This window comes from Chelmon rostratus, chromosome 7 (genome assembly GCF_017976325.1).
Source record: "Chelmon rostratus isolate fCheRos1 chromosome 7, fCheRos1.pri, whole genome shotgun sequence".
Lineage (NCBI taxonomy): Eukaryota > Metazoa > Chordata > Actinopteri > Chaetodontiformes > Chaetodontidae > Chelmon > Chelmon rostratus.
The window spans coordinates 15,411,682-15,465,615 of record NC_055664.1 but is presented as its reverse complement, the minus strand read 5'-3'; the positions used below and the strand labels follow the sequence as shown (position 1 = coordinate 15,465,615).

The 53,934-nt window shown below is 43.9% G+C and overlaps 2 protein-coding genes across 7 annotated transcripts; both read right to left on the bottom strand.

Annotated features, from left to right (window-relative positions):
- Positions 1-229: 229 nt before the first annotated feature.
- kmt2a (lysine (K)-specific methyltransferase 2A) lies at positions 230-37,597 on the bottom strand. 4 transcript variants are annotated; one of them, XM_041939971.1, is made up of 34 exons: positions 37,352-37,597; positions 28,737-28,809; positions 25,224-28,615; positions 24,446-24,623; positions 23,054-23,282; positions 22,231-22,922; positions 22,064-22,137; positions 21,720-21,956; positions 21,444-21,590; positions 20,135-20,233; positions 19,701-19,821; positions 19,410-19,523; positions 18,971-19,155; positions 18,618-18,794; positions 18,016-18,126; positions 17,579-17,652; positions 14,708-14,922; positions 14,522-14,616; positions 14,301-14,438; positions 14,056-14,214; positions 13,737-13,848; positions 13,573-13,651; positions 13,270-13,430; positions 13,010-13,156; positions 10,206-12,870; positions 7,476-10,094; positions 7,039-7,110; positions 6,720-6,946; positions 6,396-6,470; positions 6,093-6,267; positions 5,854-5,961; positions 5,606-5,686; positions 5,210-5,339; positions 230-5,097 (listed from the first exon to the last, which is right to left on the bottom strand). In XM_041939971.1, exons 1-34 carry the CDS (start codon positions 37,595-37,597, stop codon positions 4,822-4,824), a joined length of 13,683 nt encoding a protein of 4,560 aa, XP_041795905.1. In that variant the 3' UTR covers positions 230-4,821. The 4 variants fall into 4 exon arrangements, with proteins under 4 accessions (XP_041795905.1, XP_041795907.1, XP_041795908.1 ...); XM_041939973.1 differs by having other exon boundaries at positions 7,039-7,107; XM_041939974.1 differs by having other exon boundaries at positions 14,708-14,919.
- A 2,321-nt stretch (positions 37,598-39,918) lies between these two features.
- ube4a (ubiquitination factor E4A (UFD2 homolog, yeast)) lies at positions 39,919-53,710 on the bottom strand. 3 transcript variants are annotated; one of them, XM_041941211.1, is made up of 20 exons: positions 53,593-53,710; positions 51,676-51,845; positions 51,297-51,497; positions 48,978-49,090; positions 48,497-48,649; positions 47,973-48,132; positions 47,601-47,803; positions 47,210-47,401; positions 46,763-47,096; positions 46,402-46,528; positions 45,914-46,221; positions 45,432-45,564; positions 45,133-45,323; positions 44,771-44,871; positions 43,807-43,920; positions 43,536-43,710; positions 43,158-43,338; positions 42,826-42,973; positions 42,536-42,693; positions 39,919-42,433 (listed from the first exon to the last, which is right to left on the bottom strand). In XM_041941211.1, exons 2-20 carry the CDS (start codon positions 51,803-51,805, stop codon positions 42,298-42,300), a joined length of 3,258 nt encoding a protein of 1,085 aa, XP_041797145.1. In that variant the 5' UTR covers positions 51,806-51,845; positions 53,593-53,710; the 3' UTR covers positions 39,919-42,297. The 3 variants fall into 3 exon arrangements, with proteins under 3 accessions (XP_041797145.1, XP_041797144.1, XP_041797146.1); XM_041941210.1 differs by lacking the exon at positions 53,593-53,710 and adding an exon at positions 53,147-53,230; XM_041941212.1 differs by lacking the exon at positions 53,593-53,710 and adding an exon at positions 53,147-53,230 and having other exon boundaries at positions 51,297-51,473.
- Between the last annotated feature and the right edge of the window lie 224 nt (positions 53,711-53,934).

Here is a 53,934-nt window from a genome sequence, read left to right as displayed (position 1 = left end):
TGATTAATGTGCCCTGACTCTACTCTAAATTTTAAATTCTAAATTTCCAGCAGATAAAAATGCACTTTTCCTAGCTTAAAAGCATCTGCTGATGAAGATCATATGATCGAAACGCCCAAATGAGCTATTAAATATAACTTGAACATACGTTCCCTTAAGTGACAACAAGTTTAAATCAAGTTAGCTGCTGTCCAGTCAAACAGTGAGCGAGGCAAGAGACAAAAAAGAGTAAAGGAGACATGTTTATTATTTAAACTATCACTTAAATAAAAAAGTGCATAGAAAATAAACATGATTAGAAACTTTTCTTTTTACACTTATGTACAACTTTGTTTCCTAATTATACATTCAACCAAGTAGTTTGTGGTTCATTTTCACTGTGGTGGTTTTCCTTCATTTCGTTGATGTGTATTGAAAGAACACTGTTAAAAAGGGAGAAAATATGACTGTTGAGCTCATGGATACCGTTATTACAGAGAGCAGGAGGAGTATTGATAAGACAAAGGTAAATTCAAGGCATAAGAAACGAGCCTGTTCATGATCCATGATCCCTCTTTTTGTTTTTTGCACGTCCCACCGCCCGCTCCCTCTGTGACACCACATCCCATCATAGGCTGATAACTTCTATACACAAGAAACAATTAGAAAATTACAAATACATGTTACATACTGTCCGACCTCTCCCAAACCTTGACTTGCCAAAGAACAATTCAGGGTGGATGTTGCACAAAATAAATAAATTAAAGGTTTTCAACATCAGCATTATGACTTTCTATAAAAACAGTACATGATAAGTACAACCAAAGCTTCAGAGGAGAGAGAGGTGATCGCGGAGACATGAGAGGTTTCCAAAATGAAAAAACGGCATTTTGGTGGGATCTTTAAAACTCCTGGTCAGTCTCCACAAACCAAACTCTTAATTTATACCACATCAAGTAAGCCATCTAAAAAGTCCCTGTTAAAAACATACAAAGGAAAACAAAACAAACAAACAATAACAAAAAAAAAAAAGAAAAAAAAAAAAAAAAAAGGAAAAACATTCACTACAACAACCGGGGGGGAAAAAACAAAAACGAAATGGATGACCTCAAGAAGTTCACAACCACATTAATACAGTTACATTTCTCATCACATAAAAACCGTTCCTTTCCAGAAAGAAAATAAAAAGAAAAACTGCAACGCTCCTTGCTGACGAAGGAACACTCACAGGCACAGCAAAAAATTGGAACTGGATATCAATATACAAAAGAATGATGCACGTTAGTTTCATCTGATAGTACTGTAACACAAAACCATTATAGAGTACATTGAAACATTGCTATTAACCATTATAAATCTGCTGTTTTGCTACTGTAACTAAGTTTGTCTGTCCATTCCATATATTGTATAGATACTAAAGTACAAGAAATTACTATGCATGTTTCCGTATAATATTGTTATGTATTTATACTATAATTACAGAGAATGACGGAGAAGGGCCACTGGTGTGGCGTGGTAAAATGAAGTCCAAACAAACAACAGAGACCATTTCCTTATTGTATACACGCTGTTAAACAGTGAAATAAATGAGTTATTGTTCACTGAACCCTCCGACCCTGAAAATTTAGAAGTGGATCTTGAGAAGTGAGTCGTAGACAGAGCCCTTGGCATCAGTAAACGTGTTATCACCGATGCTAGCATGAAGTGTTGAGCTAACCCAGTAAGAACCGGTTGTCCTACAGACAGAAATACCAACTGCTGTTCACACTTTAGTATTATTCCCAGTGCTGAAACTGCTGCTGCTGTTTGAGGTCACATCTACGCGTCTTCCATATCGACCAGGGGTGTTGACACAAGAACCGAAAACAAATGTAGCTGACAAGAATCATCACAAGTCTGATGATGCTGTGAAGGAGGAATATACATTCATTGTTGACCTTAGCAGCAGAACCCAGCGAGCCCAGTGTAGGTGCAGCTGTACAACCACGAGACTGGCCTGTCAGTTAGGGTTTGGGGAGGCGGGCGGGGGGCTCAGGACCTGATCTTGGGCCCTACATGGAACAGCACAGCCAAGGCTTGTACATACTGCACCTTCAGGAAGGAAAGGGCCGCTGGCATGGTCCCTGCCTTCACTTTGTTGCAGAAAAAGAGTCAAGTGCACTTTGCTAGAGCCTCAAACACCACTTTTAGGAGTCATTAAAACCAATCCACGTCGAGCAAACTCAGTTCTTACGTCAGGGCCCGATGCACATACTCAAAGTATTCTGTGCTTGTGGTTTCAGCAGTGGAGTAGCACTGTCTGTCTGGAGAACGAGCTGAGTTTCCCTGTGTCTATTCAGTGCCTGTGTCACAGCTAAAGTGCAAACCATGTGTGGGACATGTTTTTGTTTCAGTTCACAACGAGAAGGAGCAGTGCGGGACTAACTGCTAACGGCCTTTAGGTGACAACGAAGTCAGCATGAACGGACAACAATAAATTAATCAAAAGGGACAAAAACAAAGTAATTGACTTTAGTCACACTGTGGAACCAGTCAGTCTAAACAGTCTACTTAAATATTCGATCCAGGACATGAAGGCTTGTAAGAGGGAAGAGGCATGCTCATTTACAACTAAGGCAAACCACGAGGAGACTGAGCAAAATAATACAAAAGGTGATTTCCGAATGCTGGTGAGGTGTCACCAGGATGAAGTGTTTTTTTTTTTAAATGAGTGGACTGGCTCAACGAAGGTATGATAGATGCTGTTGGGAGCATTAAAATAAAGGCACCTCTTTATTATAGACCAAGTCTGCAGAGGGACAAAACAGTTTAAAGTGATGGGACTCGTGTGGGATTTTACGCATGTGCCAATTGGCCAAAAAAGCCTGTCGACACGATTGATTCGTGACAAGAAAAAACGAATCACTGCGATACAACCTGACTTGATTCTCGGTGTGATGTGGTGTGGAGATAAGGCTGGAGAGAGGAGATATCTGCTATGGATCAACAATCTAAGCTCTCTCAAGTGCATAATAATAGTTCACATGACTGCCATACTGCCAGCTAGAGCTGGAACAATGAAAAAACCGTCAGCTCCGACCAAATGGCCTGGGATAGATAAAAGAGCTACTGGTGGACTGAACTAAAAGGGGACCAAGCCACAGACCAGTGTCAGTCTTTGGAATCAAAGAAAACATTCAGCCTACAAATCAAAAAAGAAAAAAAAATTACAACAAAAAACAACTTTGAAAAGGCAGCGGAATACAAAACATAGAGACCAAGCATTAGTGTTTGTAAACCTCTATTTCCTACAAAAATGGCAATAAAATAAATACGATTTTTTAAAAATATAAATACCATCATTAAGTGCTATTCACTAGTGAGTGCTTTTTAAGTCTTTTTTTGTAGAAAAATATACATTATTTACATTTGTTTTTTAAAAGCGAGCATGATATTTCCCTGTCCATAATAAAAAGACAGATAACAGACAAGACTTCAAAAGACTTAATACAAATAAAAAACATTTTCCGTAGTATTGGTTATCACAACAGGCCAAGAAGAAAACAAGTTGTGTGAAAATTCAATTCAAGGGCGTGATGTTTGGTTCTCTTTGCTGCTGTAATTTGGAACGCGATTCAAAAGGTCGAGTTTATAGAATTACCAAAAGTGTGACAACAACAACAGCATGCACAAACTTGTAACACGTCTGCCTGTATGTTTCTGTAAGATCCATGGCTGTTTGTGGATCACAGCTCCAAAAATCAATTATAAATATGTCTACTAAAGCACATCAGTAGGGTTCTCCAGTCCCTTGGCTGTCAGTCCACCAGAATCTCTAGCTGCCTCGCTCTCTCAGGCCAGACAATGAATCCCATCAATAACATGACTACATAGCTACCAAGCTGTCAGACTAAAAGTCAATTTAAGTACAACGGATGGGATCGACCTCAGATGTCATCCTTTACACAAATGGCCAAAAATAACCTGTGTTTTCAAGCAAATCTACATTTCTGCCCCCCTCGTCTCTCTTCTCTCACTCTCTGTGGCCACTGCTCCCCCTAGTGTTCCACCTGCACTCTTATCAGGCTGCTATACACAAGCAGCTCCTATTTACAGTGTTACAAGCTTTTTTTTCTTTTAAAAAAAAAAAGCGTGGTCAGGGGAAGGTTCCACTCAATCACAACGACTCTGAAGGCATCAGGGCACATTCAGGGAGATGTGCATCGATAACAGCTGACACTGAGATATAAAAGAAAAAAAAGAAATTCTAACAAGGTTCTAATTTCTCTTTCTAATAAAATTACTCTTCCAAGTCCCTTCAACAAATTGCACTTGGGTGTAAAATGGAACCAAGTTCTTTGATTTTTTTTTTTCTTCTATGTTCACCTCTCAGCATTAGTGGACCATAACATACTTGTAGAAAATTAAGGAGGATGGGCCAATGTAAAAAATTATGAAGGGGTTAACTTTATCATCCAAATGTAAATTAAAGTTAATATTGCAATGTTGTGAAGGCTCAGACCATTTCATCTCTCACCTGTGAAGGTGAAACTTCCCATGCCAAATGTTAATGAGACAAAAGGAGGCACAATATGTTGGAATTTCTACAAATGGCCCCTCCTCCAAAATGGCCTTCAGTATTTATTCATATACAGTACGATCCACGACAACTGTCTCTGCTGCAACACCAGCAGCAGAAACTCTCACAGAGCTCGTGCCTAGTTGGCAGCTGTGATCCTTACGTGGACCGGACCCAGAAAATTATCATAAAGCCAGTGCCAAGACAAACCCCTGGCAGGGGCGTCCTCAGAGCATCGTGCACTGCTGCACAACGGACTCGGTCCTCTTTAAAACGTGTCGTTATCAGTTGAGGAACTTGCGACACTTCTTTGTACCGCAGTTGCAGGGCAGCTTGTTGCTGGCATCCTCAATAGGGAACTTGTAGTCGTAGGTGAGCTCCTCGCCACAGAAGATGCGGCGAGAAGCGAAGATGACGATGTGCTTCAGGCCGTCCACAGTGATGACTCGCGAGTAGCAGTTGGGCTCGCAGGAGTGGTTGATGAAGCGGGCAGCGTTGCCGTGCACCGTGGCATCAACCACCTCGTAGTCATCAATGCGAAACATGTAGCAGCCAATCCCCTTTAAGGAGAGAAAAGACAAGAAAAGAGGTTGAATGTTAGATGCTCTCAATTGTCTTTGAGTGAAGCTGATCGAATAAAATTCAAACATCAAAATCATTGCAAGAACTCACTTTTCCATCGTAATATTTCTCCCGTTTGTCAGTGAGCACAGACCGAATGACATTTCCAGAGTATTCAATGACCATCTCCCCAGCATCAATGGTTTTCTTGCAGAACAGACCTCGGCCATGAATGGGAGACCTGCAGAGGGATACAGTTTTTAAACTCTTTTCTTTTGGCCATTTCCATTTTAAAACCATCAAGCTGATCAATACTTTCCTTCAAGTTCTTGAGGTCAAAGTGAACAGTTCATTTTGACAAACCATAAATTGTTGTGATGTATAGTAATGAAAGTGATTTAACTTTTAACAAACTGATTTGTCTAATGTAACCAAATATATTATCCAAGTCTTGTGCAACCTAAATGGTTTATAAATGATTAACAGTTAAAACACCAATGATCTAACCTGTAGACTCCAACAGTTTCCTTTGAGATGGCCTTGAGCTGTTTGAATCTCACAGCCAGTGGTAGCTCCATGGAGGAACGCCTGCAACAGCAGCATGAAAAAGTAATGTTATGGTGACAGTTGTCTCAATCACAATGAGATAAGATCATGCTTTATTGATCCACAGGGGAGGCATGCAGGTGTTGCAGCAGCACAATGACGTGTTTACTGTCAATAAGTAACAGGGATTTTGTGTGCACTCTGACGACCTGGCAGTCCTGAGCTGCCCTTCCTCATCATCATCTTCTTGTGGCCTGTACTCAGGAGGCTGGCGATGTTTTGAGGCCAAGAAATTGAACATGTCAAATACAGATCTCCTGGAAAGCAAACGGATGGAAGATGGAAGTCAGAAACACATACACACAAGATCCAGAACAAAGACGTTTGAGGCAAATTTGTGCCAAACAAGTGCGTACTGCATATGTGTGTGTGTAGGTCCCTTCCTAACCTGTGGTTGATCTCTGCACGAGCCGATCCGTGGGGGTTGATGGGAGGTTCATCGGTTTCCTCTGGTTTGTGGAAGCGGAAACGGTAGCTCCGACAGTGTCTAGAGCCATAAAGCTGCTCCAGCAGGAAGACCACTGCCTCGTGGACGACGCCCAGCATCCTCAATCCATTCACACCTGGGAGGAGCAAAGAAACGCGTCTGCCATGAATCATTCGCTGTTTTCCATTCAAAGGTCAAGATAAACTTTAGAACAACATATCTATTCTTCTTAGTTGCTCAGATGTAGTCAGAATGAGGCCTCACCTTCAAAAGAGAGCTCTTTGAGCCGTGCATTGGAGCGAGCTTCTTGCACCTTATCGGTCAGAGATTTCCAAGCCTCTGTAACAGGACAGTTAGAACGGGACCGCTCAGTATTTCATGCAAACTGTATCTTCAGTCAAGAGCACTTAATTTAATTCTTGCTTTAATCACCTTTATATCAATGCATGTGTAGTACATGTGAGAAGTACTGCAAGTAACCTTTCATGTACACCATGTTACATGTTGTAATTACACTGATCCATTAGTTCTGTCAAAGCACACTGAAATAAAAACAAAAATATAACAAATGCGGTTGTTTTCTTTCACCTTCGATACTCTCACAGCGGATGTGGAAGCCGTCCTCGCTGCAGATTTCAAAGATGATGCCCTTCTTGGGTTTGCTATCCAAGGCGGTGTCCCTGCTATTGCCGTCCTGGTCGGGTGGTGAAGCCACGGGAAGAGACCCCGCTCCCCCAGCTGCAGCTGGTTTGTCTTTCCCCACTACTCTCCCTGGCACAACAGGACCTTGAGATGTCTTCTTTTTCCCAAGCACACTGGAAAAGATTTGAGGCAAGCGTTAGCACAAAATGAATGAAAGACATATGGTCAGTATGAAAAAGGACACCTAGCATGGATGACTCCATACCTCTTATTGGTTGCCTTGTCTGTGGGTTTGCCTGTGTCCATGGGTTCAGGGGAGCTCAGCTCTTTGGAACTGCTTGCAAAAACAGATGAGAGAGGATCAAAACGGGAATATATTAAAGTACCTTTTGTGAACAATTGGTAGCTAAAGATTTAGTCAAGGTGAGATATTTCATTTCTCTGTATCTGAACCTAGCGTTAATAGAATGCACAGCAACTGGAAACATAGCTCCGTACAAATAATCTGATTATTATAGGAATGCATCTACAGAATAAATCATACACTCACAACACTCGTTCTTATTATTCTCAATGTTGGATTCATTATGCAGAACACAATTGAATTGAATTAGTTATTAGGATATGTATTCATGTAGAAGGAATTAAACCAAAAACACAATACTGATGCATCTCAAGCAGCCAAAATAATAACTGTCTCACCTTGGGTTTGAGTGAGGTCGTCCTGCAGGGTTGCTGTGGTGCTCCTCTGCCTGAGAGGTCTTTAGCTTCTTCCCGGTGGCAAAGTCTGTGCTCTGCCTGCTCCTCTTTGTTTTCTGTTTGCCTTTTTCTGCTCCTGAAACTACAACTGCTGTGGTGGAGTTGGGCAACCTCTGTTCTGATGACCTGGGAATGGGAGTTGTTCTGCTGCTCTGGGAGTGTGCGGAGCTTTGGGTGAACACTCCAACAACACGTCCCTTGGCAGGGCTTAGAGGGTTGGCTGGGCCGGGTGCTAAAGGAACAGTGGTGTTTTGACTGGAGTCCACAGTCTGGGCTCTGTTAACAGGCTGATGCTGTAAGTGGACATTATTTCCTTCTGTCTCTCCTTGCTGGTTGACGGCCATGCTGATAGTCTGTTGGGAGGGTAGGACGCAGATGCTGCTAGCTATAGATGTCTGCACTGAGGAGCTGAGCTGTGACATCAGAGGAGCTCCTCCTGCTGATTGAAGGACCATTGGCTGATCTGACAGACCCAAGCCATGGGGACCGGCTTTAAACAAAAGATTGCTAATTGGCCCTGTGATCTCAGTAGAGCTGAGGACAGGGGTGGAGAGGGAAACTGATCCTGGTGCGAGAAGGCCAGTAGCACCACTAGGGGGCACAGACACAACATTCAACACAGACTGACTGGGATTGAGACCAGATACTGTGCACGGTAGAAGGTGAGTAGAGGAATCATGACCCAGGATGCCAGACTGGGCAGGACCAGGAATCCTCTGTTGAAGGAGAGTAGTGTGATCCAAGTACATAACCCCACCGGATTTTGGTCTCTTGATAATATTTGGGACCTTGCGCTGAGATGTGGAGAGGGTGCTTAATTCAACCAGGCCACCAGGCTGGCCTGGGATGCTAGCAGTAATCTGAGGGGAAGACAAGTTGATGAGGGTCATGTTGGGAGGGCCCACTTCGGATGGGGCCAGTGTAGGCTGGCTACGGGACCGGGCCAACTTTTTGCTTTTTCTAGGCTGAAGACGAGAGATGGGCCTCTTTTTTCCGTGAGCAGAGGCGAGTACAGTCGGGGAAGAAGTCAGGGAGGAGGGACTGGACACTATGGCAACACTGGGACCCAGCTCGTGAGGTCGACCAGCCTCTGAGACCAAAATCTGGGACTGGTCATGGGGCTGAGAGGGCAACCCAATGAGAAGCCCTGAGGTGGTGCTGGGGATTCCTGTCTGGAAGCCTGTTTGTGTGGCTCCTGTAAAGGTGTGAATCTGGGAAGGGTGAGACATGGTGCCCAGAACTTTGCCACCAGCAGGAAATATTGGCTGGGCTGTGGATAAACCAGTATTTAACCCAGTGGTGAGTGTCATAGAGCTGAGTACTGCTTGAGAGCTAGTGTCCATCACCCCTGTGGCACTAATCTTCTGGGTGACACCATTAGGGACGGTTTGAAGAACATAGAGAGGCTGGAACTGCTGATTGACCACGATGAGCTTGTCAGGGCCTGGTTTGATGACTGCTGGGCTGGAAACCTGAGCCTGGGACGGACCAGGGCCAGGAACTGGACTGGGACTGCTTACAGCTGCAGCTGATGCTGGGAGGTACTTCTGAGGCAAGGAGGGAGAGCTTGGCAAACCGGGGGTACCAGAACTCCGGGGAACATCCTGGTTACCAGGAGGTTCAACCACCTGGCCAATGGCAGGGCTGGGAATAAACTGCTCAGGAGTGATATGACCTTCTGTGACCTGTGTGTCCCTGTTTCCCAAAGTTGCAGCATCATGCTGACTCTCCGATGGTGACACACATGGCCCTGCTCTTTTCTTGTCTCGACTTTTGTCTCCACTGATTGCCTCTGGGTCAGAGGTCAAGCCTAGCATGGTGCGGTCTGAGGTATCGGAGATAAGACTCCCAGCAGTGTGGTTCTGACTGGTGCTGACAGTAGGACTGCGTGTGGTCAGGACAGAGAGGTCAGAGGGCAGCTCCAGAGGAAGATATGGCTCCTCGACAGATATGGAGCTATTCACACTACTCTCCACTACACCTCCACTCTCAGCACTGGGCAGTGGCTGGGAAAAGTCATCAAACAGAATGTCTTTACGCCGGTTGACATCCACATAGCCCTCATCCAGGAGCAGCTCTGAGGAGGACGGCTCAGATTGCTGACCCAGAGCCTGCATTGACATGGAAGGTGTGTTGAGGACAAACTCCATGATGTCTGATGGCAAAATGTTACCACAGTCATCACTGTTGTTGTTGTCAGAATCTGATTTAAGCAGGTCTGTGCCGAGGGAAAGTTGGGCCTCGAGAGGATCCTGACCCTGACTCTGTGGCTGGGACTTGACCCCACCTCCTAAAGGAAGACAGTTTTCTTTCTGGTTCTTTCTGCCTTCTCGAGTGTTGCCACTTACTGTTCCAGCACTGTTGTCAGCCTCCTTACTCGAGTCATGTGAGTCAGGTTTCTCTGTGTGCCTCTCTCTGCCCCTTCTCTTAGGAGCGCTCTTATGTGGGGTGGAAGAGGAGGTGGCTGTAGTTGTTGTGGTGCTGGTGGTGCAGATGCTGGTATCGCTCTCTGAACCATCATCAACGCCATCGAGCTGGCCAATACGCTGCTTACCTAAAGTCCTGTTAAACAAAACAAAGACAATACGTTCGGATTATTTGAGACAACAGAAAACAATCACAAATAAATTTTGGATAATTATTTTATCAAATTAAATAATGGTGTGTACATACAAGGCACTCAGCATGTCCTCCTCAACTTTTCCTTGAGCCCTCTGTTGTTGCTGCTCCTCGTCTTTTAGAAAGCGTTGAAGCTGGGATCCCCTTCCCAGACACTGGTCTATCCCTTCTATAGACGGCAGACCCTCACCAGGGTTAATTATTGTTCTGGTGAAGTTGTAGTAGTAAGGGTCTTTACCCCTTTGTTTCATTCCGCTGTCTTCATCCTCTCCACTGTCACCTGATGAAGAGGAGGTGCTCATATCATCTGCTCCATCCACCTGGCCCTCAGCTGACTTCTTGCGGCCACCACTCCTCCTCTTAACCACGGCCCCGGCTCCATCCCCACTGCCGTAGAAGGGCAGGTCCTCTTCACCGTACGAGCGAACTCCATAGAAAGGTGTGAGGCCAAAAAACATGTTGGAGCGTGCGCGGGCACTGCGTCGAGGGTAGCGCCTCTTCGCTGACCCTGATCCGTCGCTGTCATCCTCGTGGTGTTTATCATCCATACCTCTGTCGTGGTCATCTTCTGGACCATCACCCTCATCCTCAGTGCCTTGAGTGAGGAGGCTGTGGTGGTCTCGGAGCTCACTGTGCGAGCGATCCTTGCGCAAATCATCTTCCTCTGTTTGTGTCTGGGTGTCAGATTCAGAGCTGTCACTGCTGCTGGCAGAGGGTGAGGAGAAGAGAGCGGAGCGGGCAGAGCGACGGGTCCCCTGGCCAGCAGGAGAGACAGTGGAGGTAGCGGTCGTGGGACAGGAGGAAGAAATGCCACCAGTGCTGGTCCCATTAGGATCAGTCTTGATATCAGTCTTTAGTGGAGTTACAGTAGGGGGTTTCACTGATCTCTTTTTCTCTCTAGAGGACAGTGGCAGCTGGTTAGTTGTTGGTTTAGTGTGAGACTGGGAAGAGGTCTTCACTCCTTTCTCTGGAGCTAAACCACCCTGCTGCAGCTGCTGTAAGTTGTCCAGACTGGAGCTGTTCTTCCTCTCAGGACAAGAGTAATTTTCTCTGCTCTTTGAGGATGACCTGTCCCCTCCCTGGTTCTCAAGCTTCTCCCCCTGAGTCCTCCCATGACCTTTGGTGCTGTTTCCAAGCACTGGAGCTTTGCTATTGCTGCTGTTGTGAGAGCTGGGGTTAGTAGCATGTGTGTTGGAGCTGCCAGCAGCTTTTGTATTATTGTTAAGAAGGGGAATTTTGTTGCTGTTGTTGCTGTTTTGGAGACTCTTCTCTCTTTCACGGTCTTTGGACACCTCTCTGCTGCCTGCCATCTTAACTTTGGGGTGTTTGTCTTTGGCAGCGGAGGCTGCAGCTGGGGAGGCCAGATGCGTGGATCCTCGCTTGACAACATCATCTTCTGCTGGTGTCCTTGATGGCCACAGAGGCTTCATGGCTGCTGCTGTGGCTGGACCTGATGAGTAATCATTTGCTTTTCGTGCATTGGACTTATGAAATGAAGACTGTGGGGAGCCAGATTTCCCAATAACAGAGTCCTTATGGAGTGAAGCTGGCATTAAATTTCCAGTGCCACTACTACTCTCCTTCCCTGAGCTGGCCTTGTCCTTAGACTGGGAGATGTTAGAGATGGGGGTGGACCGGTGACGAGGCAATAAACTTGCAGAAACATCCTGGTCTTTGCCTCCGTGTTTCCCTTGCTTGTCCGTCTGCTTGGCGCTGCCACCTCTCGGCTGACCTGTGAGAACAGCAGTGCCTACAGGAGGGGAGGACTGGCCTGAGCCTGCAGGTGCCAGTCTGGGGCTCTTACTCTCACCTCCAGCCTGTTTGGACTGACTTCCAGGGTTACTCTCTTTCCCTGAGCCAGAGTCTTTGTTTTTCTCTGTGCTTCTATAATTGGAATCTCTAGAGGGAGGTCTACCCTTGTCAGAGTCTCTGCTCGACAGTCTGTCTTTACCTTGGCCTGACTCTTTTCCTGTTTCCCTGCCATATTGTCTATGCTTTTCAGAGTCCCGCTGCCCTGCATCTCTACTGAGTGACCTAGCCTTTTCTATATCCTTATAGCTGGGATCTCTAGAGGATGATTTACTCTTATCCATTTCTCTATTGCTTGACTCTCTGCTTGTCTGTCTCCCCTTCTCAGAGTCTTTGTTCACTTGTCTCCCCTTTTCTGAATCTCTTAACGGATCTCTACTGAGAGGTCTTCCCCTCTCAGATTCTTTCAGACCTGAGTCTTTACTCAATGGTCTCCTCTTTTCTGGCTCTTTGGCTGGTGTCTCACCCTTGTCAGAGTCTTTTTGCCCAAGTTCTCTGGAAGATCTATTCTTGTCAGAATCCTTAGAAGCTTGGTCTTGACTTGACACTCTCCCCTTGTCTGCATCTCTCAGCCCCTGGTCTCTGGATGGTTGCTGTCTGTTTCTGTCTGTGGAGAACAGTCTACCTCTTTCATCATCTCTCTGGATTGGACTCTTTGCTGAGTCTTTGCTGAGGTGCTTGGCCCTTTCTGGGTCTCTGGCAGGGGAGGGGATGAGGGGAGGGGGTGAGGTAAGGGGTCGTGACAAAATCTGAGGTGGGGAGGTCACACCTCTCTGTCTGTTCAGCTGGTGGGGAGGAGGAGAGAGACAAGGAGAACTGTGGCGACGTGAGTCAATATTGCGCATGCTGGGGTTCACCAGGGAGTCTCCTACTGTCACAATCTCATGGCTTTGGGGCTGAGAGGCACCTCCTACAACAAGAAAGAAATCGAAATTGAAAAGGAGACTGGACTGATAACAACTAAAATTAATTTCTACACAGAAATATCAAAATAAACCAAATTCTGTCAAAGATTGTTCTAAATCAAAAAAAGGAATGCATATTTGTACCTGGAGTGGGCATGGGCCTGGGGCCTATTGAGCGCTGACACGGGGGATAGCTGGGGTGTCGGTTCCTAGTGTAAACCCTGAGCTTAGGGGTGTTGGCAGGGGAAAGGGTGTCAGAGCGCCTTGGAGATTCAAATGGATCAGGAAAGTCTAGATATAAAAAAAAAAACAGTTCAGTGTCACACAAAATAGTCTAAAATATGGCACATAGTGTAACACACTGAAACCTGAACTATGTAATGCCACCGTATTCTGTTGGTTACCTGTTATGGGAGGTGGGCTGTGTGCTATCGTGCGATTCTCCTCAGGAGCCATCATGTTTTTTAGGTCAGACTCCACCACTGGAGGGTGACAAACTAGAATCCTGCAGGTATACACACAGCGCTTTCGAGCATCTAAAGTACTCCAGTAGACCCTTGAACACCTGAAGAAAAGAGATTTTATTTACAATTAATTTTCCTCCAGCAGTTAGCTATACTTTAGTTGAAGAGAGAATGGTAATGGTGATATTTAAATTGCAAGAGAAGACTTTCAGATAAATGAAGAAAAGACGAAAACAAACTTACTGGTATCCTACAGGGAAGAGTTTGCGTTTGCAGTCTGAGAGTTCGGTCAGTATCCCCAAACAATCAATGGTCATGGAGCCTGCAATGATGGTGTTTAAATCAGCATACAAGAGACACTCAGAAATGGACATTTAGCCACCAACATCCACCAGCAATTGACCTACCTATCATCATGTGGACATTTTCAGGCTCCAGTCCTGCCAGCCACTTCCTCCTGAGACTTATGCCCTCCAGGTCCACCAGGATCCTGCGGGTCACCTCAAACCCAGACACCACCTAGAGAAAAAAAATACACAAATACAGGAAAGTTGAAGAGAAAAAACTTCAAGTCACAGCTCCTTGCCATTTCATCTGTATGAAAGACATAGACAAGATTAACTGATGTCTAAGTTTCAACAGCTTGAATCTACTTTTAAGGGAAGTTAAGGGTCTAAATGTATTAATGAGGTTTTCATTATATAGTAAATGATGAGATTTATTTACTTCTCCCTTGATGAGGTCCCTGTGCTTTGGACAGTAGACTTTCTTGTCCTCCAGGAAGACGCAGTGGCACTGGCGGGCGCACATGAAGTGGTAGTTACTGGTGCAAGAGGTGAGGCAACAGCCAACTGTGGCCCCAGGCTTTTGACACTTCTCACAGCGCTGAACACAAAGCACAACAGGCTGTAAATGTCTGTCCCTCAAATACACACACAGAGTGGGAGCTTGTGATGGACAAAGTGTCTTACCAGCTGCTTTCCCCTGAGAACAGCCATGTGAACATTCTTAAGAGAGCCATCATCATCCTCGAACACCTCTGCAGACCACAGGGCGCAGTTCACATGGGTCCACTCATTCTGACCGATGTACAACAGCCTGCCTCCCTCCTGAAAAGAAACAGGCATGTTACAAGTGACACAAAGACATACTTATGTGTATGAAAGGGAGTCCAAGCAGATGTCCGACTCACATTAGTGTTTTCATCTCCATACTTCAGACATAGAACACATTGCCTGTTATCACTAACACCTGGCGGAGGAGGGAGGTCTGGGCTGTCTTCACGATCTGAAAAGAAGACGTCAACAAACAAAGTGACACAATGTTCAAAAACAGTCTGCACGTAAGTAATTGTGCATATATTTGCAGGCTGTCTTACCCGGTAGGAGTGGGGGTGGTGGGGGTAGAGATGGAGGGAGAGGAGGAGGGGAGGCTGGAGAATCCGGTTCACCAGGGGTCTTGGGACGGGGAGCTGGGATGATCTTTTTCATAAGGTGGGGGTGCTCAGCACGGGAAAGCTCCTGCCTCTCCTGCCACTGGGCGTAGTTATGGTCCAGGGATGGAGGCAGCACTGCATTTGGGAGGAGCCCACTGCTGGGGGACAACGGTATACAGAGACAGGCGCTCTTAACGGATGGCATATCGGCACTAAAAATGATCGGGTAAAATTAGAAGTTGTGATTGTTTGATTGCCAAAGCCCTGGTGTAAACAACAGAGTCCAAAAAGAACTTCAAAAAAACGACATGCGCAATTATGTGGGTTTACTACTTCAGTAAAGCCTGAGGGCCAGAAAAAGACTCTAAAAACACGATTCCGGTTTTAGTATGTGTGGTGGGGATTGGTTTTACATCAAAACAACACTCATAAACACTCACTCACAGTGTTACGCACGACCAAGGCAGCTTCGCTTACTTTGAGTGGCGTTTTCCACAAATAAAGACTGTGATTATTGACCTCAACAAGGTGGCTAAACAAACTTGGGATTTTGAAGTAAAGCACATTTCCTATTTTGCACAACAAGTTGAAACAAGTTTATAATATTGTTTTTGTGTAGTCTTATTGAACTAAACTTAAAAATCAAGTGCCACTGAGCCACCTGCTCTATTATAATATATTTAAAAGGCTCTAGTAAGCATACATGCGCCGCTTAAATTTTCATGACAGACTAGAGGTGATGCAAAAAACACAATCTCAAAAAAGTCTAAATCAATATAAAATATGCTGTTTTCCTCAAAAAGAACGTGACGTGTTGCTTTTTAAAGATGCATGAGAAAGGGTGTCCCTCAACACCGCCATACAGATTACACGCACTGCTATGAGCGTCTCAAAATTCCTCTCAGCAGTATGTGAGCAGTGACACCACTAATAAATAATCACATGCAAGGAGCTTTGCCAAGTTAAGTTCTGCCAAGTCAAGCAAGGCTGGGTAACTGGGGTGATGCTAAGTCTCATATTTAATATGCCAGTGCAGGTATTAAACAGGCATCAAACCAATGATGGCCACAGGATCCACTGAATGGATCATTGGTTTCCTGGACTGGAGCACTGATACATATCGCAACAGACCAAACTGACAAGTAAACCACAATTAGACCACAAACATCTATCAAAGAGCCTTCAAGTGAAATGTGACACTGTTATGGTTAGCCTCCCACAATGCCTGGAAGATAGGCAGAATAAATGGCCGGGGAAAGATGAGAGCTAAATATAAGTGAGAGAGTTAGTAAATGAGTGTGACAGAGAGAGTGTGTGAATGAGTGTTCTTTCCAATATGCAGAACAGTAAAACCACAGCATTAATTTACATTTGAGTGAAAGGTTGAAAAAGAAAGAAAAAGTGTCTATGGGCTATTCCTTCTAGTAATGTCAAATGATAAGTCTGTGATCTGTGTACACAGCAGCAATGATTCAATATGATAATCATTTCATTATCATTTAAGGATGCAAGAAAGTACATGGCAGTATGCACCTTTAAAGTTAGTTTGCCAATAGTCAGTTACTGCTATCAGCTGAAAAAAACACATATTGTGCATCCCTACTATTAATCGCTGATGTAAAGGCATGTGCTCTAATCAATATCTGCTGTCCTTCACAAGTTTCAGGTAACTGCTCACACGCTTAGACAAGCTGAACTACCTACAGATAAGGGGAGTTGATTTCATTGATCCTGCATTTTTTAGTCGATAAAGACAGCACATAAACATAGAGATGTTGACTATTTCTTAATAATCACATCAATCAGTGATATTCTGCAGAGTGTATGGGCCTCCAATCATCTATTATCTACTTACATTCACCACTAAGATGTCCAGCGGGCTCATTAAATGAAACTGTGGAATCAATTTCATTACTGCAACTTTAAATCCTGATTGGGACTTTTAATCACAGTCATTTTCCTGAGATGAATCATGTTGAAAGAAAACCACTTCATTGATCTAGTCCACTCAGTGACTGATTTCTTAAAAGTTGTTACAAGAGTCTGGTGTTTGCTGTCATGGCTGAGAAAACATTTCAGTTGTGATTCCTAAAACTGAATATCGCACCACTTCACCGCTCAAACTATACAACGTGACTATCATATGAAATCCTGATCTCGCCCCTTGGCTGTTACTTGCACTAATTTGACTCAGAGGTTGCTGGTACAGTCAGCCCAGACACATTAGATGATGGTACAGCTTCTCCCAGAAAAAACACATTTTCCCCACATTTCAATAATTACAGACCTTAAGTTCTAGAAAACCTGCAGTTCTTCTCCAAGCTCTTTGGACGGGTTCACATTACAGGAGTATTACATTTTGAATTTTTATTCTCTGTTATTACAAACATAACTCGCACTGCAAGTTTAAAAAAATAATGGCACATCACACACTTTACAATACTATCAAGACTGTGAGCGCTGCCTGCTAGGGGGCATTGATTAAGTATTAACTTTCAGACTTTGTACATATTAGTTTGAGTTTTCATTTTAACTTCTTGTCCAGTACTTTTGCATGATTTTATGGTTGTACTTTCAAACCTTTCAAATCAAAAGAAAACTGCTGCAGTAAGCACATAAATCTACTAAATTTTCAAAAACATTTTCAAATAATTACATCATAACACTGCAAAAGTCATCTAGAACCAGCTTTTAAAGAAAAAATGATGGGTTACATAACTGTAATGAGTTACTCAGAACAGTTGGATACTGTACACCGAAAACTATGTAATCAGTTCAACCTCTTGTATTGAATACGGTGCGATGGACACTCACTTGGCAGAGACATTTTGCCTTTCCCAGAACCTGGACTCTTTCACTTTGAACCAAGGGAAGATTCGGTCCATTTGCTGAAAGAAAAAACATTCAAAGTTTGCACATCATCCTTTTAAAGCACTTGCACAGACATGCACTTGGGTCAAGACGGTGATTACTGATGCTGTAGCTCAACAGAGGGGCTCTAACTTGATGTTACAATGCACTGACCAAGGTACTTAACCTACTGTGTACCTGCTACATGGTAACCCCAATCAGAGGATGAAGAAAATATATGTCTGTGAGCTTGTGTGTAAATCTGTGTGTGTCTGAAAAGAATGTGGCATCACATAAGTTGATAAACAACAGATAAACTGCCTAATATGAGCCAAATGTATACAACTGGTGGTGCTGAAAGCCAGTGAATTTGATCCAGAGAGCTGATTTGAGGTTCTCACCCGAATGAAGAAAGACTTGACCATGCTGTTGGCTTTCCTGCTCTCAGGCTGGCCGCCGTCACTGTTGATGGCCGTCTGAATGATTCGAACGATGTCATCACTGAACTCCAGCTGGGAGAGAAATGATGTACAGACACACACACATGTGGAGTCATTGTTAAAACAGTTAAGTGCTGATGAACATGAGTGGAAAGGTCATTACAATAGCTGTCTATGTTGATTTACCATAACACAGCACAGGCCTGACCATGGATTCAAGAGACGAGGACACGCACATACAATATGGAACTCAATAACAAATGCTTTGAAGCGATTATACTTTTCTATGCAGATGGCTTAGAAAGAGCTTGTGACGGACTCTGAATCAAACCCTCACTATTCAGCCCCTGCATCAAATCATTAGGCAAACAGACTTTCTCTTGTTTAGAAAATGTTTACCGATGGTTAGCCTGCATTGATCCTCTTCATCCTCTAACAAAAGTACAGTAAATATAAACACAGATTAAAATTTAGTGGACAATACACTTCTGATATGGTGTCTTAAAACTGCACCAGGTCCAGCCAGAACAGCAGAGATGTTCTTTGAAAGACAACATACTTACCACAGACTTGTAGCGACCTTGGTCCATCTTTTTCTCAATGGACTCCAGGTCTGGAGGGGAGTCACTGGGAGGTGTTGCGGTGACTTCTGTCAGGACTGGAGGATCTGGGCCCTCCGGGGAACGCCGGGATGGAAGACTCTCCTCTGTCTCTGGATTCAGCTCTGGAGGCTTCACCGCCTGCTCAAAACCACACTGAGTTACACACTGAGTTAAGCTGAGGTTTGTATTCATGAACACAGCACCACAATAAGATAAGTTACAAAATAAAACACAACTACTACTACGTCTGGCAAAGAATCACAGCAACATGTACTGAAACTGAAGAAGAAGCAGCAGCAGCATGTGTATCTAACCTGTCTGTAGCGTAACAGGTGTGAGGATGTGCGTGAGTTGAGCAGTGCAGTGAGGACGTGGCGAACGCAGCCCTGAAGCTCCCTCTCCAGCGCCGTCCTCCACTCAGCCGGATGGCGTTCGGTACATTTGGTACACGTGTAGGCAACGCTCTCTGGCAGCTTTGATAGCAGCTCGTACATTTCATCTGGATGACAGGCAAAGATGACAGGTCATTATTGCTCCCATTATTAGGTTTATCGTCTTTCAGCCTCTCATCAACATGACAGAACTCACAGGGCAGGCCTGTCAGTTAGCTTCACAGACGCTGACAACTGACAAGACAAATGCAACAAGTGCTGCTGGATAAAAGCTAAACACAGTGTTCCACTTGTGAAGAACATACAGTAAACTTGTGCTTTAATATGATCTTCTACCTGCCTTTTTGGGGAGCCTACTGACCTGTCAGATTCTCACACTTGGCGTGAACCCAGTGGTTGCAACGGCCACACTCCATCATCTTGCTGTCGTAGTCATCATCATCATAGCACTTATCACAAAGTGGGCAGAAGTTTCCTGATAAAAACATGGTAACAGGCACAGCAAGATTAGATTAGTCTTCAAAATACAGGATTCCTAAGAAATCCTTCTCCTGTGATTTCAGAAAGAACACCAGTGGTGTATACTGTATATAATGTATACTGACTCCTTTACAGTCAACAGCACTTTGGCCTCTACGTGCTTGTCACTTACCTTTAGCAAAGAGTTTGGCACAGTCATGACACATGGAAAAGTCATGTGACCACTTGGCATCCCAGGACTTCCCGGGTTTAGTGGCACCACAACTCTTACAGCGCACACACTTTGTGCAAACCTGAAAAGAAATAACACATAAAACAAGGTGGTGACTACATGGCAGAAACTTGCAAGCAGTTGTGTGAAGAGTAGGGATGGTGTGAAAGTGAGTAAAATGTTTTCATAGATACTGCCTGCGAGAGGGGCCCATGAATGTAAGTAGCACAATCGTGAGAAGCAGGACAAAGGTGTGAACAAAAGGAGAAGTCAGAGAAAAAAATGTGTGAGCATAATGCTAAAGTTTGTTCAGGCACTGGTGAAAGTGTCACAGTTACGTAAAGAGGGTGAGAGGGTGGAGAGGAATCTAAAGGAAGAGTTGTGTGCATCCCTACCCAGACTCTCTTCTTCTTGGTGGGTCTGGTGGGGTGGTTGGGACCCAGGCACTCCGGGTGATAGCTGTTACGGCACTTATCACACTCTAGCAGCTGCTGCTACAGCGACAGAGGCCAAAAGTGAGATTAGATCATTTAAATATCGAATGAGGCAACATTAAGTTCTAGATGCCAAACAAACAACACAGTTCTGTTCACTGCAAATTAGACACATATATGTCACCTCAGTTGTTTGAGATGAATGAATGAAAGATGAAACATCACAGTGTTTTCATGCGTTCATTTAGGATTTTAGGCAGAGATTTAACTACAGTGCTCCCCCCCAGTTTATCAAGGGAAAATTCATAGCGGGCTTCATGGATGGATGAACATCATTATCAAAAGCATTATGATACGGTGATAGTGCGAGACGTCTAGAGCTGTGCTTGTCAGGGTCACAGTCACTGAAGGGGCAAATGCAGTGAAGTTTTTCTTGTGGTTTTGAGTCAACGTGATTAGCTTTAGAACACACACTTTCCCCCAATTTGCAAACCAAACCATACAAGAACACTAAAAATTAAAAGCCATGGATAAGTTAGCAACTGTTCCATGAAACTTCTGCTCTCTATTTGTCTGGCAATTGTGTAGTTTGGAGCACATGCATCTGCATGCAGTTGATGTGATGTACATTTCTGTTTCCAACTTTCCCACTGATCTACAGATGACGGTAATGTGCCAAGAAACGCAGCAATGCACCAGCTAAGGCAGGGGAGAAAACGGCTAGCGAGTAAACATGGATGTAAACGATGCACGCTTTGCAAATGTTTTTTGAGAACAGAAATTCTCTCAATGTGTGTGCTAGACCTCAATGATACAAATGTGAGAAAATGTCCGGTGAGTAATACTGACTGTAAATGATTGATTTACAAGATAACTGCACAGGGGCACCTTTTAAGTAGGATTTCTGGTTGAAATAAAACAATTTTCTCAGCATTTATAACATCTGCTGCCTGATTCTTGATGGCCGATAACCACCAAACCTAAACATCATAATAACGTATGCCAACAGAACAAAACAATCCAACAGCTGTTGGACTGTGTTGCAAAGATCACATATGTCTATCCAGAATTCTAAAGTGACACCATGCACATTTTACACATGTCTTGACTTCAATAATACAATCATGGCAGGAATCCAAGACGCTGATTAAGTGCTGTCTGCTGGCAAGGCTAGCACGTTTCTTTCTAGTGAAGATTCACACTGTCACTCTGCACTAAGCTTCTTTTGTGCACAGCTTTAAAATGAACAGAACGGTACTGAATGGCTCACTTTAGTTTTCTGGTGCTGGCGTCCACAGGCCTGGCAGAATCTGCATCGTCGACAACACCAATTTTCAAACTGCTCCTGGAGAGGGCGCTCAGATTCCCCGAGGCAAAAGAGATGGAACGGTTCACAGCATACCTGGCAGAAGACAAACTATAGGTAGAGAGAAACAAACCATAGAGAAAGAGAGACAGAAACTGTTAGAATTGAAAAAGAGGGGAAATTTGCTTAATTTCTCGAATTAAAAAGCAAACGTTTTCAAGACAATGACTATTTCTTTACCTCAACATTCCCACTGCTTGCACATAAGAAGCAGAGCACCCTGGGTGTGACAGGCACAGAGGTGAGCAGGCTGAGGCCACCAGCCTCCCACACCTTCTCAACATCATGGTCCCTCTTGAAATCCACTCTGATACGATGCACTCCGTCGCAGGGAGCTCTGGACTTCGTCTGGCCCCTAGTCGAGGGAGTGCTCAGCCAGTTTAAAGTACTGCTGCTGGGGGGTTTAGCGGTCAGTGGCTTCTCGTGTTCATCGGGCAAGAGGAGAGTGACAGAGGAGGGTAAATATCACAAATTATACCTGATCTATGCAGTGAGAATGCAACGTTTCAGTGACTACTGCTTACCTTGTCTTTTGGTCTCTGTTTAGGAGATGGAGGAACAGAGCGGGAAGTTGGCTTCTTCAACTGTTTTGATTCAACTGTGAAAAAGATAACATGAAAAAGTCTAAACTACTGTATACATTTAGCATAACTTTAACACAAGACAAGAAAGTGCGACCATTTTTTTTAACCTGTATCTGAAATCGTTGAGCTCGGCTGTTGCGATGAGTGCTGCTGGGGCTTCTTCTTGGGCTCGCTCAGTGGAATCTTGGGTGAAGCATCTTTTTTTGAAGGTGCCTGACTAGCAAGAGGCCGTTGCTGCTGTTGTGATGATTGATGAGATTGCGTACACTGAGAGGGGGAATTCTGGGCTGAAGATGATGGAGAGGAAGATGACGAGGATGAAGAAGATGAAGAAGTAGAAGAGGAGGATGAGGAGGATGAGGAGGAGGATGTTGGTACAGACTGCAGTGGTTTGTGTCCCTTCTTACTGGTGACACTGCTCGAGACGGAGAGCTGTTTGGTGTCTGGTGTCAGGGCTGGAGACTGGCTCTGGGCTGTGACTGCGCTGGGGGCCTGAGGGGGTTCGACCGGGGCCGGGGAAGATGCAAGGGATGGAGATGATTGCTTTGAAGATGGCTGCTGTCTTGACTTCTCCTCTCCCAGCTTGAGTGGAGGAGTTTCACTCTTCTTGCGGGGGGGCTCCTCCTTCGGTGGTGCTGGAGTGGGTTTAGGGCCCGACTCTGAGATAGGTCCTTTTACCAGATTGAGACCCTCCCTCTTCTCAGACAACTTGTTCTTTTTCTTGTCTTTCTTGCCCTTGCCCTGCTTCTGAAGAAACATCTTTGAGGGCATCCACTGCAAGTTCTGACATTTCCTCATCCTGTAGACATTGACACAAAATTCAACCTTTAGTTTCTTAAAAATTCCATCAAAAATTAGCATTATCAAATGTTACTTCATTGAGAATTACAATAATCTATGGTGGAAAACAGCTCATCAGCTAAGACTTACTTGCAGCATTGCTTTTTAATATTTCGTCCTCCAAATTTAGGCTTGTCGAGACAGTTGGTACAGACACCACAATCTTCCGGGACTTGGCAGCCTGAGCATTGGCCACAGCGCCGTGACCGGCGCCCCTTCTTGGGAGGAGCTTCTTGAACAGCCTTTTGTCGGGTCTCCCGTGGCTTTATGGGAGGGGACTGAGGCTCTGCCTCCTCTGAGCCTGCTACAGATGACTTATCTGTAAAAAGAGATACATCGCACATATCATCATTACTGACACATGGTAGGACAGCATTTACTCGACTCATTAGGGTTTAAGACACTTAAATGCTTCTGGGTCTGGTCAGAAAAAGCAAAAAGCAGCAAAAAGTATTTTGCACATTGTTGTTAAGCACACTTATGGGTCACAAATTTACAATACTGTTGAAAAAACGGACTGATTCAGCCAATCATTTCAGAAATGTAAACACTGGTTTCAGGCTCTTTAGTGACATACAGTACGTTGCCTTGAATGACAGCGCTTCAATCTAATATTCTCACTCTTTCCGCTGCACAATGCAAAGCTCAAAACTTGGCTAAATCTAAATAAAGACAGTCAAAAACAAGGCTTTTATGGTCTTTCTCAGCTGAGTAAACAGTAGTCTATAGATTTTTTTTTATAATACATCCCCTATATCACATATAATGTAATGTGAGATCACAGATCTCAGAACACAGATGTGCTCAGATTAAACGACCAGGCAAACATGGGAATGATATAATTAAGTTAAAGACATGTCACTGACATCAGCTCCTCACAAGAATTCACATGTTCCAACATGGCATGAAAGCAGTCAAAATAAAAGGAACAGGGCAGCCAAACTCTGCTCCTTCCATCACCACTTCACTGTGTACTTGTGCTCTCATTGATGACTGGATTTCTCTGCTCTTGTGATTAGTCTGTCATCACAGCACGCCACAGAACTTTTTCAGGACTCAAGCAGATGTTGTGTCATAAATAACAAACGCTCAACTCGGTCTGCTCTGCAAGTCAATCAGAGCGCGTTACGCTGATTGTATAAACACATCACCCTACTATAATAGGGCCAAGCAGTGGTGCTAACCAAGCCCCAACTCGGAATAGTCTTGAGTAAAGGGCCTGATAATGTGAAGTTTTAGCAGTGTTTTTTTTTCTCCCTGTAATACTATCTGTGTTAAAATTGTTAAAAAGCCAAGTATAAGTGTGACCTGTTGAACTATAACATCTGGCAATCCTGTTAGATGTGTATTCAAGTCCATTATCATGCTCAGGCTGTAGACTACCATTCATTACATTTATATCTCCACATTCGAGTCAATAAACTTTAAAAGCCAGGTTGTAATCCACATGCAGGTGGAGACCAGAGGTTGAGTGTGCCTCACCATCGTTCCCCATGGAAGATAGGATCTTCTCTCTCTCCTCCCAGGGCAAGGCACTAAGTGTGGGCATGTCATCAGGGAACACTGCCCGATTACGGCCGAGAGCCACAGCTGCACGACGACATACATGCTTGATGCGTGGGCCACGGACTGAGGTCTCTGATGAGTCACTCTCTTGACCCTGTTCACAAGCACAAATGACCGCAAAAAGTGAAATATATATTTGAAGAGCGTGCTTCATGATGACAATACATACACAGACAATCGCACACATGTAGGTGTTGCCCACGACCTTACAGGGTTAATTTCATTTGCTGTGAATGTTTCATGAAACCACACAAAACATTTATCTCTAGATAATGTCTAATAATGTTGAGGCTGATGAAGCAACGGTGGAGGATGTACAGGTACTGTCAAAACTAGAGTTTGTGCAACAGCTATGATGAGCTCAACTGGGACAGGGAATTTTTCTCTTGAAAGTTTGCAATGACTATAATAAATAAACAGGGGAGTATATTATGTTACAATACTTTCAAAAGCACAGCGAGTGCTGCTTTCTGCATAATGTATGAGACTAACAGAATTCCCCTTGAGCAAAACCCCTCTGTGGGACTTTCCTATCATCAAGTTTCACTTTAAGTACAAACACAGATTTCTATTTATAGCAAAAATTCATAGCATTATGTCGCTCGTGGCTATACGATGAGAATGAGAGATGAGCAAGTTTTTTGTTGGGGAGACACAATAACTGTGAAAGCTAGCCATGAAACGAAAAACTGACCTGGACCTTTGTCTGGTCTGCAGGCTTCATCTTACTCTTCTTGATCTCAAAGAGCTGGGCTTTGGCCTTCTTCAGTAGTCCAACAACCCGCTTGTCGGTCACAGGCTGTTTCTCTGCTTGTGCCAACATTGATCCAAGAGAGGAGACAGGGAGTTGTTGTCTGCCTGGCTGCCCTGGAAGGTTTGCTGTCTGCTGGCTAGGAGCACTTTGTTTCTCTTTCTCCTTTTCCCCATCCTCGATCTCTGTTCCTTTCTCAGATGGTCTGCCTTTCTTAGACAGACGCCCTTTAGCAATGGACACGGGAACAGTGGAATGGAGCCCACGCACATCTGAGGAAGCAGTGTCAGAACCCGTGTCAACTGATGTTGATTTTTTTCTCCCTGGAGCCTTTTTTGGAGCAAGAGATAAAAGAGCATCTTCTGAGTCCCTCCCATCCACAGTAAACAAGCTGGAAGGTGCACTGGGCGAGCCATCTGGTGTAGAAACCTTACTTCTTTTCTCCAAATCCTTTCTCCCATCACGCTTATTCTCCTTCTCTTTCTCTCGATTTTTCTCAGTATCCCTTTCTTTTTCTTTTGGAGCAGGTTCCTGGGGGGCTGACAAGCTTTTGTCCTTACCTCCTTTTCCAGCTCCTCGCCCCGTGTCCTGGGCACTGGAAGGAAAGAGTGGGAAAAGTGGGGAAGAAGAGGACGATGTAGCTGACAAAGGAGGTGGGTTTCCGGCAGCCCCTCTCCTGCTATCAGGCGTCCCTTGTGAGGCAAGACCCAAGGATACAGAGGAAAAGGTGCTGAAAGGTGTAGGAGTTAAGGCACTAGTGGCTAGTGGACTTGCAGAAACCCCTGGCAAAGAGCTGGGGTTACTACTGGTGACAGAGCCTGTCAGCGCAGACATGTCAGAGGAGCCTTTCCCCACAGACATGTGGCCTCCCATTTGGCTGCTGCGTCTGGTCATTGAGTGGGAAGGAGACCGTGGATGGCCACGTGGTGTTCCGGAGACCAGTCCTCTCCTACGTCGTGAGGTTCTGCTGGAGCTAGAGGACGTCTGGTGTGGGGAAAGAGAGCCAGGGCTGCTTCCAGAAGATGACTGCAGGGTGACAGACTCAAATATCCGAGAGTGGGCCTCGCTGGGTGTAAAGCGCGGAGCACGAAGCAATGGGCTGCGCTTCTGGAGTGGTGCATCAAAACGCGATGAAGAGGGATGTTGATGGTGGGTGTGTGGGTGAAGAGGGGCAAAAAGACGAGTCCCTGTTCCTGCTCCGCTGCCTGGTGCCGGGAACGCAGCTGGAGCAGCTCCCCCTGCTCCACTAACACCTTGGGGCAACAGCCCCACATCTTCAGCTGTGAGAGGGGGAGGACGGAAGTTGTCAAATATGGGCTTGCGGATGAGGCCCTCCTTAGCATATTTAGCTGAGGAAAAGTACTGCTGTTCAGGGTGAGACAGGGACGTCCAGCGGAAGGTGGGCTCTCTCAAAATTGAGCGGCTTCGTTTGTCTGACAAGCTGGACAGCACTGATGGTCCAGACAGGAAAGGAGGGATGGGGTGAGAGATCCAGGGTGACTGCGGGTGGTGTTCACTGATAGCAGTTGTATTGGAGGAAGCTGACTGGGGAGGCTGCGGAGGGGTGAGGAGAGGGGGAGGTGGAGGTGAAGAAGAGGAGGAGGCTGTGGATGAAGCTTGCTGGGAATTTACAAGTGTAGAGGAGGACATCAGCACTCCTGTTGGTGGGCTGATGATAGGCTTTTTAGCCCCAGTGGTTAGAGTCTCTCTTACCCTCTGGCTCTGACTTCCCCGGCCGACCCCCTGTCCTCTTCGGCCTCGTCGATTCCTCTCTGCCAACACGTGCTCTGGCTCTGGCTCAGAGGGAGGAGAGGGAGGCTGTGAGCTGTGTAACAGGTTGGCAACCCTCTCTCCTTGCGAGGACGGAGAGTGATCCTCTGGCTCTGACAAAGCCTGTGTGGCCTCAGAAGCCTGGGAGTCGCATGATGAGTCATCCAAGCTGGGGCTGCTGGACCTGGAAGACTCTGCAGAGGAGAGCTGGGAGGAATGCTGTGACACAGCACTCGAGCCGCAAGATGCCGCGCTACTGCTAAATCGCCCATTGGCGGCATTGTTGGTGTTGCTGTTGAGCAGACTGGCAGCTGTTGATGGGACACTGGGGGCAGGGGCCGGAGGTGGTGGAGGGGGGAGGCTGTCAATTGGAGCAGTGGTGCCAGTGCTAGTAATAGCAGGTGTAGAGGAGACCGGTACAGGAGAGGGGGAAGAGGAGGCTGTGGAGGTGGGTTGGGCAGATGTGGAGACAGATGAGGGAGTTGTTTCTAACCGTGCCATCTTCATATGGGGTGGCGGAGTTCCAAAGCTGCCCTCATCTTCAATGAAGCGCTTGGGGGTTTTGATGATGCGAAGGGAGACAGTGCTGACCACAGGCATAATGAACTGCCTGATGTTCTTCAGTTGCGTCTTCCTGATGCCAGCTTCAATGGTTCCTGCCCCACTACCCCCGATGGCTACAGCTTCTTTCTCCAGTCGCTTCTGTGCTCCTTTCTTAGCACGCTGCAGCAGCTGTTTAGCGATGGTTGCATCAGTGCGTTTAGAAGAGGGAACAATTCTGACAGGCTTTCTATGGCGAGGACTTTTTCTGAGGCCCACTGTCTTGCCTGGCTTGGAGGGAGACAGGGAGGCAGGTGGATTGGAAGAGTCCTGGTCCTCAGCACCATCCACATTCCCCAGCATGGGCTGCTGAGGAGTGTGTGGGTCTGTGCCTCTATCCCCACCTCTGGCCCTAAAGACCTTATGTTTCCCTTCCCCACATTCAATGGAGGTAGACAGCTGTGCGGCAGCAGCGGCAGCAGCAGCAGCAGCTGCCGCCTCAGCTTTGAGACGCTCAGCTGAGGGCGGTCGCCCACGTCTGCGTCGGGGTACACCAGGCAAAGTCTTGAGCCGTGACTTGAGAGGGGCAAGTTTAGTTGCTTTCAGCCTCTTCAGGTTGGTAACTTTGGATTCACCCCGTCCACCTTTGGGAAGCTTTGCCTCAGTGTCATGTGGCTGAGCAGAGCCCAGTGGCATCCTCTTGGCGCCCTTTCTGTCCTTGTCCTCCTCTGTATCCATGCCCAACTCAGACCCTGCCTGTCTACTGTCCTCCCCTGTTGCATGGCTGCCTGTACTCCAAGCTTTCTTGCTACTTGAAGATGGGGGTCGACCTCTTCTCTTTTCCCCAGTTCCAGGTGGCCTCCCAGGCAGCCTTTTCACCTTCTCAGCTGGCCTGTCAGGGCCTTCAGGTTTCGCCTGTGTTGGGGAGGGAAGGGAGGTGGGGGAAGGTAGACATGCAGCAGCTTTCTGGGCAGTCAGGGCCCGCGGGGGACGGCCTCTGGGTTTCTTCTCCTGTATGGGTGGGCCTGCCGATAGAATCAGAGCATAGAAGCATTACATATAGACACGCTGTACAGTCATAGGCATCTCAAGACAATAGTAATGACCCTGAAACACCAGTAGGGTGTTATTTTTGAGTAACTTTACCTGAAGACGTTGTTGAAGGGCTCTGTATTCTTCTCTGCTCAGCAACCGTTCCAAATCCTCCAAACGCTTCTTCCTACAAAAAAAAAAGAAAAGAAAACTAATCAATCTTTTGTGACCATACAAGCGTAGGTTACATTACAATTGTAATGCTAAAATACAGGGAAGAAGCAGTGGTTGGTTAACAGCTCAGATTTATAGCATCCATTGTGGTACATAATTGTCAGTTGCCCTAGATGTGCAACACTTGAGTCATTTTTGAAGTCAGACTCAGATGAAGACCAAGGCTTCAAGGCTATAATGATGTCCTCAATCTTACTTTTGCCTGCTGGCTTACTCTGGTGCTCTCATGTTTCTCTGGTTTTCGGGATGACATGCCTGCAGTTGGAGAAGGCTCAAGCCACAACAGACAGTCTGAATTGCAAACAACCAAATCTTACTGGGTGACTAACACATCGCACAGACTTCCTTCCTATTGCCTGAGGGAACAGTAAAATACTAAGGTGGCTGGTCATACACAGACAACTATAAAGACAGCCAGGGCAAAGAGACACAAAAGAGGAGGCCTATATTCTATTACCATGTGAGCAGCCCTAACCAGTTTATGTCCTTTCCACTAGCGAGACACAAAATGTAAAGTGTGGCTTGAGGGTGGCACCAGAGGAAAGGCCACGTTGTTTCTTCAATCTAAAGGGTTAACCTTATGTACAGTGACCATTTCAGAACATCTCAGATGAAACTTATTCTAGCTGTGAATAGATTTTGATCAGTCTTAGATTTACTTTGGCAGCTTCAGAAGTACTCACACTCAGCTATACTTTTAGCTGAATTCTAACAACTAGCATGCTGACATGTTAACATGCCCTCTGTTGGATGTTGACATACAGATATTTTGCATGCAACATGTTTAACGTGCTAGTATAATGTCTAGCATATAAACTTGCTTGCAGGATAATGTGCTAATGTTTCCCATGTTACCATGCTTGTGTCCCAATTTGTCTCATAATTCATTAGTTTTAGAGTTTTTCTGAACTGGAGGAAATGCTTGGCCTGTTAGCTACAACTACCCCAAATTTCATCCAATGCATTCATCCTGTAAGATTTTATACTCCCATTTTGACAAAAGTGACACTCACATTTTGAAAGTCTGACTTCATCTGCTCGACAGCTGACCTTTTTTCAGCTTTGACATAAAAAACAAGACATGCACCATGAGTCCCATTCTTCTACTGACACACATGGAGTTCAAAGTTTTCCTGTGAACAGGAATGGGAACTTGGGGTTTATAACCTTATAACAAGTGTGAAAAAGCATATTGACCCATTTGTCAGGCACTGGCTCGTATGATGTGTGAAAAAGCATCTGAAAATCTAAGATTGCAGATTTCAGTTACAAAAATAAGCAAATATATCACAAGTTGCACTTGGTATTTTGCTTACTGAATTACTCTTTCAAAAATGTGTCAATCTTTGTGAGACAATTTCAGTGGTGGTGGCTCAAGAAACAATTTATGCAACTGTAAATGTTATGTGCACAAGCTGTACATCAATCCTTCCTCATGCCCAAGTTTAGCCCTGAGATGCACAGACGAACAGAGAAATCACTAGAGGATGATTAACATCTTCAGTATCCTCTGTGTGCCACTACTTCTTCCAATCAGTGTGTGTGTTTAAGAGTGGAGGTGAGTATGTCATTTCATCATATTTATTTATAGCAGCGTGTGGGGATGCAGTTGAGGTCTCGTTGGCCCAGTTTGTAGAGCAGCTGCTATCCAAGTGTAGTCCACACAAGTGTGTGCACATGACTACATGCAAACTGATTTGCACCAGCTAACAGTTACACACATCACAATGTGAATAACTGATACCTAAATGTGTCTGAAAAACACGCACGGTGTGGAATCTAATTAAAAAACATAAAAAACCACTAATGTGTGCTACAAAACTGCCTTTCATCTGCTCTACATATAAACAAACAACAATAACAGACAGTCAATACTGCTGTTTATCCTGGCAGGCAATACTAGTCTAAGCATCCTCCACTGCTCATCTCCTTACGCTTCTCTCTCCACTTTCAGTCTCTCTCCTCTTCCCCTCTCCTCACAGTAATACCAGCATCCTCTCCTCTCTGAGCAAGCTCTTGGTTGGTGTTGTTGCAGAGGTGAGGGGGGCGGAGTACCAACGGACGGATCTGACTCGCTGTGATAGCGCGAGTAGCAGTCAATGACATCACAACACGCTTCTCTAGAGGCAAGTGCATAGAGCCGACCGCACAGGTTCATGTACACGCACACTCATACATGCACACATGTACCTCCTGATTCTGTCAGCCACATACGCGCACGTTTAGCGGGGGGGGAAAATTACACACACACACACACCCTGCGTGTGAACCGCACAGCAAGATGTAAACAAGCAGAACATAGAAGTGAATATGCGGGGGAGGGGAGCACAGGCAAGGCGAGCAAGCAAACAAGAGTGAGAAAAGGAGGAGGGCTGTGGGAGGAGGGTGAAGAGGAGAGGAAAAGAGACAAGGAAGCAGCATCTTGACCACATGCACGATCAACAACAGAGGGAGCGCAGTCGTCCCTTGGGAGCACTGAGGATGAAAGAGGTTTGGGGTTTCAACATGCTCGTGCAGAAGCTTGCCAAATCCCAATCTAAACAGGCCTCCCACACACGACAAGGCTCCCCCATTCCTCCCCCTTACGCCTGCTCTCTGCCATGCTCCCAAACACATATTCAGTCACTCACTCATTGCTTGCTTGCTTGCTCGCTCGCTTCCCGCCCACTGACTGCCGAGCACAGAGCAGCAGCGTGTGAAACACAAGGCTCACCATGAGCTCAGTAGTAGGGCAGGCACAGGGAGGTAACTTCAAGAAGTAAACAAACACTGTAGTAGACTAGCATGATAAGGTTCATGTACCACCGTGCCTGCATAAGACCTGAGTTGCTCTTTTCTCCTTTATTTTTCATCTCTTCAGCTGAGGAGAGCAAGAATGTTCTTGAACGCAACTGTTCAAGTCCTTCTTTATCTTTGCCGGCTTTTCCTGTCACTCTCACCATGAAAATCGAGGCAGTTTTACTTCCTGCTGGTCTGTCACATCTCATCTAACTGATCAATGCCCAAATGACTTGGTATAAAATACTAACAGACAGAGAAAAGGAAACCGGTCTGATTCATTGTGGAAGCAACATTATTATTTTCAAGAGGTGAAGGGACAGCCCCCAAAAGTTAGGAGACGGATGTGAATTTGGTTTGAGGTGTACGTCTCTGTATCATTTTGACAGCACTTTCGCACACTGAGAAAGCTAACGGGACTTCCAAGACAACATTTAAGAGAACTCGAACTGGTTATAGATGATGGCCTGTAGATTCAGGACCAGTTTTCCAGGCAGGGTATAAGGCAGGTTTTAATCTAGAAAAGTTATTCCTTGCTTTACATGAATTGTATGCTCGTTCTGAATTTGTTACTTGATTATGGAATCCCAGGCGAAGATTAATTAAGGTTAACTCCAACACAGCTCTAGCCTGCAGGTGCTCATAAAAGCTGTAGCGGATACGGAAGTGAAAAAAGAAAAGAAAAATAAAAGAACAAGTTCACAGAACCAAAAAAAGGCTTGATACGTAAAAATATCTTTATATGCAACTAATTTTTTAATAGCTATACACATTAATTGCAAAATTAAGGAAGTAGTGGGCTGCTCACATAGTGCAACAAAAAGTTAATGCTATGTCGGCTGGGAAGTGGGTGGATGAACAATGGCCGGACCTAGTTTACCTCCAGTTCAGTTAAAATCTGCAGCGGGCAGAAGTGGCAAATAAAGCACAATCTCTACTTTTTTCCCCAGAAATCGTTCATGTAAGTCTTTCTTTGGGCAAACACAAAAGACACTGGGTAATGTGGCAAATATTTTCAGCTGGATTGGAACCCCAGAGGCTGAGACGTATGCCTCACCCACACCCAAACTGCCCCACACCCCTATATTTTGCATCCTTTTTAACTGCAAGATATAATGAGCGCAAAATTCAAATATGCTTAAATTTGTAGACTGAGATCACAAGCACCTCTTTATAACAAATGCAAGTATTAGAGACTTGATAATAGGTGCACGATATGGGATCACATTTGGCATCAATGTACAACTAAAAGTAATAAATTGAGTTTAAAGTTACCTACTCTAAGACAGGAAACATGAGTAAAAGTAATGAGGAGGGAAAGGATGACAGGAATGTGACTCAGACTGAGAGAAGGGACGTCAAATAGCTGTGTATGTTTTCAGGTTAGGACCCTGACAGTCAGTATGATGTTAGAGAACACATCTTAAGAAGTGGTTCCTTCCAACTAGTCTGAAAACATTTTCTTGACACATTCCAGGAAGCTTTCCGTTTGGATTTACTGTACAGACACGATGCCTCATCCCTTCCTGGAATGTAATCTGGTGATGAGCTCATACTCCTATATGACCCCTCTGATGACACATCTCAAAAAGGCCACAGAGGAATTCCAACAGTTGCTCCAGCAAATACTATTAAGCATACAACAGTGAATGTGAGTCATAGCAGATTACATTTAAGTTAAAGGTCCAGTCTTAGTCACTGATTAGTTGCTTCCTCCACTTGAGTGAATTGTACAGAGGTACTGCTTTATGACCTCTGTCAGCCCCAAGCAAAAGGTGGGCATTTGTTTTTTCAAGTGTCCCAACACGAAGTGCAACTGTCTCACATTTGCTCGACAGCACACAAACCAAAACAAACACTCTCTAGAGCAAGATGCATCCTCTTCCTACACCTCGCACACACACAGACAAAGACAGTCAGTGGACAAAGACAAACAGACTGATTGGCACGTGTGCCTGGTGTCTCTCTTGCCCTCACACTCACACTCTCACACAGAGGCTGGCAGGCACCCACAAACACACCCCCTCCTACCCACCCAAGCAGGCAGCGTGAATTGAAGTTCTAATCAAAATAAAGACAAAGAAGACACGCCCACTCCTGAGTGCAATAAGGGACATAAAGTCTTAGGGACACCCCTACTACAACCCAACACACACACACACACACACACACACACACACACACACACACACACACACAAAGAGTAAGAAAGACGACACAATTGCCGCCTTTCTCCCAGTCAGGCAACTCCGAAAGCATTCTGTTGTAGCAGAATAAAGCCATGGATGGGAGGGTCTGTGACTAATTCTCCTCCCAGCGTTGTCCCGTTGGGAGGAGGGGGTCGCCCCGCACCCTTTGATATCCCTGCCTGTGCTCTTTCAGCCGCCCGCACTTTGTGGGAGCTAGAATAAAAGCAGACACAAAGCTTCCTGCTCCAATCCACACGCTGTCTCGGGGATGGGTAAGCAGGGGGGTGGGGGTGGGGGGTCTTCCATTTAAATAGGCCAAACACCTGCTGGACTGAAGCCCCTTCCGCTCAAACACACTATTTCTCTCAAACCAGTGAGGCAAAGAGACATTTGGGTTGATACATCTATTCAGCTGCACTTTTGTATGAATGATTAAACACTGGTAATAATATGTGAGTGGAATGGATGTAGCAGAAGGCAAGATATAATGGACCAAGAACAAAAAGTGAAAGTTATGTTAAGTCTGGTTGAGTGGACAGTGTCGTTGGGGTTGAAGCTGTGGCGGTGGGGGTGATAAGGTCACACATTTACAAAAAAGTCAACGTGGACTGCACTCGGCACCAAAACAAGCAACGGCAATTTGGCCGGATCAGGAAAATGAATTCCCTGAACACACACAAAAGCTAACAAATGCCTTCATTTGGACAGCAACAGCCAACAAGCACCCTTTTGAGCCACCCCAATAGGCTTAGTAATCCATTCCAAAGTGGCAGCTGTCAGAAGAAAAGTTGCTCTGCCTCTCAGACGGGGTTGTGTGTGTCTGAAGTGGATTTGGGTCTTTCTGCCTAGATGGAGGAAGGAGGGGTGGCCAAGTGTCCGGCTGGCGCTCTGTTCAGGGTCGCCCTGTGAGCTCAGCAGGCTGCAGTGAGCCTGAACAATCCTGCCCCGGTCTGGCCAGACAGGCACTACACTGCTTCTCAATGAAACCACCATGCTGTGTCCGCAAAGTCCATAGGCTTCAGGTTCCACAGGGATTTAATAGCCCAATCTGTCTCCACACATCCCGAAAACAGCTATACTCTCATTCACTGGAGTAGGGGAAGGAAGGACTCTGTGAATGACTTAAAAAGCCACTGCCTCTAAGAATGATGTTTCATATAAAATTAATGTTTCTCCAGAATATCATACAGCTGTAATGTAAAGCACAAATGGATAGAAACGACTCTACAATCTTCATATGAGTCAAGCTGGACTGAAATTTTAAGGTCTGTCTCTATGGATCCCAAACACGGTTATGCTCTAATCCACTATCTGTTTTTCCTCACAAAACTGCTATTTCAAGTAAAATGTATGTTCTCCAAAACATGCTGAAAAATTGACAGAAAGTACAAATACACTTCAAAATCAATGAAAACATCATGTTGTGTCCGCACCTTCCTTATAATTCTAGCTCCCTTGGGATTTAATGATCTTGTCTGTTTCCACACATCCCAATACTGCAAAACTCTGAAAAAATGTCAGTCTTCATTACTAATGGGTCAGAGGGCCTCCTAGTTACTTAAACTGTGATTTGCTCACAAATATATTTCAATTACAATTCATGTGTCTTCAGAATATATCACAATATTTTCCAATATTTTACCAAATCTGACTGCTACACTGTAATATGGCCTATTATACTCTCCACAGCATCATTCACACATGTATGTAAAAATCAAAGCTTGTTTCAAGTTCAGAATAAAAAACAAAAAACATAGCTAAATGCCTAACTACTATGCATACAAATACGGCTGTACTTCATCCAAATGAGCATTTCATCTGTGCTCAGACTGGGAGCACTGGAGCTAGTGGTAAACATCCCCACACAGTGTACTCCCACTGCAATGAGCGCATGCTGCTCATCATGAAGAAGGAAGATGGTAGTTCGCTAAGGCGAACACACCCCCACATCACACGGTCCGTCAAGAAGGGGCTCGTTGTTATTGTAGCCAGCCCTGCATGCGCACTGTCAGTAGCAAGTCTCTTCTCTCTGATAAAACGAAGCGAATTCAGACACCAACCCCTATTGTATACTCTCACTAGCACTTCAACACTGAACAGAGAGATTTTGAGTGCGTGGCTGCGTATCAGACGTCATCTCTAAGCATTGTGAACCCGATTATATTTTGGTACTAGCTACGTACTGGCTGTGTAGAGAAGGGGAAAACATGTCCACCTCCCATTTTCCTATGCATCAGCAATAGCCCCGATGGCTAGCGTGGCGTAGTGCGTAGCATGGTAGCTGTCCTAGCTTAACACTCAACAGCAATAGAAATGATTTAGTTTTGTGTATGAGCTACGCCAACTTTAGCTACGGTGCTTGAACCCGCTACGTAGCAATATGCTGGCCGGAGGTAAACACAGCAACCTCCCGAGCAAACCCGCAACTTAACATCGCTTACGACAGGAAAATAAAGGTGTAGTTTTAGCTGTGAGATGTAGACAGCTAGCCTGCGAGCTAACCACTAAGCTATGTTAGCCAAGCCTCGCTTGGGAGGCTGACACCTCACTGCAAACAGCCAGCCCCTGAGCTTGGGTTGTAAATACTAAGCTAATTAGCTACCAAAGATATCTTGTAGAAATCTGGAAGCGAGCAGAGTGAACAGTGAACAACCATTTCTCGGAGACGTTGCAGACAGACGCTAAGTTCTCGTTAGCTAATCACAAACCACAATTGTGTACTCTCGCCCCCTTCAAGTTGACATGTCTTGTTTTCAAACATTACATGCTACCTTGAAGGTCCCATGCTATTACACCACGAGGACAACGTCGTTACGATAAACACAGATGCTTACATACTATTTTACTGTATGGAATAAATACTAATGCTAATACAGGACGAGAACTTTTACTGTATGTTGATGCACATGAATATGAAGGCATCATGCCCAGCCTTGACGGCTTCACATCAAGCTAATGTCAAGTAGCCTAACTAGTAAACCAATTGTAACTGCTGAGTTACACTGTGTACATTAGTAACCAAATGTGCAAGTACATGTGCTATGTGTTGACTGTATTGTAAGCTGTAATTAAGAAGGTATTCACCAGGATTTCTCCACAGTGTTTTGATCGAGCTAGCACACTAACGTTAGCACCAGTTCACCCTAACTATGTGGATGTAGCCTTTCCTCACACTCCACTGAGGTGAAGAAAACTTTTCTTTCCAGGAGGATTGTTGAGACCATAAATCTGATAAACATTTGGTGTTCATGTTGTTTCTAACTCAAGTTAACGTTATAACACGTTGCTCTAGAGTTTAAGGCCACACAACCAACTCAAAGTTAACTGAGCATCCTGGAAATGACAAGTTTGCTCACAGTCACACTTCACGTTAGGAAAAGGAAAAGACGTTCATCGTTTGGGCAGAGTAACCGTTAGCTCCTCATCTGAAATGTAAGAAACGGCTCTCCAAGTAAACCGCACTCTGCAGCTGTCTAACCGATCCTCCCGGGTAACCATCGGGCTGCTCCTGTCCTCTCCTGTGCTTACCTCCCCGCTGCTCGAGTCACTCGATTCCCCCAAAACATCCCGAAATTTCTGCAGGTTGCTCCCGATAACCGAAGAGACCTGTAGTGCAGCATCAAACCCGGGTCCGAGCCCAGCTGCGTTGGGGTGGGCTCCCGAGATACTCCGCAGAGAGGCAGTAACCCTGATTCGGCCCGCTCTCCTCCCGGTACCGGAGTTGCTGCTCCCTCCGGGCCGAGCGGGGAACCGCCACCGACAGCTGTGCGCCATTTTACACTCTCTGCCTGTCTGCCCTGCGATCAGAGATACCTCGGTGGGCGGAACCCTAACCCAGCACTCCACATAAACAACCTCTACCACAGCGCTCCGCTCTCACAGGCCGACACATCGTTATGCATGTTGCGGGGCGGAACTGAAGAAACCCCGACAATGCATTTTCTCAGCGGCCCTATCCAGGCTTTGCATGGCTGAATCCAAATCAGGTTTAGGGGCTTTGCCCGGGAAAGGAGCCTCGCACTTGAATCACAAGGAAGGACGAGGCCGTTAGCTTACGGTGCGGTATTTAAACAAGTAAAGTGAGAGCTCTTTCTAAGCTGCAGCCAAAGTCAAAGAAAGCGCAAGACTAACTTATAGTTAATGTATTAAGGCAGAGGCGTAGCAATGAATTCTGCACCTCCGGACGGAGTGTTGCTTTGCTGCCCCACTCCTGACAACACCACCCTTATGAACCACTTTCTCAAGCGAAATGTTTTTCTCATCCATCTCACTGTTTAAAGAAGATGCACACAGCTGTTCCGATGGCTCATTGAAAGAGAAGCATCATTTAGAGTTTTGATTTTTTAATTTATGATTTATTTAGGTAGTGACAGCTGGAGAGAGATAGGAAAGAAAGGAAAGTGGGAGAGAGAGGATGACATTACAATCTATATACATACAAGAATTATAAAAATAAATACTTAACGTTTGGCAAATCATGTTGTAACGTAAATAGATTAAGAAACACAATTCATTTAATTTTTAAAAAAGGGGAATTCAGATCAAACCTGCTGGATTTTTGACTGACGTGGACTGATGTGGCAAAGGCCGAATTTGTTTAAATGTAGCATAAGTTTTCTTATATTTTATACAAAGTTTTTTTCACCTTGAAAAGCACACAATAATATACATAACACATATATGTCTTCCAGTGACTTCCCTAACATGATATGAAGCTTTAAGAATCCTAAGATTTGTTACAAATACCACATTGGCCCACTTAGTCTTAGATATTAAACCTAATTCAGAATCATATGTAGTTTGTTAGTAATTAACACCAAATGTCAGCCATGGACAACATGATATACTTCTATTACAATATAGAAATATATTTGAAAGCACTTTGATCAGAGCATTTACAGTTAAAGAGAAACTACTGCAGGCTACCTTTGATAAAAACAGCACTTTTGTCAGATGTGAATTTATCTAGTCCACCTCCAACCAAGTATATGTGATGGATAACTTTTGAGTTTGATTATATGTAATAAATACTGAAAGGCATGATAATTTTCAGGATAACCAAATTAATTTGTGTTTGGACACACCTCACTCAATGGGTTTATTTTTTATAGTGTAGATTAATACTGAAGACATCAAAACTATGAAATAATACATATGGAATTATATAGTGAGCAAAAAAAAAACAGTTTAGACAAAGCAAAATAGGTTTTATATTTTAGATTCGTCAAAGTAACCACCTTATGATGGCAGGCATTACCAGCTTCGTGAGGTCGACACCTGGGACGCTTTTCCAGCGGTCTTGAAGGAGTTCCCACATGCTGCATGCTGAGCACTTGTTGGCTGCTTTTCCTTCACTCTGCCATCCAACTCATCCCAGACCGCCTGATTGGGGTTTAGGTCATGTGATTGTGGAGGCAAGGTCATCTGATGCAGCACTTCATCACTCTTCTGTGTCAAACAGCTCTCACACAGGAGGTGTGTGTTTTGGCTCATTGTCCTGCTAAAAAACACATGATGGTCCCAAGAAGCGCAAACCAAATGGGGTGGCATGTTCCTGCAGAATGCTGTGGTACCACACCTCGTCCTCCGTGCTTCAACCATACATGCAGATACCATCCCCTCACCTTCTCTTTGTTTCACAAAGACACGGCAGCTGAAAGCAAAAATCTCAAATTTGGACTCATCAGACCCTGCTCCAATAGAGGAGTTTTACAACAGGATTGGCCCAAGGCGGGATTGAGGAGAGGGTGGCTGGGAGGAGCAGCTTAGGAACGGTGTGGGCTCTTGAAATCTTGTGGACGGACTGTCTTTTCTCTGTACTTAGTCGAGCAGTTCTTGCCATGACATGAATTACTACAGTCATGCCAGATGTTTGGAACTGACTTGGAGACATAATAAAGTAAGTTAAGAACCCTCAAAATGTAAAATTGTGTGGGTTCTCCATCATAAAGCTATATGTGGCATTCACAAATATCAATTAATCGCAAATAATCTAGATTTATACTTAACTTTGTCTTTTGAAGTTCTCTTTTTCTATATCTTATCCATTTCATGACTGATATTATGTACCGATCTGATAACAAGAACACTTGTTTTATAAGTTTATTGCAATGGATTGAAATCTGCCATATTTCTGAAAGACAACATAATTGTCTTATATAACGCATTAGTTTTATTTCTGAATCATACTGTACATCCAAAATAAACATTTTATAATCACAATTAAAACAAAAATATTGCATTATAATTTAACCCATGTAATCATTCAGGTGGTAGATATTCAACATACAGTATGAGGGCATGCCAACAACTACATACAGTAATCCGTCTCTCCCATTTAGCCATTTTTGTACAACTACACTTGATTCTGAATTAAGTCTTTAATTCAAAAAGCTTCTCAAAAAACAGGTTGTCTTTTTCTGCTCGTCTTTCTTTCATATTCTATCCGCAGCTCCCTATATGCCCTAAAGAAACAAACTCATAATTATGTCTCTTAAGAGTATGAAACAAGTCAGATCCTCATTCGCTGACATTTGCTGCAAGGCTCTTGGTTTTAGGCACCGATTCTACTGATCAACTGTTTGCCCACGTTAATACACTATGCTTGCACACAACAAAAAATCTGTTCAAAATGGTAGATCAGGATACATCAGTTAATCTGCTGAATGTTAATTCAAAGGATGACAATGACTATTATAGACACTGCCAGTCAATAATGATTGAACACCCGATATTTTGGCTTTTTTTTTGGTTGACATAAGTGCACTGAGAAAACATTGTGAGGTTTGTTTTTGTTGGAAATAACTTAGCTACATGTGTTTGCAAGCTCATGTTTCACCATGAGTTTTGACTTTGGAAATATCCACCTGAGAAACCATTCAGCTCAGTCAAAAATGCACACAAATCAGTCAGCTAACTAGTCGTTTCTCTTATTTTTTAGTAAAAATAGACATCGTACATATATTGTGAAGCATGGTTCCCTGTCATTAGGAGTATGATTCAGCCAGTGCACGGCCATATCATGTCATGTGTAACTTTGAAGGGCACTTTCTAAAATCGGAGACACATTTACAGTTACAGTATGCCTGTGAATATTCTCGTTCATCCAGGTCATTGTAAGCTTCAGGGCATTCAATCGTTCGCAACTTGACCTCGTCAGTTTGTCTTGGAAGACGTTTCGTCTCTCATCCGAGCAGGCTTCATCAGTTCATACTGGCTAGATAGGACAGCTCTAGTCAGACTAGAGCTGTCCTATGTAGTCTGACTAGGTAGGCGTCTTCTAAGACAAACTGACGAGGTCCAGTTGGAAACGATTGAATGCCCTGAAGTTACAGTATGTGAGCAAAGTAATTTCCCAAGGATCTAACACTTCCATTTCTGATACTGTGATACTACACTATTTGTTTGTTTGCTTTTTCAGATGTCCCTGAATTGACCACTGTCAATTGGTGTTCATTTGTAACTGCTGTGAACAGCTCGTACATTTACAGATGGAACAATGGTGTCCATCAAGGCCACATGCAACAATCAAGCAATTTCAGTACACATTCTGGACTTTTTAGGTAAACTTAATTTGTTTGTATGTTCTTCATCCTTCAAACGTGGTTAACATTAATTCAAATCCTTATATCCAACAAATGTTAAATAGCAAGTTCTAAGATAACAAGCTCTTTAATTAGTGCTTGACTGAAGGCAAGTGCACCTTAAGATGTTACGACTGTTATCATTACATGTGTAAGTGCAGATTTCAAAGTAAGATTGTATGATACAGGTTTCTTATTACAGCGAACATCTCCAAGTACATCTAGATTATTTCCACTAAAATAAAAGTCCCACACAATTAAGTTCAGTTTTACTCATGCCTTACTTTTAATTGCTATTTTATTTACAATGCTGCATGAAGTTAAACCAAAAGTGCTAAAATATAGGGTGCTCAAGATTTTAAAAAGGCAGTGCATAATGTATTGATGGTCAAATCAAGTCAGAAACGATCCCATCCATGTTCTGCCTTAAGAGTTCCCAAAAATACTTACCTTGCAGTATAAAATCTGGTTGGGGCCAGCTGGTCTGTCAGGAGTTCAAATAGTACATTCAACAAGTCCTGTTGAAACGATACTTCTGGCCACAGTTCTGATTGCAATAATAATTAATTAGTACACAGTATTCTGGGAGAGGTTTAATCACCCTACTATTGTTACCACAGGGCATCATGAGAGTTGAACAGCTACTGTGCATGGAAGTTGTCACCAGCCGGTGGGCTACAGTTTGCCTGGACTGTTGTCACAGAGAGAATCCACTGAGCATGAAGGCTGCGTGAAAAGGCTAATGCAATGTTAGTCGGACCGGAGGAGTCGGAGGAAATCCACAGAGGCAAGCACACCATGGATTAGCCAAGAAGCAGAGGAGCACGCGAGAAGTGAGCCAGGAAAGGAAACAAGGATGCAGTCATCGTTTGTCACAGCGAGAGGCCACGGCTAGCCACTGGGTCCCAGCTGCAGCCTCTCCTGCTTATGCTTATCCAGCCACTGCAAAATCTGCTGTTTGAGCTCCTCGTTTGGCCTGATCTGGTCCATGGTTAGAGGACTGCGGTTGAAAGGGTCCGTCTGGTCACTGCGAGGAGGATATACAAGAAACAAGAAAATGCAAATGGATACTGTTGTCCACTGGACATCATCTCCACAGAATGTCGGTGCTTTGTAGGAAGTAACCAACCTGAGGAGATGCCTTGCTATAGTTGAGCGGTCAACCGTGACATTGGAGGAAGGGAGAAGAACAGGATCCAGCATTAAAGTGGACATGATTGGATCTAAGAACTCATCTGGGGCATCTGAATATGTCTCCTCTTCCTGCTGCTGTCGGTCTGCATGGGACTGAAACAGAAGCAAAATGAAGATTTTGAGTATTTCTACTTGTATTATCTACAGTAAACACTGCATAGATTCATAAAACAAATATGTATTTGAGTGTTGTCTCTAGCAAACAGTTTCCAAGTCAAATGATACCTTTATTTTGTCAGCAAGGACTCCAAAAGCCATTATCATGTCCCCAGGCTTGTTTATCTTCTTCAGTACCCTAACTGTTTGGGAGAACAGGGTAGGAGAGTACGATCGTCCATCCTTTGGGACTGTAGCACAGAAATTCTCCTCATCACTGGCAAAGACAAACAGAAATCACAAAAATGATCGTACGATGTGCCACTGTATTTATTGTGGGTATAGCATCGCTAGAATAAGGAGAGTTAACCAGCTATACAAAAAGACTGCTTAATCCTTTTTTTTCAACAGTTTCTTCTCTATTGTTAACAACTCTGCAGAAAGGAGTGTTCCCAACATACCCCAGATTCAGGTAGATGGTGCAGATGTCAGAAACAAGCTGCTGGGGCTTGAAGTCAAACTCACTGAAGTCCTTGACTTTAAGGGCACCCATCTTGGGGCCCACTAGGTGCTGCAGGAAGTAGTTCAGCATGGAGATGATCCTGTCAACCAGGAAGGGGTGCACAAAGATCCCCTTGATCTCTGGAAATGAGAAACATGATAAAAAAAAAAAAACACAGGACCAATGAAGACAAACGAATCTATATATATATATATATATATATATATATATATATATATATATATATGTGTGTGTGTGTGTGTGTGTGTGTGTGTGTGTGTGTGTGTGTGTGTGTGTGTTGTTTTTTTGTTTTGTTTTGTTTTTTCTTCTGCCTGACCTGAGGTGAGGAAGGCCAGTGTGCCGATGGTCTCATTAGACATGATGTTATGGAAGCGTCCCAGCTGTCCAAACATCTGCAGACTGGACTCCTTCTCTCTTCGAGCATCGGGGGCCAGGCCTTCCCACTCCCCCCGATCCCGCTCCAGCTGCAGAGTCTTGATTTTCTTCAGGTACTAAAACACAAGAAGACAGTCTTATTCTTTTGTTGAGCTCATGAAAACAATACTCTGACATAAAAAATTACAAGTATGGATGATGAGTAGTCTTACCTGAATAGCTTCATCCAGCAGGAAGGTGGCATCGTTCATCAGTAAGTTGAAGAACCTGAGGAACAGAGGGGGGTTCATGGCCTCCAGGTTCTCAGATGCGTAGTGCGCCAAATGCTGAAACAAGAGATATCAAACTAAATGAAGAGCACATTGGGATCAATCCAATAAACAACTAGCTTTCCATAATACCTTTTAATAAACCATGCATGCCTATTTTAGCCACCATTCATTCTTTACTTGCTTTCAAGCTACTGAGGGCCACAGTGGATCTTTCTCAGGATGCATCTCAGAGTGAAGTATAATGAAATATCATCGACAGTTTACCAGTTCATTGCAAAAGTACACCTCTTCCTTTTTACCTCCCCCTATCCTAACTACTACTCCTCTCATACTACAAAACAATTTTAATGAGATACAGTAAGAGAGTGAGAAAGAATGGAGGCCTTCTGGAGGAGTTTATTTGCTGCTCTTGTCACCAAAAATCAATGTCTGCCATTGATGAAGTTGCCTGATCATAAACTCCAAAACGCACCCCATAGCCGATTAAGATTTTTATGTACACTCATCACAAAATATTGATGCCATATTTATATTTCTCCTGTGCTGCCAACCTGCTTCACCTAATACCATCATTGTTAGTCATACAGTAGTCAGCAGTATGTGGTCTGGACACACATTGTTTGTGAGTGAGTGTTTAGGTGACAAATTTCATAAAGTAAGGGATTTAAGGAGTTTGTTTGTAGCTTTTGGGACAGCAGGCAACATGACTGGGACAGGGTTAAATTTTAGAATTATCAGATACAAGCAATCTCAAATTAACCACATGAAGAACACACTAAACTTACACAGAAAAAGAATTAAACCTGTGCACTTTTTTTGTACGGCAAAAACCCATCACACCACTATCTTTTGAAAACACAGTTAACTTGGATGACGAATCTTAAAGACATTTGTTTCCTGTTACCTTGATACTCTCTCTATAGCTCTCTTTGCCCCACATGTACTTGAGGATGGGATACATTGGTCTTCTGTAGTTGAACTTCTGTTCAAACTGATGAGGATCACCTGAAAAAAGAGAGGAAATCTTAATATAATGAAACATGCTCCATTGCTACCTTCTAACTTTCCTATTTCCTTAAATTGATCTGCAGAACACAAACAGTGGGCAGACACAATCCAGTGAGTGTTATATGTTTTTAATCAAAGATAGTCCTTGGTTAGGTTCTTTTCAAGTGTACTAATTTATTCAATACAGTTCAACAGTTCTGTTTCCATCTGAAATCAGCACTAGTGAGTCAAAACATGTGAGAAATACAACTTCTTCACCTGTGAATTCAATGTCTACAAACACAGTGATGAGGGCCTCAGCCAGCTGAGGTGCAAGCCTGTAGGTGCAGAAGACTCTCTCTCGCTGAAACACAATTGGTTGAACAGCACCAAGAGCCACCGGCTCCATGTGGGGCATCACCGCCTCTAAGACCTCTGCAAGCTTTGCTCTTAAATGAGGGTTCTTCATCCTGTTGTGCACACAGGACAGGAGGGATTGAAGCAACATGTGAAAGATTCCAAGATGGCCTGCATCATTCAAGCCTGACCACAACCGCCAACGTGATAACCGAACGTACCTCTCTACGTTACCCATGAAGACAGTGATGAAGTTAAGAATCTGCTCCAGACTTTCTGCAGAAGTCTCCAAAACATCGTCCGCAAATCGACGCAGGAAGATGAAAAAATCTCCCAAGTTCTCTGCAAAAAACTCTGACAAACAGAAGACGCACTTAAGTGATGACTATCATATGAAGGAATGTTCAGCATGAGTGAATTATTGTACTACGAGTGACTAACCAGTATGTCCCTGCATGTACAACAACAGTCATTTCAAAACAATTTGTAGTATCGGCTGTATATAGTTAGAGATTAGAGAGCCAGAACCCTGCAGCGTTTTATAGTATCAAACTATCTAAAATATCATGAATTACATCCTGGCAATGTGTCATAACAGCAGCATTTTTAACACAACAAGACGATAAAAGCTAGTTGGGATGTATTTGGGGGGTTTTGGGCTCTATTCCACTGTATTATGAGTGTAGTGGAAGATCTGACCTACCTGGTACATAGCACAGCATAGTATTCTGCAGGGAAGGCAGGGGAAAACTGAGTGCTACATGTTCAGGCCCCTGGTTCCCCATACCAAGCTGAACCAGTAGAGCACCGGTGGAAGCTTGGAGGTTAAGGCAGCATTGCAGCATGGCAGGCTGCGTGGTGGCAGCTTTGGTTGACAGATAAATAATCATCAGACCCTCAAACCGCTCCCGAAGCTGCTCTGACATCGGGTTGCCTGTTCGTTGGGCCTCCTGCCACGACACCTGGAGCCGGTGGAGATCCTGGTTCATCTTCACCATGTGGTCATGGAGTCTGAACATGCATGTGCACAGGTGCGTGGATTCAAACAGAACATGACAACACGGGTTAGTGCTGACATATGGTGCGAATGAGGAACACTGAATACATGACATTTCTATGGGATCTGTGAAAGAGATACTCTCCTTCATATCTTTATGAAAGTTATGTTGGTGCTTGTTTGAAGGTACGTACCTGTGGAAGCCAAGATGCAGGGTGAGTTGTGTGAGGATGAGGTTTTCAGTTAGCAGGCTGTAGGACTGTGCAGACTCCACCGGCTGCTGCGGGGGCACAGGAATCAGACAGGTTTCCTTGTCGAGTCCTGGCATAAGAGATGGGGGATTGTTTAGTCATGAAATTTAATGTATACTCCTGGGAAATCCTACCAGTATAAACCCACTTACAAAAGCACAAAAAGTACAACAGCTGCTGAATTAATACGCATACATAAAAATGATATAGTAATGTATTTAAAATAGGAAAAGAGAATATAGAAATAAAGAATAGAATAGAATAGAAGAGAGAAATATTAACTCTCATTTTCACACATATTAACCTGTTGCGTGCACATTGCGATTGCGCCTCTCTTCTTCGCTCAGCTCTTTGAGGGCGCAGTAGGTAGGGTTGAATGTGAGCAGTTTGGGCGAACGTGGCCTGCAGAAGGGCTGGCACAGCTTCAGCAGTGCTGCACCCAAGTTTAAGAAGAATGCATCTGAGGCATACATTTGGAAGAAGATCTCTGGCATCTGATTGGCCCATATCTTGGCCCGGCCAGCATTAGCCTGCAGACAGCTGCCCAACCACGAGAGCAGCAAGTGCCGTGTCTCACCAGATCGCTGGAGCAAGTTTTTTAAGATCTGGTGCAGCTTGTCATGAAACTGGCCCATAAACTGCAACACAAGGGGAGTAAAGATCATTAGCTCTGAGACATTTTTGGTGTGACAATCAGTGTGTGGTCTCATCTTTATAAAACAGCAACATCAACTAAAGAGAATCTGTTTACCTGGTGGATGTTAGCCTCCTGGACCTTGGTCTCCTGGGCACTGGAGCGGGAGGCGTTCAGGAAGTAGCCATGTCCCTCCACCACACCTGGGGTTTTCAACAAGCAGGAGATACTCAACACCGCTCCCAGCAGGCTCTTCTGGTACTGTAAACCATTAGCTGGGTCTTTCGGCTGAATGTGTTCCACCAGTACCTAGGAAAACCCCAAAACAGAACTGATGGAAGGATCGGGAAAAACTGGGGGCACTAAAATAAGATACATAGATGATCTGATTATGATTCTGTGATTACTGTAAAACTTGATTAGTAGAGACCAGTGAAATTAACAGTGGCTGTAAGAAGGCAAATTCATGACAACATTTGCTAACGTTTCTCCTTGTGTGTCTCCTGACCTTGGCAATATCTTTATGGTGGCTGAAATAGAGCAGAACATCTAGGTAGGAGTACAGGAGAGGCTGGCACAGGTCCAAGTCTTTGATGCGTCCCTGGAAGATATCAAACACTGGAACTATCACCTCCTCAAAGGTACGAACCTCCTGGTCAGAGAGTATGCCAGCAATGACCTCCTCCACAAACTCAACCACCTCCTCTGGCTCTGAAACACAGTGACTTCGTAAGAAACCGAGAAGAGAAAACTCTAGGCAATGATTTACCAAAGACAGTAAGAGAAATAGCAAGACAAAACAAAAGTGAGAGGCAGGGGAAAAAACAGATTCACAACAAAGTAAACAGTTAGATCTAAACAGGCCCAATCCTAAACCTACGTGCTCCATTTAAATCCTCCAGCAGCAGGTCCAAAAGCTGTTCATAGACATTCTGGCTGATGTAGATCTCTGGAGTGAGCAGGACCGTCCGTGTGTTAGAAACCGTCAGGTTCTTACAGTGAACAGCAAACGACAGTAACTTCTCTGGTACCTTCGTCACCTGGTGCACAGACAATCAAATCACTGAATTATGGAAGAGCATGGCTAATTTTTATGCTCCAATCACCAAGAATAGTCTCTTGACAGAAGGCAACATCTCGAAATAGTTGCAGTAAGAGTGCACAAACTTCTGTATACCACTATACATATCAGAATACTACCCCATATCCCAAAAGTTGGGATGCTCTTCAAAACAAAAATAAAACAGAAAGTGAGAATTTCTAATTGTTGACATATACTCAATTGAAAACAGTACAAAGACAATTTTTATGCTCCAATCACCAAGAATAGTCTCTTGACAGAAGGCAACATCTCGAAATAGTTGCAGTAAATTCCTACTATACTCCTGTAGGAAAAAATCGCACCTCCTCTTTGGCCCTCTGGTAACAAGCAAAAAGATAAGGGATGGCACTCTTCTCTCCGGCATCACGGTCAGCCGACAAGTTAACAGCACTGCATGACGTCATGTAGATGAGGTGATTTCCTGGCTCTAGCAGCAGCAGACGGTTAAACAGAGCCTTGAGGACAAAGTGAAACATCAGAGACACCAATCAGTCCCTGTGCAATATTTTGCACATCTGCTGACTCATCCAAAGATTTTCTAAGCACCGAAAATAGTAAAATCTTCATGTGTTGTGTGGTTCCTTAAATTTATAAATCTATTTCTGAAAAAAGCATATTTGTCAATTCTTCATGCCTCACTTTCTTGTATCTAATGAATGGTGCCCTTTGAATTGCTTTGGGTTGCAATTTCTTCACCAGTTGTACCAAACAAGTACAAGAAGAGAGAAACCACACATGGGAAGATTAGAGCGATGACTTACAAACGTGTTGTTGACATCTGACCTGTTCTATGTTGTCCATGTCCAGCCAGTCCTGTCCATCCAGATCTGCAGCCATCTCCTCCAAGTAAACACAGCGAGGAGGGATCCCATTACCTCCTCTCAAACTGGGGTCACCTAGAGGTGAGAATAAAACCAGGTTCAATGAAATAAAGTCTGCTCAAATCAGAGTACACATGACAACCCATGCAGCTCAAACCACTCTAAGCATGAATACTGGGTTAATTGTAGTTGGCAAATAAATCAACAGCATTAACATATAGTGGCATGCAAAAGTTTGGGACAAAGTTTCTGGTGCTGTGAACAGCTAAGCAAGTTAAAGATCATCTGCTTTCCAAAAAACATAAAACTTAAGATGACACTTCACACATTTCAAGTGAGATTACTTACAAGCCCAAAGCATGATCGATCCACCCCCATGCTTGACAGTTTGAGAGGTGTACAATGATCATGAATAAGCCAATGCCCTAACATGCTAATTAAGGTCAGAGACCTTGGTAAAAGTTATCTGAGAGCTCAGATCTCCAACTTTTGCATGGTGCTTCTTTCCTTTTTTCCCCTCTAAAATAAAACAAAATTCTGCACTAATCCTGCTTAAAATGTTGAAGCAGATGTTTCATATTTAACTTTATGATTTTTATTGATCAGTCCATCTTCTACTCACTTAACCATTCACAGTGACCAAAAAATGACCAAGAGTGCACAAACTTCTGTATACCACTATACATATCAGAATACTACCCCATATCCCAAAAGTTGGGATGCTCTTCAAAACAAAAATAAAACAGAAAGTGAGAATTTCTAATTGTTGACATATACTCAATTGAAAACAGTACAAAGACAATAAGTTAAAAGTTTAACCCCATCAACTTCATTGATTTTTGTAATTATCTGCTTATTCTGAATTTAAAGACAGCAACAGTTGGCAAGTTGGGACAGGAGCAACAAAAGACTGGGAAAGTTGTTGAATGCATCAAAAACACCTGTTTGGAACATTCCACAGGTAAACAGGTGCATTGGTAACAGGTGATAGTATCATGATCGGGTATGAAAGAGGCATGCTCAAAAGGTTCAGTTATTCAAAAGCGAGGATGGAGCGAGGTTCACCACTTTGTGAACACATGATTGTATGAAGGATGTTACTACATGAGCTCAGGAACAATTTGTAAAATCGTTGCCAGTAAACACAGTTTGTTTGCAAATGACTGCATTCTGTTTTTATTTACATTTTACACAGTGTCCCAACTTTTTTGGAATTAGCGTTGTAAATAAGACATGGGAGGATTAAATGCATAGCATGTATTTACTCTGCTTTATTTCAGTCTGAGGTGGCAGAGGAATTTATTAAAAATGCTCTAGGTGAAAACAGGGGGGCTTTTAGTCCGCATTTCCTGTACACCATGACTCACCCTTAAGCAGTCTCAGCGGTGTAGAGACCCAGCCATCTCACAGTGAGACTTCACAGAGTGCAAGGTCTTTGTATTGTCTTAAAGGCTGGTGAGTCATTTGTTGCAATACTTACTGGAAACTTAAAATTCTTCTTTCAAGACAGCTGGTACTATCCAACAATACCACAAACAGAACAGACTATGCGACTATTTAGGCATAACACAGTTCATCTGACAGCTGTCTGTCTAATGTCCCTTCCAGATTGAAGCAAGGGAAAAATGATTTGCCAGTAATGTAGAAAGGGTCAACATGGGTTATCTGAACTGACTCTGCAACCCTGTTTCACACACAGTGTTACTACAGAAATACTGCTGGTTTACTAACCTATAGCTACAGAAAGTACTATTTTAGATCATCTACCATGTTGATTTTCCAGTGTTAAAAATAGGACAGAGTGACTATTTTTACTGCTGTCCAAACACAAAAAGCCTGTTTAGCAGTGCACATGGAACTACAGATGTGGACCTGTTTGTAAATTACTACCAAATATTTGCCATTGACTCATGACATTTGGGCGATGCAGGTAGAGAACCAGAATCTAAACAAAGGCTCAGGTCAGTCATTGACCAAAACAAAACATATGACCATCTGACACAATTTGAAAGCTACAACAGAATGTATCTATTGCTATTGGTGTCCTCATTAAAAACAATCTTACATGATGATACATTGTGCAGGGGTTTTTTTTATAGTACCCCACTTAGAACGACACTCTGATGTGGGTCAAACCAGAGTCTGGGATGTATCAGAATGGCTTGACGTGTGTCAGTGACAGGTGTCTCACATCAGTAGACCTGAGTCTTATGTAAGTATGCTGTATGAAAGCGATGTAAGTTACAGATCAAAGTCCAGTTACTTTTCCCTTTTGACTTACTGTTGTCCAGAGTGATGAGAAATATTCGCTGGATCATGTGGTTGACATTGAGCTGTTCACACAGCTCCTGCCTGGACCGAAAGGAGCGGCTGATCTCTGCCACGGAGTCGTCATTGTCATCAACGCTGTCTGACACAGAGTTTTCTGACTCTGACTGGCTCTCTCCCGAGTCCTCCACTGTGAAACAAGATACAGTCTGACCTATATATACAAGAAAAAAACACTGATGCGTTTCTAACACTGAAATTATGTCATATATGTTTATGTATATGCATTTTGTTATGAACCACACTTTAACTTTGAGATCCCTGGACCAATCTACATGAACACTGGCTGTAGTTATTATTACAGGACTGCAGTAGCTCTGATAATTACTCACATGGTGGTTCAGCAGACACCTGTTGTGGTTTCTGGCCTGATGCAAACTGCTTGGCATCAGCCAGTGAGCTGAAGAGAGCAGCAAAGGGGTTGCAGGAGATGTTCTGGTTGTTGTTGCCCTGGTCGGTCATCTCACTAGGGCTCAACACTCACTCCATCCAAGATCCCAGCCTTAAGGAGCAATGCAGACACAACAACTCAGTGGCAATGGAACAAGACTTATAATGTCCAAGTAAAGGATTAGTGAGCACGGGCAGTATTTTTCTACATACACATGGAATCAGCAACATTTTCCAGTATTGTCCCACTATTATCATCACCACATCACCCTTACAGTTAAAAACAGAGCTGTATAACTTCATCATCTAATCATTAAGGACTTGGTAGCTTTTTTACCATCATCATTCAAATTAACTGGATCAGCGTTTCTTAAATTCACATCAAAATGGGCCATAACACATGCAGTTATCCTTGTTTTTCTGTGGGGGAGTTGTTTAAAATCAGCATCATAAGGTGCTTAAGGGTCAGCAGGGCATCCTTTAAGGCATCCAGCCTCCTTGATGTCACATTACTGCCTCGGGGATTTCATGCCCCTCGTTGCCCAGTTTCTGCTGTCACTTAATCACCAATTGTCCTCAAAAATATAAATAAAGTAGCCATCTTCTGCCCTTTCTACCACCCCCTTAGACGAGCGTAAGCTTTAGACCAGTCCAATAGTCCTCCTCTGTGCAATTCTGCAAGCATTTCCTGTGTCTGTATCTCACATTTTCTGCATGCATCCTATCTTTTCACATCGGATGTTTTTCAATCCTCTTTAAAGGTTCGTCCTCTGCTTCACACCATTCCAACTCTACTTTGGATCTAACGCAACCTTAAATATTTTATTTTCTTATAGTTATAACTCTTGATTGATTTATTTACGCACTATGCATTTTCCCTCTGACCAGGATAGAAACTTTCTGGCATGACATTCAGAAAACGGGAATCAATAAAACAACTACTCCGGCTTCCAGTTTGACACGGAGCAGAGAACATATGGACTGGCTGTCATTATCGGTGCGCTTGTTCAGTGCTCACATCACTGCGGTTGATAGTTACCATGTGTTGTCACGGTTACCCATCAGTTTAGTTCAGCACCTAACAGTCACAACTTGTGTTTGTCTTTGTGGACCTAGCTTCCCATTTAGCCACTACTACACAATTTCAAAAGTATCCTGTCACCTGTTAAGCAATTCAGTAGTAGCTTTAGCTACTTGACGCTAGTTAGCTAACTAGCTAGCAGTGTTAGCTAGTAGCAGTGACCGTCCTGCATCAGCGCTAGTTAGCTAGTTAGCTAGCTTGTGAAGTAGCAAGCTAGGCTGCCATGGGGTCACCACGACTCTACTTCAACATTGATTTTATAAACAGTGAAATGGATTTCGTGTATTGTCAGTCTAAATAATGAATACAAACGATAAAGAAGGCTGACGTACCTGTTTGACAGAAATAAGTGTGTGTTTCAGATGAAAAAAAAATGCTTCTACGATACCAGTGGCAGTTCTCCAGTGCGTTGAAATCGTAAACGTCATCAAAATGAGACTGACGGTCTGCTTTGCTGAGTAACTTTTTACAAAACATGAAAACTTGATCTAACACGGTTTAATAAAAAAAAAAACCTGTGTGACTGTATTATAAATAGTGAGCGTGCGCAACTCTAAATACGAATAATAAAGGTTAATCTGATATTTCCCACCTTTAAAGTCGATTCACAATAAATATTTTTGGGAATACTTTTTTACAGTTATGTAAAAAAGAAGAAGATAAGCTTCAGATAAGATACTATTTCCGCATTTTATGGAATAAATGGGGGAAAGTGGATGCATCATTTTTTAACAATATAATTAATGATATTTTGGCAGATACAAAGTCTGTGACTCACCAGCACTTATATTCAAAGTTCGAAAAGTGTTGTTTGTTGAAAAAAAATCTTTCTTCGTTTCTTTTCTTTTCCCTCTTTCTGACTGTCGTTTTTGTTTTCTTTCCCGTTTCGAATACTGCACTGCCTGAGCGGGGTCAGCTGACATTTCAGCTACTTTTTCTCTGATGCCTGACAGTCAGCAGAGGGCAGCAGCAGACAGCGTCTCTGCAGGGTCCCTCCTGACTAATTAGACCTAATCTGCCTGAGTTTTGCACTTTTGCCCACAGCATTGATGTGTGGCCCTGTCCTCTCTGTGTGTTTATGAAGTTGTAGTTTGAGTTTGAGAGTTTGCTTCTGGACAGA

Bases quoted from the DNA above. Each gene is read 5' to 3' on its own strand.
- ube4a (XM_041941211.1), bottom strand. From the start codon at position 51,805: ATGACCGACCAGGGCAACAACAACCAGAACATCTCCTGCAACCCCTTT. The intron at 44,872-45,132 runs GTGAAGAAGTTG...CTCTTTTTTCAG, and splicing joins TGTAGACATTGAATTCACAG to GTGATCCTCATCAGTTTGAA. The intron at 43,711-43,806 runs GTAAGACTACTC...CTTGTGTTTTAG, and splicing joins TGCTGGATGAAGCTATTCAG to TACCTGAAGAAAATCAAGAC.
- kmt2a (XM_041939971.1), bottom strand. From the start codon at position 37,597: ATGGCGCACAGCTGTCGGTGGCGGTTCCCCGCTCGGCCCGGAGGGAGC. The intron at 20,234-21,443 runs GTGAGCCATTCA...CTGTCGCTGTAG, and splicing joins GCCAGCACCAGAAAACTAAA to CAGCAGCTGCTAGAGTGTGA. The intron at 5,340-5,605 runs GTTAGATCATTG...ATCCCTCTGCAG, and splicing joins GAAACTGTTGGAGTCTACAG to GTCTCCCATTCATGGCCGAG.